This window comes from Oryctolagus cuniculus, chromosome 2 (genome assembly GCF_051225735.1).
Source record: "Oryctolagus cuniculus isolate XC-2025 breed Fujian yellow rabbit chromosome 2, ASM5122573v1, whole genome shotgun sequence".
Classification (NCBI taxonomy): domain Eukaryota; kingdom Metazoa; phylum Chordata; class Mammalia; order Lagomorpha; family Leporidae; genus Oryctolagus; species Oryctolagus cuniculus.
Window position 1 is genome coordinate 53,927,590 of NC_142868.1, and position 72,089 is coordinate 53,999,678.

General features: G+C 36.6%; 2 pseudogenes; both read right to left on the reverse strand.

Annotated features, from left to right (window-relative positions):
* Nucleotides 1-16,264: 16,264 nt before the first annotated feature.
* Nucleotides 16,265-20,904, reverse strand: LOC100347211 (dnaJ homolog subfamily A member 3, mitochondrial pseudogene; annotated as a pseudogene).
* A 19,859-nt stretch (nucleotides 20,905-40,763) lies between these two features.
* On the reverse strand, nucleotides 40,764-45,187 carry LOC127489505 (shugoshin 2-like; annotated as a pseudogene).
* Between the last annotated feature and the right edge of the window lie 26,902 nt (nucleotides 45,188-72,089).

Here is a 72,089-nt window from a genome sequence, read left to right on the forward strand (position 1 = left end):
CAGGACCTTCTTCTGGGTGTCCCACATGGGTACAGGGGCCCAAACACTTGGGCCTTCGTCTATTGCTTTCCCAGGCCAGCAACAAAGAGCTGGATCAGAAGAGGAGCAGTCAGGGACGAACCCAGCTGCATGCCGGCGTTGCAGGCGTACTAAGCCCAGTGTTGGCCCCTATATCATCCTTTAGAAAAGGAGGTGACATATCTACTCCAGAGCCAAGCTATTCTTTTTTTAAAAAATATTTATTTATTGAAAGATCTCTGTGAGTGAGATCCCAGTGGAAAGAACAGGTCATCAAAGAAGGAGGTACCTTTCTCTGAAGGGAGGAGAGAACTTCCACTCTGACTACGACCTTGTCTAAATACGATCAGAGTCGGTGAACTCAAAAGGCTTCCACAGCTTTAGCAACTCATGACAAGAGCCTAGGGTGATTACTGGTGCCATAAACAAGAGTGTCAATTTGTTAAGTCAACAACAGGAGTCACTGTGCACTTATTCCTCATGTAGGATCTCTGTCCTTAGTGTGCTGTGCATGGAGATTTAATGCTATAACTAGTACTCAAACAGTATTTTTCACTTTGTGTTTCTATGTGGGTGCAAACTGTTGGAATCTTTACTTAATGTATGCTAAACTGATCTTCTGTATATAAAGAGAATTGAAAATGATTCTTGATGTGAATGGAAGGGGGGAGGGAGCGCGAGATGGGAGGGTTGTGGGTGGGAGGGAAGTTATGGGGGGGAAGCCATTGTACTCCATAAGCTGCACTTTGGAAATTTATATTCATTAAATAAAGTTTAAAAAATAAAAAATAAATATATTTATCTATTTACTTGAAAGTCAGAGTTACACAGAGAGAGGAAAGGTAGAGAGAGAGAGAGAGAGAGAGATCTTCCATCCAATGGTTTGTTCCCCAATTGGCCAAAAAGGCCAGTGCTGCGCCGATCTGAAGCCAGGAACCAGGAGCTTCTTCCAAGTCTCCCACATAGATTCAGGGGGCCCAAGGACTTGGGCCATCTGTACTGCTTTCCCAGGCCATACCAGAGAGTTGGATTGGAAGTGAAGCAGTGGAGACTTGAACCGGTGACCATATGGGATGCCGGCACTGCAGGCGGCAGCATTACCAGCTATGCCACAGTGCTAGCCCCCAGGCTTTTCAAACATTATTGAGCTTTTAAATCACCCAAGAGGATTTTTTCTTAAATGTACCTTCAGATTCACTCACACTGAGGCAGGGCCTGGTATTCTGTATTTTTATAAATTATGACACTTTTAGAAGCAAAACTTTAGAGTAGTGACTACAAACCCCATTAAAGATTTGAGTCTTTGGGAAACCATTGATGTCCATGCCAAACAAAGACTAGCTCAGATTACAGGATGTTTCCAAATAGTTACTACCCTTTCAATCCTTCTCATGACAGGAGATGAGGGCAGAGAGCATGGTAATAGAGTAGAGGTTCACTGCTCAAGGCTTCTGAAGTTCATGATAGTTTACCATTTGGATGACTTCCTGATGTTGAACAGGAATTCTGATGGGAACAATAGAACTCCCTAATAAACATATTAAGATCAAAGAAATTTTGCTACCATCATAACTACTACCAGTCATATGAAAGCACAAAAATGCCCTAGATATCCTTTTCTGATACCTAAGAAGTAGGAGCTGCTAATGCTGCTTTCTCCTTCCATCACTCTTTTTAATAAATAGAGCTTTGCCACAAGTCTAAATTTTATTCTTAATTGATAAGTAAGGGAGTAATTTGAATCAGTGGTTTGCTTTGCATAAATAGCATGTGAAAACAGAGCTTCTTTTTACTGGATTTTCAATGATTCACAGACTTCATATGTTTAAATATAATCTTTGGAAATACCCTTTCTGCAGATGACAGGTCTCGTGTATCTCATTTTGTTGTTCCCACTTAATCAAGGTGTTGTAGTCACTGACATTTGGAGTTCAATAAGATGATTTCCTGGTTTTCGTTGATTGAATTTGCAATGGGAAATAAGTACTCACATGGGAGGAAAATAAAATACTCCAAATGAGAAGTCAGAATGATGTTAACCAACACTAAATTTACAACAGAAGTCATTTTTAAAAGATGGCTTGCCTAACCCTAAAAATAAAATAGGCATATGATTTCATATGAAGCATTTTAATTAAGAGTAAGACAAATTGAAAGATCATGAACTTCAGTAAGTGTCTCATATTTTAATATAAACATCATAGAAAAGTGAGGTGATTAAGATCAGAAAATTTGAATATTAAAAAGTAGTAGAAAGCACATATTCTGCTTATATGTGCTTTGTTCTTCCAAAATTTCCATAGTAGAAAATAAGAGTAATGGCGAATTACACACCTACAAAATACTCAAAATGTTTTTTAATTAAAATTTGAAGTTGTCATCAAGGGCACTTCACACATTATTAATAAGCAAAATCATTTCCCAATTTCATAACTAACATCACTTACATGTACTGTTCTATATATGCACATGGACATATACTTACATGACACACCAGCACCAAGTGATGATATTAAGATATAAAAAGCAGTATTTGTTAACCTATACACACTTATATAACTTGTACCTCTATGTGTTTACTAAGCATAATCTCACATGATTCTCATCATCATAAAGTATTCATATAAGAAAACTAAGGAATGTAAAGGCTTTTATGACAAATATCTCTTAGAAATTGGAAAAGACAGACTTTAGAACGAAGCCACACAACTCCAGACTCTGTAATCCTAATTACTGGGACATATAATTACCAAATATTTACTAAAATGTCCTGATTCTATACGATGCATGACTGCCACATTTTAAATTAGCTGACATTAAAAGAGAATCTCACATAAATGTGAGTTTTCAGCATACACTTGTTATTCTTTATAAAAATTTCAGAGAGATAGTGTGATACACACACACACACACACACACACAGCTTCCATCTGCTGATCCATGCCTTACTCTCCAAATGTCCATAATGGTCAATGCTGTACTGGGCTGAAACTGGGAACTGGGAGCTCAACCATGTTGATGACATGAACACTACTGGTTGAGCCATTTCCATTAGCTCCCAAGTGTCTATAAACTGTAGGAAGCTGGAATCAGGAGCCAGAGCTGGGGACTGAGCCCAGTTACTACAGTGTGAGATAAGGATACCCTAACAACTATGCCAAATGCCGCCAGTATCATTTTGATATAAAATGATATATAAATTATATAAAATAACATTCACATATATATCATATATTTAAGGCTTTATTTATTTGGGTGGTAGAATTACAGAGAGAAGGAGAGACAGAGAGAGAGAGAGAGATCATCTCTCTGCTGGTACATTGCCCAAATGGCCACAATGGCCAGAGCCAGGCCCATCCAAAGCCAGGAGCCAGGGGCTTTATTTGTATCTCTCATGAATGCAAGGGCCCAAGCACATGGGCCAGTTCTCACTGCTTTCCCAGGCCACAGCAGAGACTAGATTGGAAGAGAAGCAGCCGGGACACGAACTGGTGATGATATGGACTGCTGGCACCACAGGCAAAGGGTCAGCTACTACTTCACAGTGCTGGCCCCTTGATATATATTTTTAAGGTGAAACTTTATGAAATGTAAAATAGTCAAGTTATTTAAGTTTTAACTAATTTTAATGAAATATTCATTAATCTCAACATTATTATACCACTAAAGATTTTGGTTCTATGAGATTAGGTATTAGAAAATATCTTTCCCCCTGCTTTGGTCTTATTCTAATAAGTGAGAACAAGCATTTACATTTAGAAGTTATTTTCACCTCGGTGCTTTTAGCAACATTTGAAAATGCAGAGCAAATGCGCTACTTTAAATTCTTTATGTAAGTTGTGTTATCTAATTTTTAGTGATTAACAAAAAATAAGTTTTAATTGCAAATTTAATAAGAGTGCATTTTATACTTTCAGATGCGTAGCTGAATGTTATAATATCTGTTTTTTGCAATCTGGATAAAATAACTTGCTTTAATATAGTAGAGATTTACATGTACATAAAACTTGAATTCAAAGCTAGATGTTAGTGGCAGGTGTTGTGTAGTAGGCTAAGCCACTGCTTGATACAATGACAACCCATATAAGATGGCCTGGGATCAAGTTTTGCCTTCACTTCTTTTTTTAAATTTTTATTTAATAAATATAAAATTCCAAAGTACAACTTTTGGATTATAGCGGTTTTTCCCGTCATAACCACTCTCCCACCTGCAAACCATCTCATCTCCTACTCCCTCTCCCATCCCATTATTCATTAAGATTCATTTTTAATTATTTTTATATACAAAAGATCAACTTAGTATATACTAAGGAAAGATTTCAGCAGTTTGCACACACACAGACACAGAAAGTATAAAGTACTGTTTGAATACTGGTTTTACCATTAATTTGCATAGTACAACACATTAAGGACAGAGATCCTACATGGAGAGTAAGGGCACAGTGACTCCCGTTGTTGATTTAACAGTTGATGTCAGTAATCACCCGAGGCTCTTGTCATGAGCCCCCAAGGTTATGGAAGGCTCTTGAGTTTGCCAACTGCGATCTTATTTAGACAAGGTCGTAGTCAGAGTGGAAGTTCTCTCCTCCCTTCAGAGAAAGGTACCTCCTTCTTTGATGGCCCGTTCTTTCCACTGGGATCTCACTCACAGAGATCTTTCATTTAGGTCATTTTTTTTGCCACAGTGTCTTGGCTTTCCATGTCTGAAAAACTCTCATGGGCTTTTTAGCCAGATCTGAATGCCTTAAGGGTTGATTCTGAGGCCAGAGTGCTGTTTAGTTGCCTCTACTTCTAATCCCGCTTCCTGATAATTTCTACACTGGGAGGCAGCAGATGCTGGCCCTAGTACTTGAGTATTGCTACTCATGTGGGAGACCCAGACAGAGTTCCTAGCTCCTGACCTGCCTGGCCCACCCTGGGTATTGAGGACATTGAGAGTGAACCAGGGATTGGAATATGTCTTTGTATATCTGTCTCTTTCCTTGTTGCTCTGCTTTCAAATAAATAAAAATGGATAAAAAAGACTTTAAATAAAAGCTAGATGTTAAAAATTAAATTTAGTTTACCCAAATAGAACTTGACACTGGAGCAAATAAGCAATTGAATAACAGTTTATAATTTCATTGTCTTTATATTTTCAAAGTATTGAACTGATGTCAAAGATAACTGAGAAAAAAATCTACTACGTGATGCTCTATAAATAATATATCTTACCTTTCATTGTTCTATTTTGGATTAGTAAGGTGATAACTAACACTAACAAAAAGGTAACACTTAAATGATCTTCTTTGTTTTGCCTCAGGACTTCCATATGCATTCATTTTTAACACATTTTTAACAGTGGCCAAAACAGAAATAAGGAGCAATGTACAAGATCCTAAACTGAATGAAGAAAGAGATAAACTACGGATCAAGTTTGCTAAGTTGCCTCTGTTGGTAAAATGTGGATGTGAATCAAGGTGTACAAACAGAAGATTGCATTTTGAGATAAGGAAGCTTATAGTAACAGGATATAACAAGATAATTGATTTTCAATTACCATTTAAACAGGTCTAAGTTAACTTGTTAGCTCAATATCTCCCAGAACATCTCTCTATATGAGGAATTATCCTGTCTTAAAATAGCTTTTTCATTACCCTCTACTATAAAACTGTAGCAAACTGATATTTTTCTAAAATCTAAGCCTTGGTGGATTCCAGCACACCAGTAATATGTGGACAAAAGCTTGTTCTTAGAGTGCCAGCTCCTTTTTATCCTTGAGTCTGTTCTATTTCAGAAGGATGTTTTCAAATGCCTATGGTGCCAGGGGTCCATCACGCAGGCTTCTCTGTCTTGAGCTACTGCCTTTTGCAGTATACGTCTCCCCGTGACCTGATTAGAATTTATGACTCTGTCATGCCTTGGAACACTGCAACATTAAATATCCCCAAAGTCCACTTATGTCTGTAGACAGACCAGAAAACCAAATAGCACACTCCACTGGCACATTACTTGCTGAATAAGCAAGCCTCCTATCTGTCATCTTTTCAGAGCACAAAGCTGAGAAGACAGAAATCCACAGAGCATACAAATCTCTGGACATAAAAGAAAACCTAAACAAAAACACTATTTGTGAGAAGATATAGTAAAAAGAATTGGACCCAAAACATATACAGAAAAATTATTACACTTTAAAGTTTTAATGAGAATTTAAAATTATCCGTGTGTAGAGGCAAACAAAACAACACAAAGACTAGTTGTTAAAGAAATCACTGCTGAAACAAAATTAGATTGATATCGAGCTTTTCAGCACTGTTCAGTGAAATAAGACAGGGAACTCGTAGCTCAAAAATGCTCAAGAAGGAAATGTGCACCACAACTGGATATGTAGCCAAGCAGCATTTTATATATCAAAGTGACTAAAAAACTGACCATGTAAGAACTCAAGAAAATATTGTATCCCTGAGAACTTCAATAAAAGACATAAAGTTGTCAAAAGAAAGTCTGTTCAAATAGGATGAGTTCTACATAGTTTCAGAGAGAAATTCCACAATATTTTAGAAGTATGGATAATACCAATATTTTTAAATTGTTTTATATGTAGGATTCCATTTACATCTAGTATACAAATAAATTTAAAAACATTCATAGATCCCTTTAGACACTAGAAATCAATTTTATAATGCACTATTTTTTCATGCTAAAAGCATTCAGCATAACTAAGTAGATGTTTTCTTAATATATTTATATATACACATATATATGTGAGAAGATTTGTGTACTACATGTATTAATTATATAAGACTCAAAAGCAGGATACTTATTGGAAGAAAGCTAGGGACTTTATCACTAAAGAGTAACATTTAAGAATGCACACTAACACCATTACAAATTGATATTTGGGGGAAGGGGAAGAGTTTTTCAAGGTAGTTATAAAAAAAGAAAGTATGTAGGGACAAATGACTGGTAAAATAATATGTAAAACTATCGAGGATGATACAGGGGAATGCCTTGAAAACTCAAGAAAAGCAAATAACAATGCTTTAGAGAATAAGAAAATCCTTCTCGTAATTAACTAATAAGAAGAAAGTTGTTTCAGAATCAGATGGGACCTATGGAAGACACAATTTAAAAAGTCAGATAATAGAATCTTAAGAGTAAATGGGCAATTGCATATAAGAAAAATTTTTAACTATGCTGAATTCTGCATCTACATGCCTAAAAAAAGGGGGTGAGGATTCTATCACATCCTTCATTAGAAGGATTCAACTTCATGAAACTAATTATTCCCAACTAATTAATGTCTTTACTTTTTTATTCAAGAATCCAGTAAAATATAAATTAAATTTCCCCAGACACTTAGTGAGCTTATTTAAGTAATTGTAAAAACAAATCAAGAATAAGTGATTGCTAAAAAAGGTAGAAGAGGATGTAGCCTTTTCAGACATTAAGACATACCATAAAGCCATTGTAGTTCAAATAGTGTAGTGTTAGTCAATTCACAAAAATTTAGAACAAAGAAAGTTCTCAGGTAATCTAAGTAATGACAAAAAAGTCTGAAACTTAACCTTATTTACAAAGTAACTTGCAATGTTGTTATATTTTCATTGATGTTGATAGAAGTTTGCAGAATCCTGGGACAGAGTTGCTGGACAGTATATGTCACACAACAATAAAAACAGCCACGTTGCCTTTATTTGTGTCTTTCTCCAAATCCCAATTCTAACAGGGCAACATGGAAATAGAGCAATAATATCTGCTTTCTGTGATCTTGAGTAATCTTGAGGTTAGAAAACCCAACATTTATGTAATAGGCAGTGACTATACCAGTCCTTTGTTTTAGAGAGAAATTATATTTCTATGTCCTTTAAGATATTGACTATGCAAACATTCTTAAGAAGATGCTTCAGAATGGAAAGCAATTAGGGTATCATTCCCCAAACAATAAGAATTATAGAGACCTTTGGAAAACTGTATATAAATAAATTCATGTGGGAATTTAGCTTATCATATATATGATCAATGGAGAAATATGAATTTTTAAATTAAATGAGAAAGTTGATTCTATAATATATACTGATAAATTCCCAATGGATTAAAATATAAATATAAAATTGTAACTATTTATGTACTCAAAGTGAAAAATGTAAGCCATGAAACAGTTTCATACTGAAGCATAAATTCTTCCCTCTGGTCTAAATCTGGAAGCAATAAAGGCAAAGAGAGATACATTTGCACAAAATGTAATAAATCTATACCATGATATGATAGTGATAATTATAATTACTGCAGCAGCATGACTGAAAAGCTAGGACTCCTGGCTTCTTGCTCACACAAAATCTTTCCAACAACAGCACTACCTTGCTAACATGGAGATTTTCTTACAGTTACTATATTAGTGTAGCCTTACATTGATTTTTTTCCTAACATTTCTCTTTATTTTATTTTTAAAATCAATAAAAATAAAAAAAATCCACTGCACCACAGTGCTGGCCTACTATTTTATTTTTAAAGATTTATTTATCTATAGGGGCTGGCGCCATAGCTCACTAAGATAATCCTCCACCTGCAGTGCAGGCATACCATTTGGGTGCCAGGTTCTAGTCCTGACTGCTCCTCTTCCAGTCCAGCTCTCTGCTGTGGCCCGGGAGGGCAGTGGATGGCCCAAGTCCTTGGGCCCCTGTACCCGCAAGGGAGATCAGGAAGAAGCACCTGGCTCCTGGCTTCGGATCAGCACAGAGCCGGACATAGCGGCCATTTGGGGAATGAACCAACAGAAGGAAGACCTTTCTCTCTGTCTTTCTCTCTCAATGTCTCTAACTCTATCTGTCAAATAAAAAATAATAAAAAAGATTTATTTATTTGAAAGGCAGTCTTAAGGGGAGAGAGAGAGTGAGCGAGAGAGAGACCCTGTCAGTTACTTCACTCCTCAAATGGTCACAATGGCCAGGGCTGGGCCAGGCTGAAGCCAGCAGCCAGGAGCTTCTTCCAGGTCTCCCACATGGGTTCGGGGACACAAGCACTTGGGCCATCTCCCTCTGCTTTACCAGGTGCAATAGAATGGACATGAATCAGAAGTGGAGCAGCTGAGATTCAAAGCAACACCCACATGGGATACCAGAATTGCAGGCAATGACTTAACCTGATATGCCACAATGCTGACCCCCTCTCTAACATTTCTGATATTTTTACAAGCCATTTGATTTTTTAAAATTAAATTAAATTACAGTGGCTCATAGTTTATTTTTGCTTTGAGTGGATATTTTTTCCAATTTGATATTATGAAATATTAAACTGAAATGGAATTATCAATATGTATATTTAAAAATTATGTTTATTGACAGAATATACAAGCAATAGTATTTCATCCTCAACATAATTTATTTAGACATAATTTTGATTTCTAAATGATATGATCCACCATATTAATCAATATTCAATGGATAAAAAGTTAATCTGTTCTGTGTCAGGAAATGTTCATGGTGAACCTGGGGAACATTAATATAACAGAAAATTAAGAGATGTAAAAATCTACTGGGGTTATATAAAAGTGGAACACGAGAAGCTTGCAAGAATTCTATACCAGGCAAGCAAGTGAATAATGGAAAAATGAAGGTACTTGATAAAAATAAAATTGAGGAAAAGTTCAGAAAACGAATGTTTTGCAGGGACAAAGACATGTCAGTTAAGGATTCTCAAAAAAGATTTAGTGTCTTTGGTCTAGATAGATCAAAATTGCCTTTCATAGAATTTAATAGGCATGGGTCACTGTACAAAAAAAATCAACATAAAAAAATCCAAAAAGAATAAAGCTAATGGTGGTCATTTGGCTCAGTAGTTAACTTGCTCATGTGGAAACCCAGATCCCATATCTGGGTGCCTGGTTCAAGTTCTGGATCAACTTTCAATATCATTGTGGGAGACCAGACTGGTGTGTTCCAAGCTCCTAGCTTAAGCTTGGCTTGGGCCTGGCCATTTCCATCATTTGTTGAGTGAATCACTGGATGGGAGTTTCTCTCTCTCTCTTTCTCTAATTCTCTGCCTTTCAAGTATGGTGAAAGCAAATAAAAACATTTAAAAAGAGAATAAGACTATGTTGCATCTGTATTTATTCAACAAATCTAGAATATTTGGCTGGTAAATTTATGAGCAGCAGCTTATTATTCAAAGGAAGATTAGTCAGATAGCACATTAAGTACATTTCCAGCAGAGATAGTGGATATTGAGATTACAAATGTTGTATAAATTAACATCTGGCCAGAGAATGCAATCATGATATCAGGCAAATAAAAAAGTGTTGGTCTGAGACAATGAAAACCTTGTAGTTAAACCAAAAATGTATTCTTTACTAATTCACTGCAATAAAATTGGTTATTTAGGGTGTTTTTTTAAAGAAGATTTATTTATTTATTTGAGAGTCAGAGTTACAGTGAGAGAGAGAGGAGAGAGATCTTCTATCCACTAGTCCACTCCTCAAATGGCTGCAATGACCAGGCTGGGCCAGGTCAAATCCAGGAACCAGGAATTTCTTCCAGATATTAAGTGTGGGTACAGGGGCCCAAGCATTTGATTCATCCTCTGTTGCTTTTCCAGAGAATTAACTGGGGGCTGGATCAGAAGTGGAGCAGCAGGGACTCAAACCAACCTTGATACAGGATTCTGGCAGTGCAGATGGCAGCTTAACCCACTGTGTCACAGCACCAGACCAGTTAGTTAGTTTACAGTCAGGATCCAAAGAATGAGGAAGGAAAACAGAAATGAGAGGGAGGAAAAAGGAAAAACTGTGTAAAGAAGATGTCTCAAAACCTAAATCATCTCCAATAGTATGGAAAGTCTTCCATGTTCACAATAAAATAAAAAGATAATTTAAAAAGTAACTTATTTTCTTCTTATTTGAAAGTCAGAGAGAAAAACAGAGGCAGTTCTCTCTGCTACCAATGCTCCCAAATGTCTATAATAGCTTCTGCTGAGCTCTATCAAATCCAGGAGCTTGTAACTCACTCTAAGCCTCCTATGTGGGTGGAAAGGACACGTGCATTCAAGTCATCTGATCCTACTTCACAAGGTACGCATTAACAGGACATGAGATAGGAAGAGGCGCTGGGACTCAAACCTAGACATTCACATATGGCAAGTAGGCATATCACGCAGTCACTAAAGCCAAACACCAGCCCCAAAATGAGAGTTTTAACCTCACATTTTTGTCAGCTATGTAACCTTTAACAATTTTCTTGAACTTATTAAGCATAGAAAATGTTAATGTCAACTCTTAGAGGGATGGAGTGAAAGCAAAATACAACTAACTGAAATACTCTGCACCTTGTTAGAGAAGTAAATATCACTGCATGATAGTTGCCCATTTTATAGTGACGTGTAGCACAAAGGCTGTGTTGTGTTCTACAGAAAATAATTATTCCTAGAATATATTCAAATGGCTTAGCAATTTTTGAAGATTTTAAAAATCCTTTAAAACAGTTCCTTTCTTATTAGGTTTTCACAGCAATTGTATGTTAAAGAATGGAAACTAATATCCTCAGTTTTTAAAATGAGCAAAATTGGGATCGGCATTGTGGCATAAAAGGTTGAGACACCACCTAAAACACTACCCTCCCATATGGTCACTAGTTCAAGTCTCAGGTGCTCCATTTCTGATCCAAATCCCTCCTAATGTGCCTAGAGATGACCCAAGTCCTTGAGCCCTTGCACCCTGTCTTCTAGCTTTGGCCTGGCCAAGCCCTGGCCGTTGCATCCATTTGGGGAGTGAATCAGTGGATGGAAGATCTCTACCTCTCCCTCTCTCTGTAACTCTACCTTTCAAATAAATAAAATGAATATTTAAAAAATTAAATTACTTTCTCTCTGTCTCTCTCTCACTGTCCACTCTGCCTGTCCAAAAATTAAATTAAATTAAATTAAATGAACAAAATTTTAGAGAACAAAATATCTGATGTAATCAAAATTACAGAATGGTAAGCAGGTGCTCAGAATCACTCTTCTGACATGAGTCTTCTTTAAATGCTTCAAACTTTAAGCAGACATAAGCACTAACCAAATACTCTCATTGATATGGGATAAATCAGATAATTTAGGTTCATGAGCTGGATCCCACACCTCTCCTGCTCCATGTTACCATATCCACCTACCTATCAATCAGATGCCCCCTTCCCCTAAAGGTATTTCCCCTTCTCTAGGACCTGGGTGCGGTACCATGTAAACACTTACATTTTGCTCATACTGATTGATAACTTTTTGTGTTTCAGAATTCAACAACTTCTGAAAGTAATTGTGAAAATGCAGGGGACAGAGCCATTGACAGTGACTGTAAATTTTCCAGCTCATGCAATGGATTTATTAGATGAGCTAGGAAGAGATGTCCAGACCCAAGATAGACAAGTCCCATACCCATGATCATCAGAAAGTAGATACAGAAGATATAAAGATATAATGAGTCTACAACATTCAGCATCCCCTTAAGATTAAAGGTCAGAAATCTCTTAGTGGGGAATGATATGGGATAAGTAAGATAGATAATTTAAGTTCATGAGCTGAAAACCGCACCTCCCCTGCTTTGTGTTACCACATCTACCTGTCTGTCAATTTGGTGACCCCTTCCACAGAAAGCACTTCCCCTTACCCAGAACCTGGGACTGGTATCATGTAAACACTTCTATTTTCTAAGCTCATATAAAGCCAGGTAAAACAGAAGCACTCTCGCTTTCTCTCTCTCTCTCTCTCTCTCTCTCTCTCTCTCTCTTTGGGCCTAGAGTGAGCAAGGGAATAGAAGTCTCTCTTTTCCTTTCCTGGCCCACTCTCCCCAAATAAAGCCCTCATGTGCCCATGTATTTTTCTCACTTTGTAAATAAACCTTATCACACTGCATGTCATCTTTGTGCCTGTACTTAGAATTGCTCTCTAAATAAAAGGCAAGAGTCTGGAATAGAAATTTAGGTCCAACTTAGCCCACAACATCATGACTAATTCTTTTTCCCTAAATCAGTTCACAAAGATACCCTGCCCATACATCTTCCTTCCATCATCTTTCTAGGAGGAGACTCAATGTCTTAGCTATGCAAAAAGGTGATTAGTCTGCCTGGAGTAGTAATTTCAGCATTCACTGCATAATCATAAACATGGAGATTGAATTTTCCATATTTAAATTGTAGTCATTTCAGAGAAAACATTTAATTACATAATTAACAGTTACATAAATAATTTGCATTACTGACTTAATTTCTTATAGCTTAATAAATGGCTAGTTCTCTATTGAGACACTAAAACTCAACTAACTGAAACTCAAATATTAATTCCCCTGAGATAAATACAGAGATAAACAAAGACCCATAAACCACCACTAACCAAAATTATTTGGTTCTTTTTTTTTCATTTGGTTGATGTTTCTAGAAACTGCCAAATCAAAAGGAAGAATGAGAAATAAGAGATACCCTTATCCAGTTAGTAAACTTTGAAACTATTTTAATTTCTCATAATTTACTTCTAAACTTAAAACTACACATTCATTTTCTTTTTTCCCATACAGCAAAATACTTAACAATAAATCTGGAATACACACAGAAACTGTAAGACAGTAATTATAAGGAAGGAAATAGATTTCATTGAACAGAGTATTGACAAAAAAAGTCTTTTCACCAGAACAATAGTTAAAGCAAAATGTCATTTCTTAAACCAAGATTCATGCCTTTATTAGACAAATATGGATGGATTCAAACCAAGGGGTTAGTATACTGCTCGACAGAACATTAATTTCTTCTTGAGCTTCATAAGTTAAAATATTTTATCATACTTAGGAAGGATTCCAAAAGAAAGAATATTGAGTTAAACAAGATAAACTTTCACAATTAAACAAGTAAACCAATTTCTTAAGCCCATTCAGTTCTTTCAATGAGGGAGAAAACAGGTACAATCTAATAGCACATATTTTATAAGCAGCTACATGTTAATTTTAAATGTAAAATAAATTTCTCTTGTAGGTAATGATTTACATCATTATATTTTTCTTGTTAAAAACTATATATACTTTAATGTGCATAAAATAGCATTTCTTGAAAATCTAAGAAATCTTTTTAAAAAATTGGAAATATTGAGGTGGAGTATGTTATAATTAAATATACTCAGATTATGATTTAATACTAAATTTTAATATTAAAATGTAACCTGCAACTCATATTACAATCTGAAATATTTCTACATAATTATAATACACATGTTATGATCCAGAATATTTCTACATATGCATTTAATTATATATAGATTCATAAGCTTTCAAAATACAGTCATCTGCATGTGTATGTATCTGCATAATTCAAGTTTTGTTGTTTTTATCAACAACTAATGTCCACTTACTATAATTTACCATAGAAGCATCAGTAATCATCTATTAAATACCACTGCACATTTAACAGAGTATGCAGCACTGAAATATGAGATCTTGAGTTCAGATTTACATGGGTAGTTATAAAACACAGGAATCTAAACTCCCAAAGTTACAGTACTTTTCTGCTCATGCCAAAAAATTACATACTGCTGTCAGAAAAAAAGTTGTGAAAATTACATATTTTAATAAGAAATAAACTCAATAAAAAGCTTTATTGAAACATACTTGATATATCATTAACTATGTATATTAGTAACATTTTAAATATTTTGACATTGCAAGAATCCGGAAAACAATTTCTGCAATCAACATATCAAATGCATCTATCAAGCCTGAAGATTTCTGTGTATCCCTTTGAAATCTCCTATTTTATTCCACCATCATCAATCATATGCAACTACTGATCTACTTTTTGAATTTCTGTTACTTAAATTTTTATAAAACATTACATAGATGACAGAGATATGTGCTTTTCATTAGTCTGAACTATTTAAATGCATAACTATATTTGAGATTCAAACTGTTATAGCTTGAATCAATAATTTATTCTGGTTTATTGCTGAGTATACTCAAATATATTGATCAATTATAAACATATTTACTTGGATATTTGTCTCTTGGTTATTTCAGTTATTTCTCAGCTGACTGGTGGTGTTTAGTACTCTTTATTGATCATCAGCATCTAGAGAAAGATTTATTGAAGTTTTTTCTCCATTTCTTATTTATTTATTTATTTATTTATTTACTTGAAAGAGCTACAGAGACATGGGAGAGAGAAACAGATTTTTCATCCACTGGTTCACTCCCCAGATTTTTGCAACGGCCAGAACTGTACCTAGCAGAAGCCAGGAGCCTTTTCAAGGACTCTCATATGTGTGGCATGGGCCCCAGCACTTGGGCCATTTTCTTCTGCTTTTCCCAGGCCATTATCTGGAGTTGGATCAGAAGAGGAGCAGCTGAGATTCAAACTGACACCCATAAGTGATAGCGGTGTCATGGGTGCAGCTTTACCAGCGACATCAGAATGATGGTCCCTTTGCTCCATTTTTTAAATTTTACACAAGCAGACATTGATTCTTAGCATTGAATAATTTAAATATATCTTGGAAACGGATGTCAAATAGTGTAAGTGGGTAGAACCAACTTCTCACTATGGTTGAAGTATGCCTGGCCATGGTGATGGCTCAGAAGGGCAGGAGTCACCACACCTGCTCAGGACAACAGAACACAACAGGTGGGGACCAGTGGCTGTCCCAAGGTGAAGTGGGAGGAAAGACTGCCCAACCTGCCAAGGACCACCACACATGTGGACAGGAGTAGAGCCTCCAGGAACCCTCTGGCTTTCATCAGGGCCTTCCCAGATCACACTGGCTTCCAGCTGCTCTGTACCTGTGGGAACTACAGCAACTTACCCTGCAGAGCCTGTAAGGGGGAGGAAGGCACTGGTGGGTGTGGGGCCCCCGGCTTCTGATGAAGACAGCCTGTCAGGAAGCACTTATTCCAGAACCTCCCACAGGTTTGCTGGGAGGAAAATCAATCATTTCACAACTCGGTGCAGCTTAAGGCTTCATACTGTTCTAACTATGACCGCCACACTGGATTCCAGATCAGAGTTTAGTGCTGCAAGAAGTGTCGATGTGTCTCACCCTGCCTGAGCCAGAGGGGCTGATTCACCCACCTATGGACATGAGTGCTCTGCAGCCCTTGGCTTTGCATCTTACTGCTCAAGAGCTGTCCTCCATGACCTTCTGAGGAGAAATGGGTTGTCATATGATTTTGCTGCTTTTCCAGAATCTTCCTGCCTGGCCTGGCCACAGGGAGGAGTTGCTGCTTTCTGGCCTAGTTTCCCATACAACGTTTTCCTCGGTTGGGAAATCAGGAGGTAAACATTTGCTTAATTTTGGAAAGGAATCCCTTGTCTTCCTCAGTCGCTGGCCTAGCCTTGCTTCCTGTGGAGCTGTCCGTGGTGCTGCCAGTGGTGCTTCTGTGGGTGGCGCCATTCGCTGTCCCCTCCCGTCAGTCTCATCCTCTGCATAGCTCAAGATCAGGCTCTGCTGCCAGCTCGTTAGCCTCTTTGGAACTCTGATCTTGACATGAATGCAGTGAGCTCCGTAGCCGTAGCTGCTAATCCTGGGGATGCCTTTCCCAGTCAGCTGAATCTTCTGATCTGCCTGAATCCCAGAGGGGATTGTCACGTTGATTGTCTAGCACAGCATTTGAGGTCTGACTTCCCCCCAAGAATGGCCTGAGCTGCAGAATTAGAGGTGGGAGTGGATGTATGCGCTGTTCCTCTGGAACACGGGGCTTTTCTGCATCCTGCACGTGGCAAAATTTTCTTTTTCCCACAGGCATTCTCACAGGCCATCCTCGACTCCTGCAGGCCCCAGGATCGCCACCCGCTTCTGCTTGGTTTTTCCCACTCCCCTGCAGATCACACAGGGAGTCGTGATGATAGAGCCATGACCACCACATCTCCCACACCTGGAGTGCATTACAAAAGGATAGGTGTTGATGATTTCCATGCCGGAGCTGCCACACTAGTGGCAGTGCTGCACCTTGGTGCCAGGCTCATTCCCCTTCCTGTCCCAGTGCTCATATGTGTCTGTGATATTCACAGTGAACCCCTTGTTGACACCCTTGGCCGCCTGATTGAATGTCAGACTGCAAGATGTATTCCTGAGGCTGATCTAAGATGCCCTGGAAATCTCCAAATGAAGATGAGAACTCCCCAAAGATCTTTCGGAACAGCTCCTCAAGGTCAACAGTGGGGCCACCTCTCCAGTAGCTCTGCCCAGGGCTGCTGGCCCCTGGATCAATCCAAGTGGAGCCCTAGGCATCCTACTGCTTCCTCTTAATCTCCTCACTCAGCATCTCATAGGCTTCTGCCAGCTGGGAGAACTTCTCCTTTCTGCTTCCTTATTCATGTCATGGTGATATTTCTTGGCAAGCTGGTAATAGGCTTTCTTGATATCTTACTGGCTGGCATTTTGAAGCACTCCTAAAATCTGATAATAAGCTTCTTTGGCTAAAAGGGCACTTGTTATACAATTTATTTCGGTACTTCTGTACTAAGTCAAGTGAATCAAGTTGTAATTGCCTTAACTAACATTCCAACAAACTTTCAAAGGTGTTATTGCCAACAACCTTGGAATCTGAAAAGGTAAAAACTATTTTCTTACCTAAGAAGGTAAAGGAAATCACTAAATGTAAATCTAGTAGTGATCAAGAAGATGTTAGCAAATCAATTCTTAGAATCAATTATTTTATAAGCGTATTTTCAGTGTGTGACTTTTTAAACAAAATAAGGAAAATGTCAAATCTTATAGAAACAGATTTAGAACTAAAAATACATTTTAAAAATAAATAAAAAGTAGGTGAATTTTTTGAGACATGAAAAATGGAGAAAAAGGATGTAACTAATTTAACATCTGAATACTTACATTTTCTCAGTCACTCATTTAGGACTTACTTTTTATAACTGTTTTAGCCCCACTTATCCACATCATTGGATAGCAATAGATTCTGTTCTTAAGACTTTTTCCTTAAAATATAATTTGCTAATAGAATTCCTTGATTCTCAAGTTGTTCCTACATGAGGTATTTCCATGATATCATTTGTTCCTCTCCTTTTCTATTTGTGTACACAATTTATAAGACTCATTACCTTTGTAATCATGAAGTATTTAAATATGTTGTTCTCAACATCTTTGCTGATTTAGCAATGGATTTGATTAATTGTCTTATTTTCTTGATACTTCTTGCTTCTATGCCACAGGCTTAATAAAATACAAACTATTATTTTTTGCTGGGAAGCTGTGGTTCTACTTAGAGATGGAAGCAATTATTCATCATGATTGCCATCTGCTTGTTCAGCCTCTAAGAAATCTTCATGCTAAAATTATGCCTATCAATGTAGCAGTGTAACACCTTTCACATGCTAAAAACAAAATGAAACAGAATGGGAGACAAGTGTATGCTAAAAATTTGCAGCATCTTTCTAATCTCTTTAATTAATCTGTTCTCCTTTGGCCAATGTGTTTCTTTCTATTGAATTTTATTTTTTATTTTTATGAATACAGAGAACAGATCTCATTTCAAAAGAACAATTCTAAGAATTTAATAACACTCCCCCCACCTCCCTCCTTCCTTCCTTTTTTTCCCTACAATTCTTATAAAAGCATAATTTAAATCCACTCTATAATCACAGGCTTAATAGGCCACTAACAATAACATCAGCAAGTGATAAATAGGAGGACTATAATTCCGCAGGAGTATAAATAAGGACTAAAAACAACAATAAAATTACAAGTCTGTTTCATTCCTATACATTTTTTATTCTATATAAACTACCATGTATCAAAGAAAATAAATGATATTTGTCTTTTTGGGGTGTATTTCATTGAAAATAATGTTTTCCAGTTCCATCCATTTTGTTGCAAAAGACAGGCTTTCATTCTTTTTTATGACTGGGTAGTATTTCATTGTGTATAATTACCACAAAGTCTTTCTTCAGTAATTAGAGTCATCTATTTGTTATGTATTATGAATTGAGATGAAAATAAACATGGAGGAGCAGATAACTCTTTCATGTGCTGATTGCATGTCATTTGGGTAAATTCCCAGCAGTGGGATAGCTTGGTACTATGGCAGATTCATTTTCAGATTTCTGAGGAATCTCTATACTGTCTTCTATAACAGTTGAACTAGTTCACATTCTCACCAACAGTGTATTCTTGTACTCCCCCCCCCCACATATTCACCAACATTTGTTGTTTTTTGAATTTTAGATGATAGCCATTTTTTTTAAATATTTATTTTATTTATTTGAAAGACATAGTTATAGAGAGAGGTAGAGACAGAGAGAGGTCTTCCATCCACTGGTTTGCTACCTAGATGGCCTCAACTGGCGGAGCTGTGCCGATCTGAAGCCAGGAGCCAGGAGCTTCTTCTGGATCTCCCACATAGGTTTAAGGGCCCAAGAACTTGGGCCATCTTCTACTGCTTTCCTAGGCCATAGCAGAAAGCTGGATCGGAAGAAGAGCAACTGGTACTAGAACTAGCACCCACATGGGATGCCTGCACTTCAGTCCAGGACTTTAACCTACTGTGCCACAGCACTGGCCCCATGATAGCCATTCTAACTGTGGTGAGATGAAACTTCATTGTGGTTATTTGCATTTCCCTGATGAATAGCGATCCTGAGAATTTGTTCATTTGTGATTTGTATTTTTTGTATTTTATCATTTGAAAAATGCCTGTTCATATCCTTTGCCCACTTCTTAACTGGGTTTTTTTTTTTTTTCTTTTTTATTTTAGTTGCTATTGTTGTTGAGTTTTTTGAGCTCTTTACAGATCCTGGATATTAATCCTTTATCACTCACATAGTTTGCATATATTTTCAGTCATTGTTTTGTGTGTTACCTTTGCTGTACAGAGCTTCTTAGCTTGATGTAATCCCATTTGCCCCTTTTTGCTTTTATTTCCTGTGTTTTGGGGATCTTTTCCAAGAAGTCTTTGCCCATGCCACTGTCTTGCAGAGTTTTCCCAATGTCTTCCCCTCATAGTTTGATGATATCAGGTCATAGTTTTAGATCTATGGTTCACTGTGAGTTGATTTTTGTATAAGGTATAAGATAGGGGTCTTTTCCCATGCTTCTACCTGAGTAGATATAATTTCCCCAACACCATTTGTTGAAGACACTCCTTTCTCCAGGGATTGATTTTAGTTTGTCAAATATTAGTTGGTTGTAGCTGCATGGATTAATTTCTGGGATTCCTATTCTGTTCCATTGGTTTACATGTCTGTTTTTGTGGCTGTACTAGGGTGTTTTGATTATAACTGTATTACATCTTGAAATCTGGTATTGTGCTGCCTCCATTTTTTTTGTTGTTGTTGTTTAAGGTTGTTTTTGCTGTTTAGGGTCACTTGTGTTTCCATATGAATTTTAACATTTTTTTTCTAGATTTGAGAAGAATGTCCTTGATATTTTGATAGAGATTGCATTGAATCTGTAAATTGCTTTATGTACTATGGATATTTTGATGATATCAATTCCTCCAATCCATAATCATGGAACATTTTTTCCATTTTTTGTGTCTTCTATTTCCTTCTTTAATCTTTTGTAATTTTCATTGTAAAGATCTTTCACATCCTTGGTTTCATTTTTGGTATTCAAATTTCTTGTGGCTATTGTGAATGGTACTGATCTCACAAATTCTTTTTCAGCCATGGCATTTTTTGTGCACCAAGAAACACAAATATTTGGAATATTCTAATAGATCTTGTAATACTCTTTTAGTGATTCAACTCATGATTTAAAATATCTTCCTCTTGTTGTGTACCCATCTGCTATGCTGATGTTATATACTAGGCAAAGACTGTTGGATCATTCAAAGAAGGAATTTCTCTTCAATGCAACCACAAAGATCTTGCTTATATATTAACTGGTATGCATATATGTTACTATTTCCTTCTATTAATTTTAAATCACCTTGAAGTCCAGATTCTTACTCATTTTTCCATTTTAGCAAGGATTCTCCTTTATAAAAAGAATCTGAAATTTCTGGTTCAAATCACTTACTTTAGTTGTCAAACTATATTCAGAAGCAAATCTGAGGCTATAAACTTTTTCTTAGGGGCAAATGTGTAACGTGTTGGTGGTAGATGTCAAATGTTGGTCTATATTAAAATTATCTAACTTAATAAGTATGCTCTATGATGTAATGGTGCTTTGTTATTGAATATTTCCTTGGTGTGTATATTTGGTTTAGTGGATAACATTCCTCGTGGGATGCACTCATTTCATATTGGTGTACCTGGTTTCAAATCTCAGTCCTATTCCTGACTCCACCTTCCTGCTAATGCCCATCCTGGGAGGCAGCAATAATGGGAGACATTGATTGACTTCCTGGCCTTTGGCTTCAGCCTGATCCAGCTCCAGTCATTGCGAGAATTTTGAAAGTGAAAAAGCAGATGGGAATTCTCTGTCTTCCTCTATCACTATGGCTCTGTGTCTCCCAGATAAAAGGAAAGGAAGGAAGGGAGGAAGGGAGGAAGGGAGGAAGGGAGGAAGGGAGAAAGGGAAGAAGGGAGGAAGGGAGGAAGGGAGGAAGGAAGGGAGGAAGGAAGGAAAAGAAGGAAAGGAAAGAAGAAAGAAGGAAAGAAGAAAAAGAAAGAAAGAAAGAAAAAGAAAGAAAGAAAGAAAGAGAAAGAAAGAAAGGAAGAAAGAAAGAAAGAAAACAAAGACCCTGCATTAATCCATGGTTAGTTTCTCTAAAAAAAATGTGTGCCTTTATATCATAAAGTATACCACTATATTTTAGTTCTCATTTGATTATTAACTAGACACTAAATTTTAACTTAAAACCAATATTTTAAATATAAAATAATCATTCCTTAAACCTCAGGAGTAGGTTAAAGTAGTCATTTTTAAAAATATTTTAAATATGCATTCTTTCCAACTGAAACAAGTAAACCTGTATTTCAACATCAAACTAACAGTTATTTCATTTGAAAAAATATAAAATATTGATTAGAATGGCATATTGAAATGCACAAAGCCAAAACACAATAATGACTTATTTAAAAGGACATTTTTGTAAGCTTTTTGAATGATGAGGAATAATTGCTTTCCCTGATAATTTTTTGTTGTTGTCAACTAGATCATGTTTCCATAGAGTGTGGCTATCAAGCAAAAGATACAAAATATTAAATGATTAAACAGTGTAGGCAGTTCTATGTTTAAAACAAGACTTCTTAATTAGAATACACATATTTAAAATGCCCTCCTCTATCTATAGAAATATGATGGCTGAGAATGACTTGTGTGCTACAGCAAATATCTGTCTCCAGTGACATTACATAGTTTAGATGGATGGTCCTAAAAATTGAAACATTTATTCTTGCCCAGATATGCATATTTTAGCATCTTTCTGGAATACTGATGAGAAGGATATCTCTGCTGACAGACTAAATATACTCCCAGAGATGATATTACATATTAATTTTACTTTCAGCATTAACAATTACCTGATGGTTTTTTTTTTTTTTCTATGAAAAGGGAGAGCAACCAATGGGTGCCTCAGTTCTGTGGAATACCTTTTCTCAGTCTCATAGCAACTGCCTCACATAGTCCTTTTTATGATGCAAAGCTCAACTAGCTATTCACTTTCAAAAGAGTTCTCTACGGGGCTGTAAATCATAACATTCATCTAAGAGGTGTTTTGAAAGGATTAAAAGTTATCATGTGAATAATGAAGTTAACACAATAAATGAGAGATAATGAGAACTCAAAAACAGCTCTTTCTGCTATTATTTGTGTTTTCATTTTCATTATTATTCCTCTAAGATTGGTAGTAAGAAAAATGTCCTGGGGAAAGAAGTGGTCTGGAACCTTATCATATGTGAAACAAGACTGTGACCAACCACACCTGCATTAAATGTCTTCCAACTTTTAATACGTACAAACACTGGTAAGTGCCAAGTGGATCTGCATTCCTAGGAGGAATAAAGTGAGAATAAAGTGTCTCTGTGAAGACATAGCTTCATCAGTTACTCCCAAATATTTTAGATATTAAAATATTTTATGTAGATCAATATGTATTTGAAGATTTTAAAATACAGCAAGGTGATGAACTAAAATATTTTTTGTACTTCAGTAGGCATTCAGTTCAATTATAGATATCATTCAGTTCAAATATAGATATAATTATTGAAATTTCTTTCTATTTCACCTAATCATTATGTGAACATTTCACAGGAAATCCTGTAAAAGTTACAGTTGGAGTGATCTGACGTCTATTTTGGCTACCAACACTCTTTATTTAATTTTGTTGTCTTGGTATTCTGTATGAATTGGAATGAATAATTGGAATGTTATAATCTCTTGCCCTGTATATTCTCTTGCTTTAAATCAATGCATTATTATTTGTAATACATAAAATTAAGTCATAATATTTTCAGTAGACTTCTGCCACCACATAGAGCATCTGCCTTGGTCTCACCTAGTAAGTGTGACACACTTGAGAAACATACTCTCATTTTAATCTATGATATAATATTAAATATCATAGATGAACAGTAATGAGCTATTTTTTTCCAGGTCTTCATCTTTCTAGGAAGAATGTAATTATCATCTCCTTTTCAAGGACCTTTTCTAATGCTTAGATGCAAGAGACTATGACAACAATTTTTCTGGTCTACAATAATGGACTGGGAAGTATTCGATTCTGTGGCTTAAGCAGCCAAATTGTTATGTAGTCCATATCATGGCTTATGAGATAAATGACACTTAAATTGAATGTTTGTGAAAATTATACAGGAAGTAGATCATAAGCAGCCCTTATATAGAACATATAGAGAATAGTATGAATATACTCGTGAAGTAGGCAGGCATACAGGTTAAAATTGATCAGATTTGTGAACTGGAAGACCACGCCCCTGTGTGACCTCATGCTCCTCCTACCTGATGCCTTTGCCACACCCCTGTGTGGCCTCATTGCCCTACCTGGCCACACCGGGGTGCCCACCAGCCAATCAGGTTAATTAACCACTCCCCTTTGGAGTGGGTTAAAAGCCTAGGGCACAGTGTGTCTGGCCCTGCTCTTCTTCCCTGGCCTCTTGCTAGGACAGGGCTTGCTGTAGCCCTGCCTGAAGGCCATGTGCTCTACGCTTCCTGGCCTAAATGCTCATTCACATGGCTGGTTCCTGGTGCTCGGTATGAACCCCCATTCACTTCTCTCCCCTAAATAAAGCTCTCACTCTTATGCACCTTTCTTACTAAATAAAAGCATAAAACGTACCATGCTGCCTTGTTTATCTGTGCTGGTATTTAGAATTCTTCTCTAAATATTAAGCAAGAACCATCTTGGCCTTATTAATATCGGGGATTTAGTAATAAGCCTGTGGTGAAATTGTAAGGCACCCCAAATTCCAATAGTGCATGTGGCACCCCGGATAGCATTTCTAGGGAGCTTTAAGGGGCCACATTTCAGGGTATATTTTAGGGGGTCTTTTCTGATTTCACTCAGTACAAAGCTTTAAAATTTATTTTTTGATATAAATTCACAGCTGCTTGTTGAAGATATTAGCACATGTGAATTAAGTATTAGTAATCGATTTTATTTCATAAAGAAAACTGAACAAAAGTGGGATCTGGCCTTAACTTTGGCTTGTATCATGTACTCTGAGAGTATAGTTACATTATTGATTGCATGAAACCAGAAGGCACAAGTCTTCTGGCAAATACTGATATCTACTTTAAAGCATAGTGAATGTTTCAAAGTAACTGTAAATGTAGATAATGATCTAACACCTGCAGTGTAGAAGGCAAACTTCTACTATATGAGGAATGAATTTTTATTTAGATCAAACATCTGATAGCTTTTTATTTAAATCAAATATCTGTTCTTCACATTAATTTCACTTATTGCATGTTTTCTTGTAATAGTGATTAAAACTGCAGCATTGATTGTTTATATGTTGCTTCCATTTGATGCCAGGTTTAATATCTCTGATCCACTGATTCAAATGGAAAATATGTAAATTAATTCCAAATATGGTTTATTTCTTTCTTGTGATTATTAGCTATTGATGATTTAATATTGCCCTGTTCTTATAAATAGAGATTTAGAGCTTGAGGTTGAAAATAAAATAATTTGCCTTGATGTTTATTTGTAAATGCAAGTTTTTGTTGAACAGAAATGTTGTAGAAAAATTATATGCTTACAAAATTAAGAATCTGTAAAGCATAAATGTCTTTGTAATTCAAATTGCACCCAGAAATATTGTAAAATTTTATCAAAAGAAAAAGAAATTGGTGTCCCAAAAATTTATATATGGGCATATCCAAATAATTTCATTGCACTATTTTGTGATGAAGTTTATAATAAATCTAAAGTATACTTAATTTTGCCATGATTTGTACTTTCTCTTTTTTGTCTATTAACCAAAATCAGCAAATTTTTAAACATTTAAACATTACTTTTCTAACAGAAACCTAAAAAGATAAGGAATAATTCTTTCATACCTGAATACTCAAAATTTTATATATGTTATGCAAAATGAGTTGAAACCCATTAAGCAAATTATTCTATATATGGAATAGCAAAAATGTTCCACATTTGAAAATAATGCTTAAGTAAATGGAAAACATCAAAAGTCACTGTTAACATCAATGATAAACACACAAAAATAAGCAATGTATTTTACATAATGCTATACTTGAATTTTGAAACATTATGATCAAAATTTAGATTACCTAGAAATTCATGGAGAGGCTTTATATAGAACAATTTTTACTTGTGTAAGTTTATACTTTCTATCACAATAAAGTTTTAGTAGACAGATTTAAAAATTTTTAAAATGGCCCTAGTTCTTGATTCTATCTCATAAGCAGACATTTTGCAATGTGGCTCAGCAGTGTCTTCTAACAAGAGGCAACTGGTCATGGCAAAAGTGATGTTTTGCCAGCAGAAGCCTAGGTTTCAAGAAGTTGGAATGCTTCTGCTATTAATCTTGGAGATTTTCTAGGCTGTAAGAAGAAGCTAACGAGAAGACAAGAGAGTGCCTACAGAATTCAATTGTCCCTGAAGAGGACAACTGAGACCAGCCTGATGAATGGATGAGTGGGTAGAGCTAAACCCAGGTAAGTCAGACTTGCTGAGCAGAATAGCCCAGTCACTTCAAAGGCTTATGATAAGTAATTAATCATTAATTTAATCCACTCAACATTAGGATTGCTTGTAATTGCCAATTGATGAAAGCATTAACATGGAAATGTTTTCAAATTTGTAGCATATAATTTAAATGAAATGCCCAAAATGTTCATAAGGATAACTTTTTGAGTTTTTGAGTTTGAATTTCTAAGCATCTTCCTTAAAAATGAAAAAAAAAGGAAAATGCTGATAAAGACAATGAGACAAATTTGAGCATTTCAATTGAAAAAAAGAAAGGAAGAAAAAAAAATAGAGATAAGAATGTCCTCTCAATTCTCTATGCAGATCAACAATACAAAAAAGACCATTCCTCAATTTAAAACTGACATCTACAGAAATAGTTCAGAGTCATTAATCAGTGGAACTTTAGCAGCCATAGAAAATACAATGAAAAATTAAATAGAATTAGGAGTGGGAAAGATAACATTATTCAGATAAATAATTCACATAGTATTTGAGACAGATACAATTAAGAATTAAGTGGAGTGTCTGAATCAAAAGGTGATAGATAACTGTGTTCTTGTTAAGTGAAAAATCCTGCATATAAGAAGCCTGTCTTTATAAATTTATAAAAATACACACACATATAATTTTTATATTATAGAAATAATTTAAATAATAATTACATCTATTTTCAAAGTTCAATAATTTATTTATTTCATTTAATAAATTATGTATATTTTAAGTATTTTAAAGCGTTAACTGTCACATTTTTTCCAATTTTAAAGATGTTATATTGTACCCCAATCATACAAGGATATTTCAGTTATTCTAAAATACAAGTATACTTCAGTTATTCCAAACTTGGTAATATTTATTAATAAAATCATAATTTTGTTTTTAATATAGACTTTTAATAGTCAATATTTGCCATGCTAGATGACAAATTTTCACTTTAATGACTGTGTTTTAATGAAGTGTTTGCTCTGTTGTTACTGTTTATTAATGTATTTAAGATGCTTGCAGGTAAAAAAGAGTAGGCATCCAGAAAAAAAAAATGATGGGAAGCCTGTGGAAAAATGGAGGATAGCACAGGGACTTGGCAATAGCAATGAATTCCAGAAATTCTCCAGAAAAAGAAATCTTATGTTTAAAGAACTAAACATTGCTAAAATCTCTAGGATATGAGTGAACATAGGATATAAATTGAACCTGCAAGGAATCTAAACTAAGTTTTATGATGAGAATTTTCATTACTCAATAATGATGATTTGTTATCCTTCAAAATGATCTTTCTTTTTTGGCTAATTTTAGCTATTACAGTGAAGAAGGCAAAGTTTTATGATATGGTCATTAAATGAGGAATAGCTATACTTTCTGAAGCCACTAGGTACAAAGCAAATCAGGACACACTTTCCAAGTGATCCATTCTGTCCAATTTTTCATGATTCTACATGCTTGAGCAATATAGTATTGTGCTGTGATGAATCCTACAGTATATTATTTGTCTACCTTCATTAATACCATTTACATACAGTATGATTACCAATAAATCAACAAAATTATAAAGAAAAGTATCTTTCCATTCACTTCACTGCACACTCACATCATACACTTAAAATCATGTAAGTAAAATATCTGAGGATCCTCCCTTCCCTTATATTATTACTCATTTTAACACTTGAAGGATATATGTAGGTTTTGTTTGCCTTCCCACCCATCTGTTCAACTATTCGTCCATTCATCCATCGATATTTCTATCACTCTCATAGTTTAGACCTGTTTTAGAGTAGCTGTTAAATAAGTGACAATGCTAGTGGTCATCCTTGGTATTTTGTTCTTTGATTCTCTCATCCTTCTCATTCTTCATACAGAGTTCAAATCCCCTTTTATTTATAAATATCTATCTTGATCCACCCATTTCACCTGTTCTAATCCTGTTTTCAATAGCAAAGCTATGCTTTTCTCAACATATACTTAGATGTCCAGGACAGCACCTCCCATCAGAGCTTTTCTCTCTCCAGTTTGCTTCAGAAGAATACCAGGATAATGGACCCAAACTCAAATATGCTCATGCAATCTCACTGATAGTAACTCTTTGGAGTTTTCCCATGGAGTTTAATACAGATTCCAGAGAGACGGCATGCACCAGGAACATCTAAGAGGAACATCTAAGGGGAACATCTGTGCAGCCCCCAAGAGAGCCGGCCGGCGGTGTGCCGCTCCCCTGTGGAAGTGGGGAATGTGGCCAGGGGGAACTGCCCTTCCACGGAGGTGGAAGGGACAGTAGCCAACCCGGGAAGAACCAGCAGCAAACCCGGGGAGGGCCGAGCAGACAAAAGAACAACGCAGGGTCCTGTGTCGTTCCTCCACGAAGACGGGGAGCGACATAATGGTGCCGTGACTCGGATATGAAGCCTAGTCAGGGTCTTGTGTCGTTCCTCCACGAAGAGGGGTAGCGACATAATGGTGCCGTGACTCGGATATGAAGCCTAGGCAGGGTTTAGTGTCGTTCCTCCATGAAGAGGGGGAGCGACATAATGGTGCCGTGACTCGGATAGGAAACCTAGGACGGATAGGAAACTTAGGAGGAAAGAAATGGGAAAATATCGGAGAGAGAGACTAGCAGACAGCCTAGGGAAAAGCCGGACAAAAAGGTGCCGGAAGAAACTATTGAAAGCCTAGGCATAGACTTGGATATGGACTGTGGGAAAGAAGTTAGGATTGAAAGCGAAAGTGAAAGCTTTCATAGACTCGGATGCGGACTATGGCGGGGAAGCTAGGAGATTGAAAGCGAAAGTGAAACCTGGAGGAGGCTTGGACTCGGATATGGACTGTGGGGAGAAGCCAGGAGAAATGAGAGGAATATTGTTGGAGGAAAACTTAAGGAAACATACCGGGTAGAGAAAAATGTTAGGGAGGATGAAGCCGCGAGTGCAGGCCGAGGCGGAGATATAAGCCACCTTGGAATTCTTCAAGTCACCCCGGGGAGCAAGAGGCGAAGATCTGGAACCAGAGGCAGAGACGTGGGCCGCCAGGATTCGCCAGGTTAGTCCGGGGAACTTGGACTGAATGCCGGTGGTGGCGGAAACATTCGCAGAAGCCGCCGCGTGCACAGAGAGCATGGGGCATGAATAGATAGGGAACGCGGGGCTGGCGCGAGGCCGTGGTGCGGGCGCGAAGTGCGTGGAGACCGCAGAGCGTGCGCGCAGAGCCGGGAACCCGCCGGCAGGGCGAGGCGCCGGGAAGCCGCACAGAGCCGTGAAGCTGCCGCAGGGCGAGGTGCCGAGAAGCAGCCTCGGGGCGAGCGCCGCCGGGAAGCCGCAGGGATAAGAGAAACAGAAGTTTAGAAGTAAAATGAGAGAAATAGGAATGCTGGAAGATAGAAGTAAAATGGGAGAAATAGGAATGCCCGGACATAGAGAAATAGAGAAATAGAAAGGCCTCCCCACAACATGGCAATGAGAAAGCTTGGATTCGGTCTGCCTGATTAGTGAGGCGATGAGCACCTGCGGGCAGCTAGCAGCTTATGTGCCGCAGGTCACCGAAGACAGGCACGTTATCAACACCAATAAGTCACCCCACAACATGGCAATGAGAGAGCTTGGATTCGGTCTGCCTGATTAGGGCGGTAAGCACCAACAGGCGGCTCGACCAGAGTATGAGCTGCAGGTCACCGAAGATAGGCACGAATCAACACCAATAAGCCTCCCCACAATATGGCGCTGAGAAGGCTTGGATTCGGTTTGCCTGATAGGTTTTGTAAGCACCTGCAGGCAGTTCTAGCAGAGTAGAGCATGCGCTGCAGGGCACCGAACACAGGCATGCATCAGTGCCTAGAAACCTCCTCACAACATGGCGAAGAGAGGACCCGGATTCGGTTTGCCTGATTGATAGGACTTGTAAGAACCTGTGGCAACTCTAGCAAGTAGAGCAGAGTGTGTGCCGCGGGACACCAAAGACAGGTGCGTATCAACGCCAAAAAATAAAAAGAAAGGGGGATCTGTGGGGAGCAATTCGGACTATACTGTTACTGGAATTAAGACTTATTCTATGCATCTGCTCTCCCACAATATGGCACTGGGAGAGAAGAAAGAGGCTTCTACACAGCTGCCTCCAGTTCAGCCAATAAACTGTAGGACTTGCTCCTGATTGGAGAGCAGCGTACTCGGCATGTGGGCAGCCAAGTTAGGATTGGCGGAGGAGGACTATAAAGGAGGAGAGAGACGGCATGCACCAGGAACATCTAAGAGGAACATCTAAGGGGAACACCTGTGCAGCCCCCAAGAGAGCCGGCCGGCGGTGTGCCGCTCCCCTGCGGAAGTGGGGAATGTGGCCAGGGGGAACTGCCCTTCCACGGAGGTGGAAGGGACAGTAGCCAACCCGGGAAGAACCAGCAGCAAACCCGGGGAGGGCCGAGCAGACGAAAAGAACAGCGCAGGGTTCAGTGTTGCTCCTCCACGAAGAGGGGGAGCGACAATTATGATCATACTTGGCTCTTTTTTTGCAAAAGGTTATTATTATTGTTATTTTCATTTGAAAGGCAGAATGTCATAAAAGAGGGAGATGACAGGTATCTTTTTTTTAAAGATTTATTTATTTTATTTGAAAAGCACAGTTACAGAGAGAAAGAGAGAGAGAGGGAGGCCTTTCATCCACTGGCTCACTCCCTAGATGGCTACAATGGCTGGAGCTGCACTGATCTGAAGCCAGGAGCCTCTTTCGGGTCTCCCACATGGCAGCAGAGGCCCAAGGACTTGGGCCATCTTCTACTGCTTTCCCAGGCCATTAGCAGAGAGCTGGATCGGAAGTGGAGCAACCAGGACTCGAACTCATGCCCATATGGGATGGTGGCACTGCAGGCAGCAGCTTTACCCACTACAGCACAGCACTGGTCCCAACAGATATCTTCGACTCTCTGGTTCCTACCCTAGCTTTCTGTAACAGCCAGGGTTGGAGTAGACTAAAGCCAGGAACCAGAAACTCCATCAAAGTTTCTCACATGGGTGGCAAGGACCCAAATGATTGAGCCATCATCCACTGCCTCCCAGGGCACACACCAGTTTGACCTTATTATTCATATATATATATATATATATATGCATATATATAAGCAGTTGTATCCCCATTATTTTCATTTCTTTATTCTTTTGTTTACTTGATTTTTCCTCATTTATCAATCTTATTAGGTTCAGAAAAAATTTTTATTTTAATTTTTTTTTATTTTTTATTTTTTTGACAGGCAGAGTGGACAGTGAGAGAGAGAGACAGAGAGAAAGGTCTTCCTTTGCCGTTGGTTCACCCTCCAATGGCCGCCGCGGCCGGCACACTGCGGCCGGCGCACCGCGCTGATCCTATGGCAGGAGCCAGGAGCCAGGTGCTTTTCCTTGTCTCCCATGGGGTGCAGGGCCCAAGCACCTGGGCCATCCTCCACTGCACTCCCTGGCCACAGCAGAGAGCTGGCCTGGAAGAGGGGCAACCGGGACAGAATCCAGTGCCCCAACTGGGACTAGAACCCGTTGTGCCGGCGCCGCTAGGCGGAGGATTAGCCTAGTGAGCCGCGGCGCCGGCCTAGGTTCAGAAAATTTTATCTTTTACTTCCAATAATAAATTTTTGCTTTAAGTGATCCTTTATTAAATTTGTTTTTGATTCATCCTTTATGTTATACTTTTTATTTCTATATTTTCATTTAATTGTCTTACATTTCCAAACAAACAGATTGACAAATAATTACTATTCATTTTAGGGATGCAATGTAATAATTTTAATGCTTGTATACATTAAGCAATCATCAGATCATGCTAATTATCATATCCATGCACCTCAACATTTTTCCACAATGACTATTTCAATTTACAGCTCCTTCAAAAGCACATAAGAATTCCCTTTTCTCCATGTAGTCACCATTATTTGTTGTTTTATGACTTTTTGGTAATATACATTGAAGATGCTGATAAAATACCTCACTGTGATTTCACATATTTCATTGATGATAAGTGCAGTTCAGCATGTTTTAAAAGAACTTGTTGGCTTTTTGCATATGGTCTTTTGAGAACTGTCTATTCACATATTTTACCCATTTTTAGTTGATATTTTTACTGTTATTTGATTGGGTCCTTACATATTAAGAATATTAATCCTTTTGTAACTGGACCAAATACTTCTGTGGTTTCATTTTCATATTCTGATAAACAAAAGTAAATTACAAAGCTTGTGACTGAATAAAGTGTTCAAACAAATAATACTTGTTTCTACATTCCAGAAACTGGCCTTGAGAAAGCCAGATGCAGTTTCAAACTAATCTAACCCTCTCCAGTCACCATGATAGGAGGTTTGAGTTTGTTGCAACAAAATACAAAGGCCATGATAAGCATGGGCTGTAAGCTGAGTGGGCTTCCTTCTTATAGAAACACTGGAATCCCTTAACCCAATATTTCAGAACTCAGACAAATAATATTTTGTAGCTACTTAGTTGTACAGAACATCCTCCTATGCCCTCCTCATGATAAAACCATCAACAAATGGCACTGGAGTCTGAAAAACCTTATTATTGGACCCAGAACCTGCTTCAGCACCTGGCTCCATAGCCCAACCTCCCTTGCAGCCTTTTTTAAAGCCCCCGGCCATCCTCACTAAGCAACAGAGTAGGTCTTGAGATGCACCAAATCTGCTGTTTTCCTCATCTATGGATGGATTAAACTTTCTCTATTCTATTCTTAACCATCAAATCTTGACCTCGTTATTTTGGTTCAGCACTGGGGACAGAGAGAGAGAGGTTTCAGTAATATTTTTTCAGAAAAACAGCTGGCAAATATTTCTACCATTCTGTATGTTGTCCTTAATTCTATTGCTCATTTTCTTTGTTGTTCAGAAGTTTCCCAGGTTGATATATTTCATTTGTCTTTTTTTATTTTTTGCTTTTGTTGCTTGTGCTTTGAGGTCATATCAAAAAAATTCTTATCAAAATCAATGCCCTGAAGCATTTCCATTATCTTTTCCTCTAGTAGTTTCACAGTTTTGAAGTATTTAAGTCTTTGAAGTCTCCAATCCATTTATATCTTTAAACCATTGTGAATTATGTATTAGTTTTTCATTACTGCAGTGAAATATTTAAGACTTGCTATTTACGAAGAAAGTCTGATGTTTGTAATGGTTTTGGAGATTCATAGTCCACGATATGGTAGACTCATGAATTCAATAACTGACAAATGTGGCAGTAGTGGAACATGGAACATGGAAAGAGTAAAGATCTCATGGTGAGCCAGGAAGCAGAGAGAGTCATTTTCTGTGACTCAGGGTAATAGCCAAGGGCACTTCCCCAATGATCTAAGGACCTCCTACTAGACTCACCTCCCAAACATCATACTTGGATTACATTTTCCACCTTGTTTGTATCATGAACTTAGACTTTGGGGTTAAGCATTTCTATGCATTCAAAAGCCATATAATATTTAAACTATAGCAAGTTGTTCTGTGTTCAGTGAGTTAGGAATCAAGTTTTAATCATTTGCCTATTGATGTAGCACTTTTCCAGCACCATTTATTGAATATAGTTGAGATGGCCACAACCCATAATGGAGTGTTTGAATTTGAGTCTTGGCTCTGCTTCTGATTCTATTTCTGCTCAAGGATATGCAGCAAACCAGCAGGTGAGAACTCAAGTACTAGGGTCTTTGTCATCCATGTGGGAGGACTGGATTGGATTTCTAGTTTCTAGCATTGATTTTTTTAATCCCTGGCTATTGCAGGCATTTGGGGGGTAAGCCAGCAGAAGGGAGCTCACTCATGTTCTTGCTCTCTCTCTCCCTTGCACTTTTTCTCTCTCTCCATCTCTCCCTTTAATTAGTTTTGTAAAAATAATAAAAACATTGTAGCAATAATGTGGCCTACAGTATGGTATTAAATTCCTTCAAAGAGTATTTCCTTATATATCCAAAGGAGGTTATGATAGAGGTAGAAGCCAACCCAAATCTCCTTCATACAAAAGGGTTTGAGATATTTTAAGGGTGTTTTCAGTTTATGTTTTATTTCAAGGTTTTACAAACCACTATGGTTTTAACCTTTTGTGTTCCAAACTCACAGACTGAAGAATTTTGCCAAGTCTTCTCTTCAACTTTTGTCCTGCCAGCTCTATGAATCTCACAAATGATTAGCTCATACTCTCAATGGTTCACTCATAATTCTTGAAACAGCTGCCTGTGCTATTTAAATTTTTATTTTATTTTACTTTACATTACTTATTTGCATTTTATTTTATTTTTTTAATTTATCCAGTACACTGGCCCTGCAATTCCTAATGGCCTTGTAAACTAGATTTATTAAAATTTTACTTTATCCAAATTTTATTTTATACTTCTCCTTGTGAGATTGATAAAACCTATCTAGTATTTCACTACTGGAATTTATATTAACATTTTATTTTCCTATACTGAATTATAGTCTTTATTGTTTTACAATGATGCTCTTATTGCTATGTTCCATCGTCTAGAAATACCTATCATCTTGCACACTTGGGCCGCTGCCACCCACATGGGAGATGCAGAGCAGTACCAATAGTTTTCTGCCTTCCACCTGGCCCAGCCACTTTGGCCCAGCCAAAGTCATGTGACCATTTGAGGAGTGAATTAGCAGATGAAAAATCTCTCTCTCTCTTCTTCTCCCTCTCACTCTCACTCTGCCTTTCAAAAAGAATATAATAATTTTAAAACCAAAAGATTGGCCAGCATTGTGGCATACAGGTTAGGGCTACTGCCAACATCCCATATGGGTGTTGTGCATGTCCTGGCTACTCCACTTCTGATCCAGCTCCCTGTTAATGGACTGGGAAAAGAAACAGAGAATGGCCCACATGTGTGTGCTCCTGCCACCCACATGGGAGACCCTGAATGAGCCTCCTTTGAAGTAGGCAGGCATACAGGTTAAAATTGATCAGATTTGTGAACTGGAAGACCACGCCTTCACCATGCCCCTGTTTGACCTCATGCCCCTACCTGATGCCTTTGCCATGCCCCTGTGTGGCCTCATTTCCCTACCTGGCCACACCTGGGTGCCAATCAGACTAATTAACCACTCTTTTTGGAAGTGGGTTAAAAGCAGGACACAGTGTGGCCTGGGGGGCTCTTCTTCCCTGGCCTCTTGTCAGGAGGGGGCTTGCTGTAGCCTCATGCCTCCAGGGCATATATGATTTATATTATATATATAGTATATAAATGGCATAGGTTTATATATATATATATATATATATATATACTGCATGCCTGGTTAATAAAGCTGTATATTTTGTATTACATATATGGCATAGGTGTGATATATATATATGCATGCTACATGCCTGGTAAATAGAGCTGTGTCTTTTAAGAATAGAGATATATATTTTATATATGTGGCATAGGTGTAGTGTATGTATATACATATATGTGCTGCATGTGTGGTTAATAGAGCTGCATATATATATACATATAGTATATATATGGATGGCATAGGTGTGGTATATATATATATATATACACACATATATATGCTACATGCCTGATTAATATATGTGTATTATAGTATATATGTATACAGCATAAGTGTAGTGTGTATCGGTATATATATGCTACATACATAGTTAATACTGATAAATCATATTATTATGATTTATATTATGTTTTGTGTGTGTATATATATAGTATATATGTATGGCATATGTGTGGTGCGCATGTATATATATGCTGCATGCCTGGTTAACAGGGACATATGATTTATATTGTATTGTGTATATATATATATTATGTATATACAGCATAGGTGTAGTGTGTATATGTATATACACATGCTACATGATTGGCTAATAGAGCTATATATTTCAGATCATATTATTCTGAATTATATTGTATTGTATGTACATATAATATATATATATATATACAGCATAAGTGTAGTGTGTATGTATATACACATGTTACAATCATTGGTTTATATATATTTTTTACATCATTATTATGATTCATATTGTATTGTATATATATAGTATATATATATATAGCATAGGTGTAGTGGGTATAGGTATATGCACATACTACAATGCCTGGTTAATAGATATATATATATATATATATATATATTTCAGATCATATTATTATGATTTATATTATATTGTATATATATAGTATATATATACAGCATAGGTGTGGTGTGTACATGTATATACACATGTTGCAATGCCTGGTTGATAGAGATATATATTTCAGATCATATTATTATGATTTATATTATATGGTGTATATATAGTATATATATACAGCATAGGTGTGGTGTGTATATATATATACACATGCTACGATGCCTGGTTGATAGAGATATACACTTCAGATCATATTACGATTTATATTGTGATATCTATATAGTATATATGTAGCATATGTGTGGGGTATGTATGTGTACATACATACATAGTTAATATAGCTACTTAATATAGCTATGTATTCTAGATCATATTATTATGATTTATGTTGTGCATATATATAACATGTGTAGTGTGTATGTATACACACATGTTATGATTTATATTGTATTGTATATATATAGTATATATGTATTGCATATGTGTAGTGTGTATGTTTATACACTTGCTACATGCCTGGTTAATAGAGATATATATTTCGGATGACTTGTATGTATACTATGTATACACATGCTACATGCATAATTAATATAGTTAATATAGCTATGTATTCTAGATCATATTATTATGATCTATATTGTGTTGTGTGTATATATATATATAGAATATATATATCATATGTGTAGTGTATATGTATATATACATGCTGCATGCCTGGTTAATAGAGCTATGCATTTAAAATCATATTATTATGATTTTTGTCATATATATATAGTATGTATATAGCACATATGTAGTGTGTATCTGTATATACACATAATATAATATAGGTGTTATATATATATATGGCCTGCGCATAATATGTATGTATATGATATATATATTATGTTATTTATGTTATATTATGATTCCATAGCAGCATTAAATCATGTTATTATTCATTTCTGTTTTTGTTATTTTCGTTCCTGGAGCGGTGTTAGCATAATTAGCTGGTTTTTTTTTTTAATTTTTTGATCTCAGGACGGTTCTCTTCCTTTGTTTGTTATTTTCATTCCTGAGGCGGTGTGAGCATGATTAGCTGTTTTTTATTTTTGAATTCAGGATGGTTTCTTTTACCTGTTTTTTTTTTTTTTGTTGTTGTTGTTGTTATTTTTGTTTCTGAGGCAGGATTATAACAGTCTGAAATGACATTTCTCAGACTGAGTGGTTTATATCTCCTTGGTGTGATAAATACACTAAACCCCATAACAGGCATAGTAGCACTGAAATGCCAGATTACAGGTTAAGGTAAACGATCAGATATATAACTAGGCCAAAGCTTAGCCGTATTTACTTTTTGTGTCCCATGTCACGAAGTAATTTAACTGTGGGCAGTTCTACATCTGCTCTTTTGGAGACTCCCTAAAAGATGTACACAAAGAGACTGTAAAGCGGTACAGCTCTGCATGCATTCCTACGGAGTTACTTCTAAGGGTACAGTTTAAAATTTGCTATGGGGTTGCAAAACCCTTTAGGCTAGAGGGTAATGTTAACATCTTAAGTTTTAAAGTGATCATATAGGTGAATTAAGTGTTAGAGTGATCATGTCAATAGGATTAAGGTCACTCAGTGCTAATCAAAGCCATTGCCACTCTATGAGTCTGCTGTACAGACTGCTTCCCATGTTGGAGCATTTACTCCTCTTTAACTTTATTATTATTAATAATAAACACTTAATCCTATTGATCCTGTAGGACCTGTGAAAATAAAGACAGACACAGCTCTTCACGAGCTTAATTATTCTTAAGCATTTTACATGGATATATTGTATTAGCTATAACTACTTAATTAGATCTAGTTGAAGGGTCTCCCAATTACTAAGTGTACATCTTTCAGGGAGTTTCCGAAAGAGCAGATGTAGAACTGCCCACAGTTAAATTACTTTGTGACCTGGGGAGACAAAAGGTAAATAGGGCTAAGCTTTGGACTAGGCTTCCTGGCCCACATACAGGCCTAGATGCTCTTCCACGTGGCTGGTTCCTGGTGCTTGGTATGAACCCCTATTTACCTCTCTTAAATTAAGCTCTCACTCTCTTATGCATCTTTCTCACTAAATAAAAGCTTAAAGTGGGCCATGCTGCCTCGTTTATCTGTGCTGGTATTCAGAATTCTTCTCTAAATATTAGGCAAGAACCCTCTTGGGCTTATTAATATTGGGGATTTAGTAATAAGCCCGTGGTGAAATCATATGGCAGCCCAAATTTCAGTAGCACTTGTGGCACCTCAGATAGCACTGCTGGGGAACTTTAAGGGACCACATTTCAGGGTAAATTTTAGGGGGTCTTCTCTGATTTTACCTGGATTCAAGCTGGACCAGCACTGGCCATTGCAGCCTTCTGGGGAATGAATCAGAGCATAGAAGATCTCTTGAAAGAAAGAAACACACACACATACACACACACACACACACACAGAGAGAGAGAGAGAGAATCTTCCAATTCAATTCCCAGATACCTGCAATAGCCAGCAATAGACTAGAAGGAAGTCAGGAGACAGGAACTCTATCAGGATCTCACATGTGGGTAGCGAGAAATAAATACTTGAGCCATCATCTACTGCTTCCCAGGGTGCACATTAGCAGGAAGCTGAAATTGGGATTTGAGCTGAGGCTTGAACCTGCGGTGACTCTTCCTTGTCACTGCTGGAGAATTAGGCAGGCTGCCCGCAGCTTGCCTTGGCTGAGGAGGGCAAGTGCGCCACCCACCACTCAGCCTCCCGGAACCTGGGGGACAATCAGATGCGGTGGGGAGCCCAGTTGAAGCATTGTAAAAGGGAGGTGTTTATATAGCTGTGGTACAGAGCAGATGCAGGCAAGGGGTCGGGTGATGTGATGCAAAAGTGTTTTAGCCACTCCTATTATATCACCTTAATGATCCCTTAGGCAAAAGCACCCTGGGGCTGGGTCATTTGCCGCCAGGGATTTGAAACTTAAAGACAGGTTTTCAAATTTGAGGCAGTCTTAGGAAGTCCCTCTAGCCCTCTCCAGATTTAGCCTTCCCCACAGGAACCTAGATATGCAGATATTGACTTCAGGTAACTAAATTGGTGTTTTACCTGCTAAGCAAAAATGCCTAGCCATGTATAATACTACGATAAAGTACATAATCATTATACAAATATTTAAGATTATAAATATAAACCACTTCCAAAATAGCATCTTTTTATATTTGGAGAAATTTCTTAATATATCAGATTAATGTATGATAATTACTAGAACACAATTGAATTCTTATGTTAGTGTGATATTAATATGAAGAGAACAGATTCAATGTAATTCATAGATTCAATTCTAAGAACACAATGATATTTCCCTTCCTCCCACACTCCGTGCTTCTTTCTTTTTTTTCTTACTTTAATTTTTGAGGTAGCATATTTTTAATTTACGTCATAGTCAAAACCTTAATGCTCCACTAAATAGAGTTCATCAAGTAAAAAAGACCATAGTTCAGGAGGAATATAGGCAAGGGCTATAAGCAATAATTAAATGCAAAGATGTCCATTTCACTAGTATATAGTAAATTTTAAAATAATCACAGCTCATTAAAACTATAATAGTACATCCTTTGTAACCATTGGTTTGACAAAAACATAAAACAAAGTTTGCCAAAACTGTATTTGCAAATACTAATACAGGTATTTCTTTCTTTTTTATTCAGTTTTTTGATGCTATTACATAAACTTTAAAATCTCTTAAATCACAGATGAAGATAACTCTAACTAGAGCACAGTACAACTCTTATGTTCATTTTTAGTTGGTATAATGAATATAAATAAAAATAGATTTGCTTACTTCCTTTAAAGCATCTTTGCTTATATTTGCAAGTTATTTATTACTATCAAGAGCTAATGATAAAACAAGGCAAGTAATAAAATAAAGACATACATAGACAGTGGTAGACATTCAATCCGAGCCCTCATGGAAATACTGCTTTTATTGACAGATTCTTACCTTACATTACAGAGAAAAGGTCCTTCATATAATTACATTTAATACCTTGATCTTGAGATAAAACATGGGATGATTAAAATATCATTATATGACAGAAAAAAGATCTTATTCCCCATGGCCATCTTTCTCTATGACATATACCTCAGTGTTAAGCGAAGCGAATTGTATCTCTTAATTCAAGCATTAAATAATTAACCACTGACTTTGCAAAGACTCACATTGAATCTTCATAAGGGAAATAAAAAAGCATACGCAGCTCAGTAATTTCAGAAAATATGAGTGTTAAAGTTCTTCCTGAATTTGAATTAGGGTTTATTTTCTTTTAATTAATACATTTTATTTGGTTAAAAGGTTAACAGCTATTTGGTTAAAGGGTATGAGGAAGACTTAAATGAGAAGGTAGATAACTTATGATCTAGAGGATCTTTAAAGTTTATTATTACAAAATAGTATTTTATGCACATATATTTATAAACATATGAATGGTTAAATCCACAATCCAATAAAAATCCAAAAACAACAACAAAACACTTTTCATCAAGTGTTTCATCTTTTTGATCCTTGTGGTATTTCTGTTCTGACTCATGCCAAGATCAGAAACAACACAGAATCCATAAATTTCACCTCATCTTCTCACCTTCCCTCTGAGACTTGGCTCTTTTAAAGAGAGAGGAGCACATTTTCCTCCTCCAGCTTGGCAGCCCTGAGGACAGATCTTCTCACACATTTCCAGATTTAGCAGTGTCATATGAAACTTGTATTTGTCAAGTCCTGTAATGTTCTAGCACCTATTCCTGATTTTTTCATTATCTGATTCTCCTTATATTTCATGTCTTTCACCTTCTCATGCACAATATTATTTATTTGAAAAATTGGTGAGCTTTCCAGGGTAACATTTTCTTTGATTATCAGGTTTTTACTAGAAGAAATACTCAAAGGTATAGAATACACATGAACAGTGTGAAAGGAAGAATGTTTTAAGTTAGGGGAAATATATCTGAGAAAAAGATTTAAACACTTTTGTGCAAGAGTCTGGCTTAATTTTGAGCATTTTCTCATTCTCAAAATAGTTTTCCTCATCAGTTTGTTCATAGTCAACTGACCTTTCTTGAACAGTGTCAAGTATTTTTTTTAATTATTTTATTTATTTGAAAGAATTACAGACAGAGGTAGAGCAAGTGCATGAGTGAGAGCGAGAGAGAGAGAGAGAGATGTCTTCCATTCTACTGGTTCATTCCCCAAATGACTGCAATGGCCAGAGAGGAGCTGATCTGAAGCCAGGAGCCAGGAGCTTCTTCTGGGTCTCCCACACGGGTGCAGGGCACATGGAGTTGGGCCATCTTCTACTGTTTTTCCAGTACATAGCAGAGAGCTGGATCTGAAGAGGAGCAGCTGGGACTTGAACAAGTGCCCATATGGGATGCTGGCACTGCTTTAACTCACTGTGCCACAGTTCTGGCCCCAGTATCAGGTATTAACACCACTACCTCGTGGCTATCTGGAGAATGAGTTATGAAGGTTTTTATTTTCTTTGACTTGGAAGTCATTTTATTTATTTATTTATGTTTACCTGGCACTCTCCTTCTGCTGTCATCTCCACAAAGGGAGTCTCTCTCTTTTTACTCAGTGGTATAGAATTTTGGTTCTCACTATTATGTTGCTCAATCTGGCTTCCAACAATAGCATCTGCTTCATTAATAATGTTTTGCGTGGGCTGGTGCTGTGGCACAGTAGGTTAATCCTCCACCTATGGTGCCGGTATCCTGCATGGGTGCCGGTTCTAGTCCCAGCTGCTCCTCTTCCAATCCATCTCTCTGCTATGATCTGGGAAAGCAGTGGAAGATGGTCCAAGTGCTTGGGCCCTTGCACTCACCTGGAAGAAAATCCTGGCTCCTGGCTTCAGATAGTCTCAGTTTCAACGGTTGCGGCCATTTGGGGCGTGAACCAGCGGAGGAAGACCTTTCTCTCTATGTCTCCCTCTCACTGTCTGTAACTCTACAGTCAAATAAATAAATAAAATCTTAAAAAGATAATATTTTGCAAATGAATTTCTGAAGAGAGAGGTCTGTAGAGACTATTAATTCCACAATAGGTTTATTCTTATCTCTTACCAAAACACTCTTTATTTTGCTTGATTTTTCTCCTACACTTGTTAACTAGTTTGTATGGATCTAAAATTTAATGACTATTTTCCTTTTCTTTACTGTTTATTTCTATACAGCGTCCACTGTTCTTGCCTTGACAGTCAAGTCTTTGTTTAGATTTATTTATTTTAAAATCAAGATCTTTTGCACAGCTCTCTTGACCATGTACATCTTTATAATTATCCTCTTATATTTTGTTCATTTCAGAAATTATCATCTTCTAATTTTCTTTCTGTGTAAGCTGCTTTTTTATTTTTGTTTCATTTTGCTCAGCAGGTTGCCTATCGGTGGCATACTTTTTCAAATCCAGTAAGTTCTGGGTCTCACAGTCACATAAATTTCCATTATCTTTGGTGGAAAGATCAGCTGTTCGAAATTCATCTGTGACTTAAGTGTTTTCAGAAATGGTTTCTTTATCCTTTCAGGTTGGAGGAAAGAAAGTATCCTTTCCCAGGTCAGGCACATGTTTGCCATCAGTCTCCTGTGTTTGGTTCATTGTAGAAGTCATTTTTGTTTTTTGATATACCTTTTGTCTAAGCTTCTTAACTATTTTTAAATCATTTTGACAAACAGATTGCACAGCATGGACATGCTCTGTCACTCCTCCGAAATGACAAAGGTTTCCACTAGCTTTGGTAGGAAGAGTAGATGTTTGAAACTCATTTGAGTCTTGCAAGTTTCCAGGGATGATCTCTTTATCCTTTTGGGTTGCGGAGAAATAACTGTCCTTCTCCAGGCAATGCACACCTTTGTCATTATTTAAATGATCTACTTCATAAATTATTTCTGTTCTTCACTTTACTTTCTGCCTAAGCTTCTTATTAACTTAGATTCATTTTTACTGAACAGGGTACACATCGGTGATCTGCTTTTGCAAATCCAACACATTCTGGGTTTCACATTCATATAGATTTACATTGTGCCTAATGAAAACAGCAGGCGTGTGAAACTGTTTTGAAACTTCTAGATTCCTATAGATGGTTTCTTTATTGTCTTGGGTTTGGAGAAAAAGTTACTGTTTTCTAGGCTGTTCAAATCTTTGTCATTCTCATGTATTTTGTTTCTTTCAGAAATTATTTCTGACTTCCAATTTACTTTGTGTCCAAGTTTATTCATTTTTGATTCATTTTGATGAGCAGGCTGCATATCAGTGACACTCTTCCAAGTCCAACATATTTTGGGTCTCATAATCACAAAAATTTCCATTATCTTTGGTGGAGACACGCACTGCTTCAAATACATTTGTGACTTCTAGGTTTTCGGAAATGGTTTCTTTATCCTTTTGGTTTGGGAATACGTTGCTTTTTTCTAACTTATGAATCATAAATGTCTGTCTAGAAGCTTTACTTTTATTACAAGTTATGGAATCCTGACCTATATTAAATTTACTCTCCTACAGGAATTGATCTGAACTTTGAGAGAAAGAGTGTATTTCCTCTTGCCCATTTGTTACATGTGTTCTTTTCTTGTTTTTATTACACCGTGTATTATGTCTGTCATCTGGGTTGAGCTATAAGGGAGGGTTACTTCCTTCAGTGGGTTCACTTGAGCAAACTGTTCAGTATTGCAGGTAAAATGTGGATCTTTGGAATTCCTTTTCGCTATCCAGGACAACAGAGTTTCTTTTTGGTCTGTTTTCAATCTTTTCCTCAATATCCACATATGAACTATTTTTACATATTCTCTTTGATCTTTCTTATTTTTTTCACAGCTTGGATCTTTCACTTTTATGAAAGTTTTCATTTGACAACCATTCGTGTTTTTTATTACTTTTGTTTTTGGTGCCTGTTGAGACTGTAACAACTTTGCTGACATCATTAGCAGTTAATTCTATGTTTGCATCATATACTATTTTCTGCAGTTGAAAGTCATCATTATCCTGGACTTGACTCATGCAACCTGCATTGGGTTCCCTTGCAGATTCAGAAGATAAGCCAGGAAGAGATTGTCTGCTTCTTCACGTATTAATATTTGCTTCATGAGTGTAATCATTCATCTCATTCTTCAAATTTAATTCTGGAGTTGAAGTGCATTGTTCATCTGAATGTGTTGCACAAGGACTGTGTGCAGAAAAACTGGCCCCCATGATGACCTACGCTTCTTTCCATCACATTACTAAGCAATTGTCTATCTCTTCTGTGGTTAACTGTCGTGGTACTTCTCATCCCATTTGTTGGACGACTCTTGAAATTTTGTTCTGAGGAGGAACATCTTTCTTTGAGAAGTATATACAAGATAGAAGAAAAATGTTCTGGGTCATCTAAATCATGTACATTCTGATTATTTTCTTTCTGAAGTAACTCTTCCAAATTATACTGAATTGATAAAGACTGCCTTGTTGATACTGACGAGAGAATACCAGGTGTGTCTTTGATATAACAGACTTACCACTCTGCATTTTCTCTCTATCATCCCCATCATCATCATTTGAAGTTAATGGAACTCTTGCAGATCAAAGATGCATCAACTTGCACTGTTTACCGATCCATTTCTTCTTGCTAGCTGGCAGTAGAAAAGGACTCTGTTGGAACTCAGAAAGACTGCTCATATCAATAGCAGATATTAAGTTATTGTTCCTGAATGCTTCTATTTCTATAAGTTTCTTATTCAAGTTATTTAGCTTTAGACGAAGAAACGTATTCTCAAAATTCAGTTTCTCCATTTCTTTTTGCAATAGAATATTTTCAGTTGTAATTCTTGGAGAATTCTCCTTCTCTCTACTAAGAGCCCGAGCTAATGCCCTATTCTGCTTTAGAGGAATTTTGAAAATAGAAGAATTGTTTATTATTTTTGTTTTGGTATTTTTGAAACTAGAGGTAGATTTAATTTAGCAGTCCTTGAAATTCTTTTGTCTTTACAGGTCTCTTAATTCCTGAATAACTGAATCAGTTTCCATGACCAGGTACTCCACCATGCTCAATCAGGATAGGGCACCACAACCTGGCTCCAGGGGGTCAGACGAGTTAGGCTTTTTAACTCTTTCACCATTCTCTAGGCATTTATAAACTTCAAATGACTTTTTATGTCTGAATTTTAACTTAATCCAGCAACTAAAATACATTCACAATAAGCCAAGTGTATTATTTAGAAAGTCCAGGTCCTTTGTACTGCTCTGCATGATTAATATAAAATTTCCAAGGATTTTTTTTGTTACAATCTACTGTAAAATGTATAATCTAGGCAAATCCCCTGTAATGATTCTGTAAACTCTGGATATCCTGCAGTTTACAAGATGACTAGTAATTAGAAGAATCAATATATTCAGATACTTCCTATTTACAGTTGCTACTGATCTTAATAACAGTATGTTACTTCTGAAGATTATATCTAAAAAGTATAGTAATTTCAGATTTATATGACAAAATTATCAGCTACAATTGTTATAGAAGTTCAAACAATAAAAACCAAAAACTACAGTGCAAGGGAAAACATGAAACTTAAAGCTAAAATGACAAATTCTTGGCATCACATTTTATACCTTAGAATAAAACATCAGAATTACTAAAAGTAATTTATATTTTGAATTTGTAACTCTCTGTAGGTTAACCATGCACCTTTATTTCATGTCACTTATATGAAAAATAGATATATCAATAAAATTATAGATCATTAAAAATGTAATAATGAACAAAGGAAGCTACCCAAATTCCTGAGATCATATAGAACAGATTTGAAACCACTGATTTTTTTCTTTGTATGGTATATTAATTTTATATAAATATCTCTAAATATTGGAGAAGTGAAAAAGCAAAGCACTTTCATAAAAATAATTTTAAAAGTTATTTTTATTTAATGTACCAAGCTGATAACTTGCTGTAATCCAAACAGTTAAAAACTTTGATGAAAACAGCATAAACTGAACCTGAGAGGTTCTTACTGATCACTTATTTAAACTATTGCAGCTTTAAAAGTTCCTTCATTGCTCCTGATCACTATTCACCCTCATGATTCTTCTATGCCCTTTAAAAATAGTTTTATTGGGTTGTACTTCCCATACCATACAATTCACTACTTAAAATATACAATTCGACAGTTTTTAGTGTATTCACAAACCTTTTTATGTTTTTCTCTCTTTTTTCTCCTGCTCTTTTATTAGCCTTCCCCTGACCTAATTCTCAACTAAAAAGTATTTTTATTAGAACGCTAATCATATGAAATGGCCTGGCACTGCAATGGGTAAATTGCCATGAAGAACCAGCCCTCAGTGAACTGTACTGTAGTCCACTTGGGTGGCTGTTATCACTTGACTTTATTAAAGCCCATATAGGCTAAGGAATAGGAGTAATAAAAGGATGTCTGGAGGATAATAAGAAAATATCACTGAGTATGTTAGCCTCCGATAGACTTGGCACCCAAATTAAAAGCACTAAAGGGAAGTCTAGAGTCCCTTTATGCTATCAGTCCTGGTAATTCTCACGAAACTGAATCTCATAAATGCCTGCGCTGAATTTACCTACCATAGTAATTTATGAATCAGATAGTATTAGAGTTGTAGTAGTTTAAGTTTTCACGCATCCCTGAGCACCGCATAGAAATATGAGAGGGCACAATTTAGATTTCTTAGATATTAATGCAATCACATTTCCATCATCTGCTTCATGTGAATTGATCCATAGATATAGATTGTTGATATTTCCACATACATTGTAAGTGATTGGAACTTGAAAATATCGAAAAAGTCTTTCAAGTGTTTTGTAGCCTGAACACCCACTTTATGAAATATCTCATTGTTTCCAAAACTAACTCATTAGTGTTAAATAAATAAATGTCATGTTATCTCTATTGCACATCAGTTATACACTTTATAATGAAGAAACCCAGGAAAGGATATATTTCTGTGACTGGAAGACATGTGCCTTACGTTTTTACATGAAAAAATCTAGAATGAGAATAATTATAGAATTACTCTGTTTTAATATGATGTTTGTGTTGTTCACTAGAATGATGGAGAATTCATTTATTAAGAATATTAAAATTACCATTTATGTTATTAATACATTTGACCTTTTGCCACACAATGTTCCTCCAAAAACAAAATGTTTAACCTGTGAGATAAGTTTTATATGTTGCAGAAAAACAAGTAAACAACCATATTTGAAATCCAAATGGTTTATCAAACTGTATTTTACACATGTATGGAAATAATTTTAGAGGGAAAGTTAATCAACAGTATAAGAATGTGTGCCAACAGCATATTAAACAATATATCTGCCTAAGTGAGGAGGAGTATTTATAGATTATATCTCTACTAACTCTTAATTCAATTCTTGATTTAAAAGCTAGATGTAGCTAATCAGATCCTACAATATCCAGTTCAAATCTTCAAGCTTCAAGACCCTCTTTTAAATTTGACCCAGAATTCTTGGTTAGGGCAGCAGATTAGACCGCATTTTATTGATCCCAATCTATGTAATAAACACAGAAGTCTCATAACATGCATTAACCTTCCTCCAATTTACTTTAATATACTTGTTAGATGTTTAATTTCCAAGGTGTGAAGGAAGAAGTAACAGGAAATAGGAATTTGGAACAAAATCAAGCACATGAAAATTCACACACACACACACACACACACAAACCATGTGCTGTTCTTTTTATCTAATTCATTCTCTTCTTAATTGGCCTGCTTAATACCATGGCATGTTGATAACCCAGTGTTATTATTCTGCTTCTTTATTATTATATTGCTATAACACGTTGAGGACAGCATTCTGATGTCAATGAGTAGATATTCAAAAAGAATGGTAGCATTGCATAGCCCCAACAGTATATATTTTATTGCATGTTTCCTGGAAAGAAGGAAGAAATATTTTCCTAGAAAATTATGTTAAGGCTATTTCCTTAGATAATGAAACCAGTTGCTAAATGGATACATGTTATGGCAAAAAGAACACAGGTATCAGCAGAGAAAGAAACATAAGAAGAAATTTATTATGATCTAGGGCCATTATATTAGATCCTGGTTACCATGGTTTAGATGTTGAATGCTCTCAAAAGGTCCTTGTAGTAAAGGCTTCCTCCATAGCATGGCACTACTGTGAGGTGATAGAAGCTTCAGGAAGTGGGGCCTGCCATGCAGTCCTGAGGGTATTGATTGTGTGTCCTTAAAATGTACTTCTCAGGTGATCTCTAGAGTTCTCACAACAAGGTTGCTAAATAAAAGCCCGAATTGGAACCTCTTCACTCTGCATTCTTGCTCCCCAAGGGATGCTTCAATCACACTGTCCACAACGGGTCAGGAATTTTGCCAAAACTGTGTCACATCATCTGCACTTGCAGTCTCCAAATTAAGCAGACCTCTCTTTACTTCAAAAGTAGTTTGTCTCAAGTATTGCATTATAGTAATGGAAAATTGATCAGTACTCCAGTGAATAAGCAAATGAATTATCCTACCCTCAGTAAAGAACTCTTTTATTGAATCTACATCAGTAATAACTTGAAACAAGTCTCTGGAAGGCTGATCTACATAATTCTGTCATTCCAGTTCATTTAAAAGACATCTTATAGATTGACACTCTAATGTGAAGGAAAAAAGATGACCTTACCAATACATTGACAATGAAGCCACACAGAAGATATGTTGCCCTAATAATTATTTGGGCAGGTTTAGAACGGAATCTCTAATGGGGCTTTCCTTATGTCTGATACTGACTTTTCTCAGAAATTAAATGCTCATGACAACCTGTAGTCAAGCATTGTGATTTCCTCTTCATTTAGTTCGGTACACAGAACAAAACAGAAAACTTTGATCTGGTCAACCCTGGTGTGTCTCCTTCTCAACAATGATACTCAAGATTGTGTCTGATTAAATAAGCCAACACTAATTCCTCAGCTTGTAGGTAAGAATCTCCTCCAACTTAGCACTAAGAATCTCTACCTGAGAGCCTTGTTCAAATGAATCTGACACTAGGCTCAGTTTCCTTGACTACCTCGCAATGTAAATTGACAAGAAGCCAATGTTCAGCCTACAGGTTTCCTGGGAGCTTATGCCCTAACACAAGGGAGACAGTTTGGTGGAGAAAAATTTTTGCCAGTGGACTCCCTAGTGAAAGCTAAATAGCTGCGAGGCATGGTCACACCTTCTTTGTCTCTGGCTCATTTGCACCTGGCTCACTGTCTGTGCAGACATTTTTTTTTTTTTTCAAACAAAACTCTCAAAATGTTGAAAGTATCAAAAAGGTGAAGTATCCGTTGTTCTGGGCTATTCTGGTCATGCTTGCAGATTTGGGAAGTGTCTACCAGGGTGTTGGAAGGTCTTTGGGGTTAACATCTAGATGATCCTTTCTCTGGATTGGTTTGGAGCTGAAGACAGATACATGTCAGGTCAGGAGGGTTGTGATTTAAGGAGTCCTGCTTCTATGTGGTCTCAAACTCTCCACGTGGTTTAGCATCCTGTCTACCTATGAGTACCTTAGGTTAGGGAATGTACCTCAGTACTTCACACCTACTATTGCAACCCCCACAACCCTGAGTACAGCATCACAACCTGAAACAGTCCAACACCAATATTTCAGCATGTCGCCAGTACCACAGTAGTTTGAGTTCTGATGGAGAGTTTGAAAACCCGCTTAATAATCATTCTCAGTCACTAACCATAACCTTGAGAAATTCTTAATGATCATCCCTCTCCCCAAATATCAAAGAACGTTTTATAACTGGAGTCATACACAATCTTGTTGGCCTGTTGATGCATTTTTCTCCAAGATGTTCATCAAACTTTTTTTAAAGATTTATTTATTTATTTGAAAGACAAGGTTACAGAGAGGCAGAGAGAGAGAGAGAGAGAGAGAGAGAGAGAGAGAGAAACCAAAAACCAAGAGCTTCTTCTGGTCTCCCATATGGGTACATCTTCTACTGCTTTCCCGGGCCATAACAGAGAGCTAGAAGAAAAGTGGAGCAGGCAGCAGCTTTACATTCTATGCCATAGCACCAATCCCATCAAACTTTTTTAATGAATAAAATTTTAGAAGAAATAAAACTCATATTAAAAAGGTGTGGGCTATGGCGCAGCAGGTTGATGCCCTGCCCTGAAGTGCCAGCGTCCCATATGGGCGCTGCTCTACTTCCCATCCAGCTCTCTGCTATGGCCTGGGAAAGCAGTAGAAGATGGCCCAAGTCCTTGGGCCCCTGCATTCGCTTGGGAGACCTGGAAGAAACTCCTGGCTCCTGGCTTTGGATTGGTGCAGCTCCAGCCATTGCGGCCAGTTGGGGAGTGAACCATTGGGTGGGAGACCTCTCTCTCTGTCTTTGCCTCTCCTCTCTCTGTGTAACTCTTTCAAATAAATAAATAAATATTTAAAAATAATAATAAAAAGTCAGGGGCAGGAGGTAGGGGAGCCAAGAACTTAACAAGCAAGACTTCTTAGGACATTTGGTAAAGTATTCGTTTACTAACATATAAAAGAGGTAAGCTATTTGAGGAGAAAAATGATTCAAGAAATACTAAATTAAGGATGGAAAATTGCAAAAATAAGAACATTTCACACAGGCAACACCAGACTTGAACTATTAATGCTGCCTGTGTTTACACACATACATGCACACAGACAGGCACATGGGACCTAAGAGAAAGAGAAATTTAGCATTTTATGCATATTTGCAGAGTCCTAAACTTCCTTGGGATAAAAGACAAAAAAACAATATGCATCACTAGAAAGTGACGTATTTGCTGCCAGACTACTGACAGCATCTTGGCACAACCTGAAGACACCATTGCTGCATATTGCACTCAAGTACCTACCGCTAAAGAGTCCTGGCACTGAAGGTGTTCCTTCTAATGATACCCAATTACTCCAAGCTAGCAAGTTGTTTAATGGCGTATTGGATCCGTATGTTAAGGAGCAAAGCTCTAATTCTTTCTTCGGTTACCAACCAGCACATCACTAATCATGTTTTCAAAGATACAAATTCTCAAATACAAATACACCAAGTAGCACAAACCTCAGCTTCTCTTATTATCTTTATAAAGTGAACCTGATAGAAACCGTATAGTATATCAGTGAAGTGCCCCTCCATGACTTACAGCATCAGTATCCCAAAGACTCATTAGGATGGAGATTCCTGAGCTCCATACCCAAACAATAGGAGCAAATCTCTTAGCTTTCTGAACTCAGGGACAAGACTACAAAATTCTCATACTAAAGCTTAGTAGATCTCTCTAAGGGCCTACTATATCTGAAAATCACAGTTGCAAAGCACAGAGAATATGGGTTACCAGAAAAATATACTCGGACAGAGTTTGGTCAAATTATCACTAAAATGAAAAAAAAAATCCTACTATTAAAATGATTGTGAATTTGCTGTTAAGGGAAATAACTCCCAGACCTTTCTCCTCTTCAAGTTTTTTGTTGAATGTAGAATAAAAGAAAGTCACAGAGGGTTGTGGCAAGTTCTATTTGGAAAACGTGTCTCTTACTCAATTTTGTACAGGACAAGCTTAATTGATTTAACTTGGGTATTTCTGTATTTGCTAGGGGACTCCCAGCTGAAAAGAATAGAGAACTGCAGTTTGTTAGTATTTTTTATATTTTAATAATATAAAGAGAACAGATTTCAAATAGTTCATAACTACAATTCTAAGCATATAATGATACTTCCCTCTCTTCCTTCTTCTCTCTTGCTTCATTCCTTTTTTTTTTCTCCTTTTAAACTTTTGCAATAGTATGTTTTTAACTTACTCTGGAATTACAAGCTTAATGCTCCACCAAATAAAGTGTTCAATAGGTAAAAGTAGGAAGACAAGGGCTATAAACCATAAACAAATCCCAAGATGTCAATTTCATTCATATATATTATGGTTTTTTTGTGCTCCATATATAAGCTACTACAAATAAGAGAAAGTGATATTTGTGTTTTTAGGTCTGACTTTTTTCACTAAGCATAATGCTGGAATTTAAATAAATAAATAAATAAATAAATAAAGTTGAAAACCCTTTCATTAGCCACAAAACCATGAAATGGGAACATTCCTCTTTTTAGATTGAACACCTCTGATTGTACCAGCAATTTAACAATCAAATGACAGCTGCAAGAGTTGGATTACCTTTACATTTTCCCATAAGAGGCAGCTGTGAAGCATAGGCTGCAAATTGTTTCTTATTCTAGACAAACAAGTGGAAAATTAAATATGAAAATTGAGTAATGATGGCTATAGCCTGTAAAGGGAGTGGGAGGTGAGGATACAGGGAAGATGGATAACAGGTACCAAAACACAGATGGAAGGAAACGTTCTGGCTCTGTAGCACAGTGAGATGACTATAATTCACAATGTCCCCTTCTATACCAGGAGATCTTGATGGCTTCAAACACAAACAGATGATAAGGAGATGGAAACAATAATTATTCTGATTTGATCAGTATTCTGACAACATGTATTGAACTTCACACTGTACTCTAGAAATATGTACAATTTTTAATGTGCTAAAAATTTTATTTATTTTTAAAGATTTATTTATTTGCAAAGCAGATTGACACAGAGAGAGAGAGAGAGAGAGGGAGAGGGAGGGAGAATCTTCCATCTGCTGTTTCACTCTCCAAATGTCCACGAGATCCAGGACTAGAACAGGCCGTTGGCAAGAGCCGGGTACTTCATCTGGGTCTCCCATATGGGTGACAGGAATCCCAGTACTAGGTCTGTTGTGTACTCCTTCCAAGATACATTAGTAAGAAGCTTATCAGCTTATCAGAAGCCAGGAATAGCCAGGACTCAAACAGGTACTCTGATACAGAATGCAGGCAAAGCAGGTGGAGGCTTAACCTGCTGTGCTAAAATACCCACATCTAATCAAGAATAAAACACATATGAAGTAGATGGAATTCAAACTACTTTGATTTGATACTACTCATTGAATACATGTGTAGAATTATCTCACAAATATGCACTTTGAGTGTGTCGATTTTTAACAGCCTTTGTCTTAATTGTTGGGGAACAGTGTTTTTTTTTTTTTCTTCATACTGTTGAATTTTTTACTTACTTTAGGGTTAATCTTGTGAGTATAAAGTTAACTGAAAATAGATCTTTGTAAAAAATAACAATGCGAATAGGAGAGGGAGGAGGAAGAATGGTGAGAGCTTGTGTGTGTGTGTGTGTGAGAGAGAGAGAGAGAGAGAGAGAGGGTGGGGTGGGACGTATCACTATGTTCTTGTATCTGTACATATGAAAGATATGGAATTTGTTTACCTTAAATAAAATTAGAAAAAAAAAAAAACAATTCCGTTTGATTTTCTAGATTTGCTTTATCTGTTGTTTCTAGCCCTTATTTTACAGGCTCTATTTTTCATGCTGTAACCTTTTTAAACTAAGTTAATGACTGGGTCAATTTATTTTTAGTTTATTTAAGAATCATTGAATGGAGGCCGGTGCCGCGGCTCACTAGGCTAATCCTCTGCCTGCGGCGCCGGCACCCCGGGTTCTAGTCCCGGTCGGGGCGCTGGATTCTGTCCTGGTTGCTCCTCTTCCAGTCCAGCTCTCTGCTGTGTCCCAGGAGGGCAGTGGAGGATGGCCCAGGTCCTTGGGCCCTGCACCCCATGGAAGACCAGGAGGAAGCACCTGGCTCCTGGTTTCGGACTGGTGCAGCACGCTGGCTGCCATGCGCTGGCCATGTGGCGGCCACTTGGGGGGTAAACCAACGGAAAAAAAGATCTTTCTCTCTCTCTCACTGTCTAACTCTGCCTGTCAAAAAAAAAAAAAAAAAAAAAGAATCAGAATAATCAGCTGGGTCTCCCTTGTATTTGGTGAGTGTTTCTTTTGGCTGGGGGCCAGGCTGACATAGCCAGAAGAAGCAACCACCTCACCAGAGAAATCATTAACCAGAAATGTGAAAGGAGCTGGTTTGGCTCTGTTCCTTGGTGGATGCGTTCTGTATGTACAATGTGATTAGTTTAGGTTTCGATAGAGAAGGTGAGACAGAAAGAGACAGTGTAAGGTTCAGAAGGCAAGAGCAAGAGCAAGCGAGTGAGAATCTTTCTTATTATAGCTGATGCGGGCCGACTGGGCAACCCATTCTACAAACATATTCTCTGACACAGTGATCACATAGAGGTCATTTGTTAGCTATGAAGCAGTTGTAACTGAATACTATCTTTTAACTTTCCACATTGGATACTCTGGGTTTTAAATGGCAAGTTACCCAGCGTTTCCTATGGCTTAGACCCAGGGTGGGAATCTCAGCAACCACAGAGCAGGTGGCTAGGTCTTCCGCAGTCAATCTGCTGCCTCTGTCAAATGGCATGTATTGTCACAAGAAAAAATGTTGATGAAGCTGACCTTTATTATCTGACCCTATCATTTCTTTTGTGGTCCTTGGTTATCTTTTACAACTTGAGGATGTTTCTGAGTGAAAGTTATTAAGAAAACAGTAGTGAGCACCACAAAAGCCTCTACAGAAAAATCTTCTGTTTTACATTCTATAAAATGGGAGGTGATTATAAATATTAGTCAGTTCTTCTAAGAACAGGTGGGTTAGAGGACTGTTTCCAGCACGGTTACTTCATGTTTTTAGCTGAGAATTGTAATTTTGCTGCCTCTTATGTATAATGAAACTTTATATGTTTATTATTATTTCTCCCTCCAGAGATGGTGATTGTGGTTATCTGCATGAGTAACAAACACAGTACATTTTTTTCTTGGCTATTGTGAATAGTGAGGAAATGAGCATTAGAGTGCAGATTCCATAATTTAATTTTAGCATTTTTGGGTGAATACCCAAAAGTGAAATTGCTGCATCATTTGGTAATCATTTTCCTTAGTTTTCTGTCAGCTGTTGTGCAGTTTTCCTTAATAAGTGTATTAATTTGCTTCATGTACAAGTATTTCCTTTTCTTCACATTTTCACCAATATTTGTTATCTTTCATTTTTTTAATAATATTCATTCTAAAGGGTGCTATTTGATATCTTAGTTTGGTTTTGATTTGCATTATTCTGATGATTGGGGATAATGAGTGCTTCTTCCATATGGCTCTTGCTCATTTGTATAACTTCATTTCAGCAATATATGTTAAGGTCTCTGCCCATTTTTAATAGGGTTATTTGTTTTCTTGTCATTAAGTAGTTTAAGTTCCTTATGTGTTATTGATAGGAAGCATTATCTGTGTTTAGCTTGCAAATGTTTTCTTCAAATACATAGATTGTCTCTTCACTGTTAGTTCATTTATTTAAATGCAAGAAAAGCTTTTGATTTGAAACAATCCCGTTCACCTATTCTTTTCTTTCACTGGCTATGCCTTGGGGATCATAGCCAAGAAAATGGCAAAACTAATATTATACACTTTCTCCTTTATGCCATTGTCTAGTGCTTTTATGGTATCAGACTTCAGCTTTAAATCTTTAAACCATTTTGAGTTGGTTTTTGTACAGCGTATGAGATAGGGTCTAAGTTCTTTCATCTGCCAGCTTTCCCAGAGACTCTTATTAAAAAAGACTGTCTAGAGCGATTCCAAGACATTGGTCTATAGAATTCATTTTGAGAAGTGATATTGAAAGTACTGCATACAATAAATTCTGGAAGGAAGGAAGGAAATAAGGAAGGAAGGAAGGAAGGAAGGAAGGAAGGAAGGAAGGAAGGAAGCAGGTAGGCAGGCATAGAGGGAAGTAAACAGAAAAATTAACAAACATATGGGGCTTCTGTGAGTTTTGTGACTTATTCATAGGAGATAATGGCCATAATAAATAAGATTTTATAAGGCTGCTGTGAGAATTTAATGAGATGAGGCTTATAAAACACAACAGTGGGGCCGGCGCTGTGGTGTAGTGGGTAAAGCTGCCGCCTAGAGTGCTGGCATCCCATATGGGCACTGGTTTGAGTCCTGGCTGCTCCACTTCCAGTCCAGAACTCTGCTATGGCCTGGGAAAACAGTGGAAGATGGCCCAAGTTCTTGGGCCCTTGTACCCTTGTGGGAGACCCAGAAGAAGCTCCTGACTCCTGGCTTCAGATCGGCGCAGCTCTGGCCATTGTGGCAAACTGGAGAGTGAACCAGCGGATCGAAGACCTCTCTCCCTCTGCTTCTCCTTCTCTTTGTGTAACTCTGTCTTTCAAGTAAATAAATCAGTCTTTAAAAAAAAAAAAAAACAAAACAGTGCCTAGTTCATTCTTACTCAATAGAAGTCAGCTATTACTATTAATATGTTATGCTTTTGTTTTTAAATAAATGTTAATTAAATTAATGAGGAGTACTTATTTTATATACATAGTGTTATTTAAAATCATGAAAACAATAGCACATTTAGGTTTGTACTGTTTCATGGGAAATAATGCTATTTGATTATAATTATAAAGGAATTCTTAATACAATTCTCTTTGATGCAAAATGTTGGTTTCTCTTTTCCAAACCAGTGTTTATTGTGATACTGTTATAGTTTTAATATTCCTCCTAAACAGTTTTTATTTAATGCTGTCTTATATGCAATAATAGTTAAAATGAGGGATAAATATCCATAATTGGATGTGCATCACATTTTTTTTTATCTGACAGGTAGAGTTATAGACAGTGAGAGAGAGAGGCAGAGAGAAAGGTCTACCTTCTGTTGGTTCACTCCCCAAATGGCTGCCATGGCTGGCGCTGCGCTGATCCAAAGCCAGGAGCCAGGTGCTTCCTCCTGGTCTCCCATGCGGGTGCAGGGACCCAAGCACTTGGGCCATCCTACACTGCCCCCACCCCAGGCCACAGCAGAGAGCTGGACTGGAAGAGGAGCAGCCGAGACTAGAACCCGGCGCCCAAATGGGCTGCCGGTGCCACAGGCGGAGGATCAACCAAGTGAGCCATGGTGCTGGTCTGCATCACATTTTTTGATAGGAAATTCAGCTCCTCTTATTAAAGAGAATGCTAGAGTATTATGTGTGTTTGTGTGTGTGGATAGGTAAATAGGTAAATAGATATGATAGATGGATAAAGATCAGATAGATAGATAGATAGATAAATAGATAGATAGAGTGAGTGGGTCCAGGATGCCAGTGATGTGATTCAATCTGAATACAAGTGCCCCAGATTTAGGAGCAGCAAGAGCTCAAGAAGAAAGCAACTTCACTCTTCCTCTGCCTATTTGTTCTATACAAGTCTGCAAAAGTCTGGATGATGCCTACTTACATTGGTGAGGAGGAAATCTTCTTTACCTAGTCTATTGAGTGAAATGCTGGCCTTCTTCAGAAACATTGTAACAGACACACCCATACAAAAGTTTTGTGACCTGAATAGTCATTAATCTAGTGAAACTGACTCTAGAATTAACCAACATACTTCCTTCTTGGAGATGCTATGGTGAGGAATTGAGAGTTAAATCTAACGTGGCAGAACCACGCCCATAGAAAACACAAATAAATGTTTCACATTGCCTTCCCCTCTTGATGAATAGAATCAACAGATAATAATATTATCATTTATTTAATAAAGTGAATTTAAATATAATCAAATAGGTTTTTACTTACTATTATCTCCTTTAATTAAATCTATTAAATTGGAACTGCCAATTTTAAATTTCTTGAATTTTGATTGTTAAGTTTGGCATTTACTAAATTTTTGGTCTAAAGTTGCCTGATATTTTATGCATATCTTGAAAGAATATATACTATTTGGGTTATTAGAAGAAGAAACAAAATCATAACAAAATCATAACAAAAGTTAACTAGAATTTTATTCTTCATATTTGAAAACACTATTAACTTATGGAAGAATCATCTGGTTTTTTTGGTTGTTTTGTTTTATTTTTGGTTATGGGCCATCGAATATTTTGGAAGTCATATCAATTCATGAGTAATATACATGTTAAACTTTAAACACAGATCTGTATTTCACAGTGACAAGGATTTTGCACAGAAGAAAAATGGCAAATATTTAATGTAGAACTTTAAAATGGCTCTGTCATTCTTTTAGAGTATCTGTGCACTGATGAAACCTATACTTTTACATAGACAATTGAAAATCCAAAGGCAGATACACACCAACAAAAGAAATATTTTAATTATGGAACCACGTAGTCCAATAGTGAACTGTCAAGTTTCCAACACTGAGTTACAATTCAAATATATTTCAGGAACTCTTTTCAAGACATTTAATAAAAATAATATTTTCCCTTAATAATATTTCCAGCAATTGATTTGTACTAAAATATAATAGAAATTAAGAAATAAAAATATCCTAGATGATATCAGAGCTCTATAAGATATCTAAGTTCAATTCTCCCTTTTAATAATTTTGTATATACATACATATATATAGTATCTACCTATATATATATATATATATATATATAGCTAATCATTCACCTAAGTAGTAGTCAAATAAACATAGATATAGAATGGGAGTTTACTAAAATCATAACCCTAAACAGTGGAAAGACTAACAGTATGAATCTCTTCATTTATCTGATTTTCTCAGCTAAACCATATGGTACTCATTGGAATAACACTTCTGATGCAAGAAAAATATCCTGATCTTCAGTATGTTTTATAATCTTTGTTCCCTCTGGTATATATATAGATGATTTTCCTAATCTTTACATGGATTCTGGATGAGGGTTAAATTACTCCATCTATATTTTTGTGTAAAACTATGCCACAGCAAATATTATGTCTATAACTGCTTTGTACAAAACTGAAGAAATACAGTAATTCAGAAGTGAGATTATGTATTGGATTTTTTCAGAACCCACATTCATCTTATTTTTTACTTACTATAGCAACAGCTCTCTGTTGCCCTTAAGGGACCTCTTCAGAGTGAAGATGAGAGTGACAACCAAGATGTGGAATGATATGTGGACATTCAAACAGAAAAGAGAGGATTCAGGATGCTCCTGTAATCAATTACTTTTCATGTTTCTTCCATCTGTTGTACACTCTCATGGTGGGTCATATTGATGCGCATATACCCTAAGGTGATCCTGCTTAAATACCTCTCAGGTACAACAGGAAAAGTGTGTTAGATTATTCCATTGCAATCAAGGGCTGTTGTGTTTGATCTCATTTTTAAATGTCCATTTTGCATTTTACTTCTTATATTTTACGTTTAACTTGAAGAGGGGTCAGAGCATGCTAACAATTTAGATCACAATCACAAAAGATAGGGATATTAGCAAATTGTTGGAAATTACTATTACTTAGAGCTTCAAGACTTAATATGTGCATGAACCATGGTGTGTCCTTAATGCTAGATTTTGTTTGCTGCTGTATTCTTGCCTTATTCTGTTCAGTGAAGCAGCTGACTTATTTCATTATATAAAACAGCTGTTGTACAGGGGCAGCAGCTGTTTTGTATAATGTTTATTCACATTGCCATAATGTAATTTGAGAGGCCATTATGATTTCATCTTGGGTCCAATCCCATGTTTTCTTTGTAGAAGATTAGGGCAACAAACTATTTTCATCAGAGCTTGAAGTGACAAAGTAAACCAAATTAAATCATGATACATTCCTTTGACTCATGTTTTATGAGTCATGAACAATTCCTTCTATATTTACTTTGTATTAATACTTGAAAAAATGTGAAAATTGTAAAGCACTCCACTCAATACGACATTTACTCAGGTATACTAGGACACACAGTTTGTGTGTGTCTTTGTACTTCTTGCTGCTCTTCCCTTTATTTCGTCATTTGGCATTCTTGTTGTGTTGCATTGCCACCCAGTTTCAAATTTGGTTGAAACACACCAACTTTGTTGCTTGAGAGTTTGCTAATGTGCAATTGACTTTCCTGGAAGTGTGAGCAAGCTAGTTCCTTATGGCATGAACCCTATCCAACAAGAAACTGGATGTGGAGGCTCTGGAAAAAAACTCCCTTCCCGCTCTCTCTCCTTGTCTACTACGAGATTCAGTTCCTCCTTGTTCAGTCCAGTGAAGAAGCTATACTGTGGAGATCTCCATGTAGCAAGTACCCCAGAGAAGCCTCTGGGCAACACCCAGGGAGAAATTGCAGCCTTCACACCAATAACCCATGAAGGAACGAATCCTCCCCACAGTTTCATGAGTAAAATTGGACTCAATCTTTCCCCAGTGGATTCCTTATTTAAACCTGTAGGCAACCGCAAAGATGGGAGTAGCTAATGTACACCTTGGTTCCTGACAGATTTGAAAGGGGAATAATAAATGTTATTATTTTAAATTGTTATGTGTTGGAGTAATTTGTTACACAATCTTTCCCAACTACAAATTTAACAAAACTGATTTTCTTCTCTGCACTCAATCTTAGATAGCTACAGTTTCTTTCTTTTTTTTTTTTAATAAAGATTTATTTATTATTTGAAAGTCAAAGTTACAGAGAGAGGGAGAGAGAGAGAGATGTTCCATCTGCTGGTTTACTCCCCAGTGGCTGCCACAGCCAGGGCTTGCTAGGGCTGGCCAGGCAGAAGCTAGGAGACAAAAGCTTCTTACGGGTCTCTCACATGAGTGTCAAGGGTCTGAACACTTGGCCACATGGGATGCTGGTAATGCAGATGGTGACTTAACTGGCTATGCCATAGCACCAACTTTAGTTTCTTGATTATTTTAACATAAATTTTATTCTATGGAAGTTTTGGAATAATGCTATTAGTTTTCCTTAAATCCAAAACTTTTATTTATTTTCATTATATTTGCAGGGCGCAGAGAGAGAGAGAGAGAGAGAGAGAGAGATACATAGACAGAAAAAGACACACAGAGAAAGAGATCTTCCTTCTGCTGGTTCACTCTCCATGTGTCTGCAATAGCTGGAGTAGGACAAGGCTAGAGCTAGGAGCCAGGAATTCAATCAGGGCCTCTATTTGCAGCGGGGACTCAGGTACTTGAACCATCCTCTGCTGCCTGCAATGATGTGCATTAGCAGAAAACTGGAGCAGAAGCAGGGCAGGACTTGATTCCAGCCCCATCAATATGAGTGTGGACTCTCAATTGCTACACCAGAGTTCCTGTAACTTTGTATATGTAGTTATAAACATAATTATACTTAATCTTATATCTAGAAACCAAAGACATCTCTATAGAAATTATATTCAAATACTGATATTTCTACACTAAACTTTATATTTGAAATAAATAGCATTTTAAAAAATTTCCACAAATCATTTATATGAAATTATGTTTTGGATAGTTGGTTGCTGGTATAAAAAATGTAGCTGCTTTTCACATATTGATCTAAACCTTGCCACTTGGCTAACATTGGCAGACATATTCATTTTTCTCTCAGATTTTTGCTCATCTTCTTAGCACAGATTTCATTTTAATTTTTTTAGAAAACTTTTATTTAATAAATATAAATTTCGAAAGTACAACTTTTGGAATATAGCAGTTTTTCCCCCATAACCATCCTCCCACCCACAAACCATCCCATCTTCTACTCCCTCTCTCATTCCATTCTTCAGTAAGATTCACTTTTAATTATATTTATATACAGAAGATCAACTTAGTACATACTAAGTAAAGATTTCAACAGACACAAAAAGTACAAAGTACTGTTTGAATACTGATTTTACTGTAAATTCATATAGTAAAACACATTAAGGACGGAGATCCTACATGGGGAGTAAGTGCACAGTGACTCCTGTCGTTGATTTAACAATTGACACTCTTATTTATGACGACACTTAGCACAGATTTTAATACATCTTATTTTGTATTATCTTCTCAAAGATGTACAGTGAACAGTTTTGCAAGATAGAACAAGTATTTTCTACTTAGGATAGGCATTTTGCTATCCAGGTATGAAAAATAATGACTCCTTCTAAAGCAAAGGTTGTGTTGATGTGCTACCAGCCCTACTTGAAAGTCTGGGTTATCCAAAGATACAGGTTCCTCAGCTGTGACACGAACTCACAGATTATGTAGCATCCACCTCTGCTTCCCGACATTATTCCTGTAGTACTAAGGACATGGCTCTGGCCAATACTGCTATGTGTTCTCATCCTGCAGCTTGAAATTTTGTTGATAGCTGTCTTAGTTAAATGTTGCATGCTATAGATGGGATGGTGTTTAGTCCCAGGCCCTGTGGATATATTCAACAGAATGGCTAATAGTTTGATAGATAAGTAGGGAAATTTTCTGAAAAACTAAAATGGTGTAGAATGAATGGTGAATACTGTTGGGGGACAATTTTTCATAGTCTCTGAGCCCCCCCCCCCCCATAGATACATAGTACATAGTACATAGGAGTTGTACGTAGTACAACTGCTTTGGTGAGAACATTCCTCACTAGAAACTGATCTTGAGGTGTATGTCCAGATTTATCTTCTTATAATACATTACAATTATTTATGATACTTCTTAATTTCCCTTATAAGTTCCATGCTTGTGTTAATTTCTAATATAACTGTAAAAACATCAGTACTTATGTTGAATAGATTTGTTTATGTTGACTTTGAACTTCATTGCAGAAAATGCATCCTGAAAAGTTTTAATTCTTAAAGTTTGATGAAATGATCTTCAGGTCCACAATCTTTTCAGGTAGATAATTGTTGTATGTGTGTCTGTAAAGAAAACATTCTTTGTGGGTTTTTTGTGTTTTTTTTTCTGATAATTTTTATGTTTATTTGTAAGGTAAAGTGTTAATTATGCTACAAATTAGCCTGAGTAATCATTTTATATTATTTAATTTATCAATTACTGAAAACAATGCACTGATGCTCTTCATATAATTGTGGATTCGTCATTTCACATTACAGTGTATCAGCTTTGTTTGTAAAGTTAAATTGAATTGGTAAATTGAACAATTTATCACCATGAGGTGATCCATAAATTCTATTTACTTAATATAGCTGAATAGTCTTCCTCTGGTAATATTTATGTGATTTCTTATTATTACTAATTCTTTTATTATAAAAATTTTTATTGTAACATAATTTTAGCTCTGCCTCTGGTAATGAACATATAATTGGACTTTATCTTTGTTTAGTTCAAAAATTCCTTTTGCAATAGAAATATTCAGCCCAGTTATATTGCATAAGATTATTGATGTTATGTTTTTGTCCTGCTTCAATTACCTTTCCATGTCTGTCCTTTCCTCTCTTTGTTGAGATCATTTCATTACTTTTAAAAGTAAATTAATTTATTTTTTGATCATTTACCTTAAACATTTCACTATAGTTTCAAAAGTATTTTGTAAGAATTGAAGAAAACTACTTTATGGCTGCTATCTGGGCCATATCAAAAATAGTTGTTACATAATTTTGTATTGCTGATTGTGTGCCAATAATGAGAGGTTCATAAAGCAGGGGGATAAAAGTCACCTGGAAACATAGCTAATGAAAAGGAAGGGATATAAAATGATTTCTATAGATCCCCAGAGTCACTTGAAGCGGAATTCATTAAAGTTTAGTACTGAGGTGGCCATTTGATTTAGCAATTAATCAGCAAGTTAGCATATCTATATCCCATGTTAGAGAACCTGGGTTCCCTTCCCTGTAATGATTCCTTATTGCAGCTTTTTTGTTAATGCAAATCTAGAGATGTACAGGTGATGGATCGGGTAGTCATGTCCCTGCAACCCACATGGGAGACCTGGATTAGTTCCTGGCTTCCAGTTTCAGTTCTGGTCTAACCCCACCTGTTGTAGGCTTTTGGTTATGAACCAGCTCATGAGAGTATCTCTCCTCCTTTCCTCTCTCTTTTTTCTTTCCTTTCTTTGTCAAATAAACTGATTAATTTTAAAATAAAGTTTAATTTCATTTCAGTGTAGTTAAATGCTCTCATGCATCATAATTCCAGAATAGAACAGGGTTATTTTCTCTTTTTTAAAAATTTAATTTAATTTTAAAAATTTTATTGAAGAGATTCAAGTTTCATGTATTTCATATATACTGATTTAGGAACATAGTGATACTTCCATACCACCCTCCCTCCCACCCATGCTCCAACACTTCTTTTTCCTCCCTTTCCTATCCCCCTCTTAATTTTTAAGAAGATCTATTTTCAGTTTACTTTATACTCATAAGATTAATCCTACTTAAGCAAAGAGTTCAACAAACAGTAAGAAGAAAAAAACACTGTTCTTCAATAATAGAGACAAGGGCTATTTTTCTAATCATGAGCTCTGCTCAATGAATTTATCATTTACATGTGGTGAGTGCTTTCAAGGTAAGTATCAGAAATTGAAGGTATTTCAAGTTCATCTTATTCTCATTGTCATCAAGTCTCAACCAGACCCAGTGAATCTTTGAACTTGGGAAGTCAGGTGTCATCAGAGGCAGTGAGATAGTCATTATTAAGAGAATTGTTCATATATCTGAGGTATCTTTATACTGTCTCCCACAGTGGCTGTCACAGTTTACATTCCCACCAACAGTGGACCAGGGTATACCTTTCCCCCACCTCCTTGCCAGGATTTGTTGTTTGTTGATATATGATCCAACCATCCCACTCTTGGAATTCACCCAAAGCAAAAGAAATCAGCACATGAGTTATTTGTACTCCTTGTTCATAGAAACACAACTCACAATAGCGAAGATAGGGAATCAACCCAGATATCCATCAACTGTGGAGAGGATAAAGAAATTATATATATACACTATGGAGTACTACTCAGCTGTAAAAAAAAAAAAATTGCAATCCTGTCTTTTGCAACAAAATGGATGCAGCTGGAAACCATTATACTTAGTGAAATAAGTCAGCCCCCAAAAGACAGATATCATTTGTTTTCCCTGAGCTGAGGTAACCAATAGAGCACCTGAAATGTAATGTATTGGAGTGAAATAGACATTGTGAGATTCTCTGATTGTTTACAGCCCTTGTCTCTTCCATTGAGCAATAGTGTTTTTTTTTTTCTTTTCTTTTTTCTTCATGTTATTTGTTGAAATCTTCTACTTAGTGTAGGGCTAACTATATGATCATTAAGTAAATTGAAAATAGATTTTTGTTGGGCTGGCACTGTGGTGCAGCAGGTTAACGTCCTGGTCTGCAGCGCCAGCATCCCATATGAATGCTGGTTCAAGTCCCTACTGCCCCACTTCCAATCCAGCACTATGGCCTGGGAAAGCAGTAGAAGATGGCCCAAGTCCTTGGGCTCTGGCACCTGCATGGGAGACCTGGAAGAAGCTCCTAGCTCCTGCCTTTGGATCAGCGCCACTCTGGCATTGCAGCCAATGGGGGAGTGAACCAGCAGATGAAAGATCGATCTCTCTCTCTCTCTCTCTCTCTCTCTCCTCCCCCTCCCTCTCCCTCTCCTTCTCTCACTGTGTAAATCTGCCTTTAAAGTAAATAAATAAATATTTAATAAAATACTATTAAAAATAGATCTTCGTAAAAATTAATAGTGGGGATGTGAGAGGAAGGAGGGAAAGGGGCATGGGCAGAATTGGGGGGATGTCACTATGTTCCTAAATCTTTATATATGAAATTTGATAACAAACAAAATTTTAAAAATTACATAAGTAAAGAGCTGTGAATCATTTGAACAGGGGATCCTCCCATGTTAATGCTGTGAGTGTTTGGCTAAGGACGTATTTTTCACTACTAAGGCTTCTAGCTCTTCTCCAGCTTTCTCTTTTCCTTTCGTTCCAGTTTCTTTAATGTATACCTACTTATGTTGTAAAATTATTTGTCAGAAAGGAAGTAAGCTGATTATTGATACACAATTATAATTCTCGTACCCCTAGAAGTCTGTGTTAAGTTTAACTAGAATGTATAGGAATATATATTTTGGGAGCCAGTGTTGTGGTGTAGCAGGTTAGCCTGCTGCCTGCATGCATCTCATAGCAAAGCACCAGTTTGAGACCCTGCTGCTGTGCTTCTGATCCAGCTCACTGCTAATGTGCCTGGAAAAGCAGTGAGAAATGGCTCAAGGGCTTGGGCCCCAGCCACTCACATGGGAGACCTGGATAGTGTTCAGGCTTCTGATTTTGGCCTGACCCAGCCCCAACGGTTGCAGCCATTTGGGGAGTAAAGCAGTAGATTGATCTCTTTCTATTTTTGTGCCTCTTTTTGTCTGTGTCACTTTGCCTTTCAAATAAATAAAATAAACCTTTTTAAAAAATATATGTATAGGCCGGTGCCGTGGCTCACTAGGCTAATCCTCTGCCTTGTGGTGCCGGCACACTGGGTTCTAGTCCCGGTTGGGGCGCCGGATTCTGTCCCGGTTGCCCCTCTTCCAGGCCAGCTCTCTGCTGTGGCCAGGGAGTGCAGTGGAGGATGGCCCAAGTGCTTGGGCCCTGCACCCCATGGGAGACCAGGATATGTACCTGGCTCCTGCCATCGGATCAGCGCGGTGCGCCGGCCGCAGCGTGCCGGCCGTGGTGGCCATTGGAGGGTGAACCAACGGCAAAGGAAGACCTTTCTCTCTGTCTCTCTCTCTCACTGTCCACTCTGCCTGTCAAAATATATATATGTATATATTTAAAGTAAGCAGAATTTTAATTTCTTTTTTTATTTGACAGGTAGAATTACAGACAGTGAGAGAGAGACAGAGAGAAAGGTCTTCAGTTGGTTTACTCCCCAAATGGCTACACGGCCAGCGCTGCGCCAATCCGAAGCCAGGAGCCAGGCGCTTCCTCCTGGTCTCCCATGTGGGTACAGGGTCCCAAGCACCTGGATTATCCTCCACTATCCTCCCAGGCCCCATCAGAGAGCTGGACTGGAAGAGGAGCAAATGGGACTAGAACCCGGCGCCCATATGGGATGCTGGCACCACAGGCGGAGGATTAATCAAGTGAGCCATAGCGCCGGCCCCAGCAGAATTTTAATTTTAAGTCATCAGAGCTCTGGTTGCTTAATTTCTGAATGTCAGCACAGCAATAAAATGTGACTTCTCTTCTCCAAGGATAAAACTTAAGATGGGGCCATTAATGTTAGTTATATAACAGTAAAGTTTTCAAAATATGCCAAAAATGTATCTTAGTTGATTAGCAGTGCATTTTTTATTTTTAAAGTTCTCCTCCTGGATTAAAAAGGGCTAAGAAATAATTCCAACTTTCTACATTTCTTTGCTTTTTAAGTTGATTTACTTATTTTTATTTGAAAGCAAAGCAATAGATAAAGAGAAAGGTATGCAGAGATAATCTTCCTTCTGTTGGTTCATTTCCCAAATGCCCTCAATAGCTGGGACAGGAAAAGGATAAGCCAGGAACTCCATCTGAGTCTTCTACGTAGATGTCAGAGACCCAAGTACTTGAGACATCATCTGCCACTCCCAGTTGTAGGTTAACAGGAAGCAAGTTGGGCAGTCAGAGCAGGAGTCTATTCCAGGCCCTCTGCAAAGGATGTGGTCATCCCAAGTGAAGGATTTTTAACTGACTGTGCCACAATCCCCACTCCTAATATTTTTAAATTGAAATTTATTTTTGCTGATTCTCTCAGTTCAAAAGGATGATGAACAGTTTCTCAATTAAATCAAATGTAAAACTCCTGGCTAACTACTGCTGTTGCCAGTTTCATTCCTTTTACATATAAATAAATTCAAACAAAGTTGAAAGTGATGCATCTTTCACTTGACTGTAACCATTTGAATCCGATAGTGACTTTAGGCAAGTCTTTACATCAGAGAATAAAAATTGATGCTCTATTATTTACAATTTTATAATAACTTTTTGAGGATTCATAGTAACATAAAGGTTTGATTGTCTTCAAATGAAAGGTAACATTCCGGGGTCAATGCTGTGGTACAGCAGGTTAAACTCCTGACTGGGAAGCCTGCATCCTACATGAGCACCGGTTCCAGTCCCAGCTGCTCCACTTCTGGTCCAGCTCCCTGCTTATACAACAGAGAAGATAGTGGAAGATGGCCCAAGTACTTGGACTGCTGCCACCTGTGTGGGAGACTTGGATGGAATTCCAATCTTGTGACTTTGACCTGACCCATTCCTAGCTGCTGCAGCCATTTGGGGAGTAAACCAGCCAATGGAAGAGCCCCACTCCCCACCCCCTATAACTCTGCTTTTAAAATAAATATATAAATTTTAAAAAAAAAGGTAAAATTTTCCTAATGATACAGATTCTGAAAAAAAATTATTTCTGGTTTAGATAGAGGCCAGAAATGTCAAAAGGTTTTACTATTTTTAAAAGAATATTCTTCAAATGCTTCTATTTTATATTTCTGTGCATTAGTAATGTATTACAATATGCTCTGCCATCCAAACTGATTATGGTATTAAGGCTATCTAAAATTATGGTAATATAAGGCAATACAAGAAGGAAATTTGAGAAAGGTGACCATTCATACTAACTTTCTTTCAACTTTATAGCTCTTTTGTCACTGTGACATATTTCTGAGGCTATTAATGTTTAACAGCCTGGGGGGGTTATAGTGCACTTTGTGTGATCCTCATATACTAAATTAAAAACATACACGTTACATTGATGATATACTATTTAGAAATAATGCTAAAATTTCTCATACTTAATGAATATCTATAGAAAAACTTGCTGCTTAATTGGAAGGAAAAAGTACTAATAAAAGATGTAATTGAATAATGTAATTGAAATGCAATCTTTGATTTTAATATTGACATATAAATAATGTATCATTAGAATTATGCAAAATATTCAAATGACATTTAATGAGATTAGATTTTTAAAAATGTATTTGTATTTAACAGCAATAAATAGAAATTCAAATCATAATTCAAGGATATATACTGTCTTGGTCGTTACTAAAATGTTACTAAAAGAAATACATTATTGTAAAAGAGTAATGTGATGGAGTTCTAGGGTTTTGATATTAGCTGTATAATGTACTTATTGATTTTTGTTCATTAATTTATTTTATTAATTAGAATTTTAAAGAGGTAATAATTCTGACTTCAATTTATTAGCATTTTGTTAATTTTCTATATAAAAAGGACAATGTACAGTTGTGTAAATTTGTAGGGCATAAAGCAATGGTTTGGTTGCTGAATACAATGTGGAGTAATTAAATGAAGCCAGTTAATATATCCATAGTTAATATATCCATAATCTCAAATAATTATAATTTCCTAAGAAGAGAAGATATTCACTGTTATGAAATTTGTGATGCTCTATTATAAAATATCTTGACTACTCTGTGCCATAGAATTTTAAAAACCGATATTCCTCCTGTCTGAGATTTTATACCCTTTGATCATCATTCTCCCATTGCTCTATCCAATTTTATGAGTTCAGGTGGTTTACATTCCTTACATAAGTGAGAATATGCAGTATTTATCTTTCTGTGCCTGGTTTATTTTATTTAATAAGATGGTCTCCAATTCTAAACTCATTGTTCCAAAACACAGAAATTCACTTTTTAAAAAGATGTATACCACATCTTCTTTATCTATTTATCTATTGTTGGATACAAGTTAATTCCACAACTTGGCTATTGTGAACAATGCTACAATGAATGTAAAAGACTAGACATCTATTCCACCACATATTTTGGGCTGTATCATATAGCAATTCTAATTTCAGCTTTTTGATGAACCTCCATGCAGTTTGCCATAATGGCTGTACTAATTTATAATCCCTCCAAGAATTCACAAAAGTTCTCTTTTCCAATATCCTTCCCTACACTTGTTATCTTTCATTACATGATAACAGCCATTCTGACAGATATGAAATGATATCACATAATTTTTCTTTACATTTATCTAGTAATTAGTAGTGTTGAGCATTTTTTCATTTATCTGTTAGTCATTTATATGATTTCTATTCAGGAATGTCCTTTCGCATCTCTTTAATTGCTTTTTGTTTGTTTGCTTGGTTGTTTTTTGTTTGCTTATAACATAGCTATTATAAAGAGCCAAGATTTCTAAATTTGTAATGATACAGAAAAATTTCTTGTACATTATTAGTAGTGAAAAAAGTACAAGAAGCATGCTACCATTTATTTTAAAATGTTATGTATGGTTATGTATGCATACATATATGCTTATGTACATTCTGAATGAAAACAAATATGAATAATCTTTATTTCTAAAGTGATAATGAAAATCCCCTTTCCTATTCTTATTTATTGTTATAGATATTTATGACTTGAAACATTCACAATAATGAAGAAAAGTGGTGAAAATAATAAAACAAAAAAGCACAATTAGACAATAAATCAATATAAGAACGTTATGACACTGTGAATGTTATATTCCCGTATTCACATTTTCAGACATCTTCTAGTGTACCTGGATTCTCTATACCATGTGTGAATAGTTTCCAAAAACTTTCAGTTAAATAATAAGTAGGCTTCTTAGTTCACTTCCTCTGGGTTCTATTAGTCAATAAGGGAGAATAAAAAGGCTCTTTATATTTTCATATGCCTATGGTTGGAGCAGATTTTAAGAAAGTGATTCGATGTCCATTATCTTTTTTTCTTACATATCATTCAAGAGATTTTTTTAAAAGATTTATTTTATTCATTTGAAAGACAGAGTTACACAGAGAGATAGAGATGGAGAGAGAGGTATTCCATCCGCTGGTTCACTCCACGGATGGCTGCAACAGCCGGAGCTGTGCTGATCTGAAGCCAGGAGCTAGGAGGCTCCTCTGGGTCTCCCACGCAGGTACAGGGGCCCAAGGACTTGGGCCGTCTTCCACTGCTTTCCCAGGCCTTAGCAAAGAACTGGATCAGAAGAGGAACAGCTGGGACTAGAACCGGCGCCCATATGGGATGCCGGCGCTTTAAGCCAGGGCGTTAACCCGCTGTGTCACAGTGTCGGCCCCTCGGTGTCCATTATCTTGAAATGAGTTTCAGTCACAGGATTTTACAGCATAACTTTACAAAAATGGTTTCTACTGATGATGGCTAAAACTGAAGAAATATGCACAGATTGTGCAAATTGAAAATTATGTGCCAATAAATTTACTACCTTAAGACAAACAGTTTTAGAATACAGAAATATTCAAACCAAAAGAATTTCATTTAATTTATGCACAATATTTTACAAGGAATATACCTAGATTATCTATTTTTTTAGTAAGTAGAATCAAATTATATTAGATGAACTAAAAACTATTAGAAAAAACAGGGCTATACATAAATATATGCTTCTGATATTTGCAGACCTCAAGACATATTTCAAAACCTTTATACTAGTGGTTTATAAAGTACAATGTATCCAGCAAAAGGATGGAGACAGGTGTGAAACCATGAGGTAGCCAATTTTCTTACATCAATGAAATATTCATATTGTTTAGCAATTCCAGTTAGATCATTTAAAGTATTTTGCTGTTTCATTTTCCACACATTTCTAGAATATCATTGAGCAGTGAAATATGGTGTTATTTCTTCAGAATAAATGTAGCTTTTTCAACTAAGCTGTGAAAATGGTTTATTGTTGTCAAAACTATACCTTAATTTGTTTGTTTTCATTTTCATTCTCCTCCTTTCATTATATTGTCCACAGTTGTTATTACAAGATCTTGAACACAGTATTTCTTCATGGAATCAGAAATTTATAAGACAGGCTGCTTATTTATTGTATATTCAGTTGTACCTGAAAAGAATATAATATTCAAATAAATTCATTTACTTGCAATAATTTGTATAGAATATTTTCCATATGTATTATTTCTAAAAATCGTTTGCTCTGCATAATTGAAACAAAATTCAAATAGTCGCTGGCTCAATATATAATATTGATATATACTGTATAACTTTTCCATATGAAAAAATTATTGAGAAAACCAATCATAAAGAGCTAGACATGTATAAAGATTTGAGCCTATATGAAATTCTGGGTTTCTGGTTCTGATATTTTATTTTCTGTGATATTTGAATACTCAAATAAACATTACTTTATATAAATTAAAGCAATGGTACATTTTTGTTAAACACAACTTAAAAATTAAATATTTATCTTATAATTAATTTTTAAGATACATTTTATAGTATGGAATTGGTATCATAATAATCATAGTAGTGTATTTTATATGTGGCAATTACATTACTTTAATATCCTCCTTCCTTCCTT